At 43.0% G+C, this 72,089-nt stretch overlaps 2 protein-coding genes across 3 annotated transcripts; both read right to left on the minus strand.

Moving 5' to 3' along the window:
* Positions 1-4,263: 4,263 nt before the first annotated feature.
* LOC106676298 (steryl-sulfatase) lies at positions 4,264-47,847 on the minus strand. 2 transcript variants are annotated; one of them, XR_013100781.1, is made up of 12 exons: positions 47,713-47,847; positions 46,665-46,722; positions 38,565-38,737; positions 34,227-34,348; positions 33,836-33,958; positions 15,329-15,734; positions 15,112-15,248; positions 12,954-13,091; positions 12,525-12,684; positions 12,179-12,300; positions 5,347-8,189; positions 4,264-4,528 (listed from the first exon to the last, which is right to left on the minus strand). XR_013100781.1 is itself a non-coding variant. In XM_076889809.1 (11 exons), the coding sequence occupies exons 3-11, from the start codon at positions 38,717-38,719 to the stop codon at positions 7,837-7,839; spliced, it is 1,716 nt and encodes a 571-aa protein (XP_076745924.1). In that variant the 5' UTR covers positions 38,720-38,737; positions 46,665-46,722; positions 47,713-47,847; the 3' UTR covers positions 4,264-7,836. The 2 variants fall into 2 exon arrangements, 1 of the variants encoding a protein (XP_076745924.1); XM_076889809.1 differs by having other exon boundaries at positions 4,264-8,189.
* Positions 47,848-56,314: 8,467 nt separating this feature from the next.
* gapdhs (glyceraldehyde-3-phosphate dehydrogenase, spermatogenic) lies at positions 56,315-67,899 on the minus strand. The gene is made up of 11 exons (XM_004566846.5): positions 67,793-67,899; positions 60,761-60,820; positions 59,965-60,061; positions 58,954-59,060; positions 58,046-58,136; positions 57,840-57,958; positions 57,641-57,722; positions 57,379-57,530; positions 57,084-57,246; positions 56,894-56,991; positions 56,315-56,799 (listed from the first exon to the last, which is right to left on the minus strand). The coding sequence occupies exons 2-11, from the start codon at positions 60,787-60,789 to the stop codon at positions 56,730-56,732; spliced, it is 1,008 nt and encodes a 335-aa protein (XP_004566903.3). The 5' UTR covers positions 60,790-60,820; positions 67,793-67,899; the 3' UTR covers positions 56,315-56,729.
* Between the last annotated feature and the right edge of the window lie 4,190 nt (positions 67,900-72,089).

A 72,089-nucleotide genomic window follows, 5' to 3' on the forward strand; every position in this document is an offset into this window, starting at 1 on the left:
GCTACAGGTCTGTTAGCGATGCTGAGGGTTGATTTTATTTTATTTTTTGCAGGCACATTCAGACAGTGTATCCAACTACAACAGGGCTGTCGAACTCCAGGCCTCGAGGGCCGGTGTCCTGCAGGTTTTAGGTGTCACCCTGGGTCAGCACACCTTGACCAAATGATTAGTTCATTACCAGGCCTCTGGAGAACTTCAGGACATGATGAGGAGGTCATTTAACCATTTGAATCAGCTGTGTTGGATCAAGGACACGTCTAAAACCTGCAGGGCACCGGCCCTCGAGGCCTGGAGTGTGGCCAGGGGTGTCACACTCCAGGCCTCGAGGGCCGGGTACTTCAGACCCAGCAACACACTCAGACAATAACTAGAACTGAAGAAGCTTCTCGGATGAGAGGTGAAACGTCTTCAAGCAACTCAAAGAAGTCCAGGCGCTTTTCTTTCCACGCTGTGGGCAGGTTTTATGCCTGAAACACACTGAACACATTTACAGGTCACATGCCCCGATGCTCAGCCCCAGACTAAGCTTTCATTGGTTGTTTGTTCACACACTCACATTCTGTGCAGTTTAGGCTGATTTCTTTGGATATTGATGAGTTCAAATTAACTTTTTTCCTCAGCTCTGAGGAATGAATAGATACTGCTGTTCTCTGATCTCTCACTCCACTACCACCAGTGCCAGATATGATCACAGAGGTCCTGCGACTGTCATCAGCCACAGACGCACTGTTCATGGAGCTTTTCAGAGAAGTCAGGCTTGAACCTGTTACGGTGCTGCACAAAATGATATTTTTCAGCCGTACATCTAAATGTGGTTCCAATAAGTTTATTTGAATTTCGAGCTCCAGTGACTGAACCTGAACTGGAACACACACACACAGTAACTGATGGTTAAAAAGACGCTAGGGCAGGTCCTGACTTAAACACAGGGTGGTGGGGTGTGGAAAAGGGCTCAGGTAAGACTGGCTGCAGGGGCCCGGGAGCCCCGCCCCTCCCTGAGCATAGTTCTGCTGCAGGTTACTTCCTGTTAAAAGGGTGTTTTTCCTTCCCACTATTGTAGAGTGCTTGCTCACAAGACATTTATAGTTTTCACTGTAATTATAAAGCACCACTGACACCATCAGTGAACTGGTGCTATAGATGGGTCTTCTCTGGGAAAATAACCCAAACGGCAGCAACATGGCTCTCTTCCTGGTGCTGCTGAAGGTTGTCACTGTCCCCCTGGCTGAGGTCAGCGTTATCTTGGATTCCAAAAGGTTTCATGCCATCCCACAGAGGTCGATTATCTTGTTAACAATTTCACTTCTTTACTACATACGAATCTGCTCCTCTGAAAAAGAAATTCTCACATCAGAGGTATAACTTTCAAACACTCACCTGAAAGCAGATGACTCGTAAGCTGGAGAGTCACAAATTTAGAGGATCATCATTTAGCCTGGAGAAATAGTTTGCTGCTTTATAAGAAAGCCCTCCGCAAAGCCAGAACATCTTACTACTCATCACTGATTGAAGAAAATAAGAACAACCACAGGTTTCTCTTCAGCACTGTAGCCAGGCTGACAAATAGTCAGAGCTCTGTTGAGCCAACCATCCCTTTAACGTTAACTAGTAATGACTTCATGAACTTCTTCACAAATAACATTTTAATCATTAGAGGAAAAATGACCAGTAATCATCCCGCAGATGTAATATTATCTACAGCTACTCTTAGTACCATTGATGTTAAGTTACTCTTTTTCTCCAGTTGATCTTTCTGAGTTAACTTCAATAATTACTTCCTCCAAACCATCAACGTGTCTTTTAGACCCCATTCCTACAAAACTGCTCAAAGAAGTCCTGCCATTAATTAATGCTTCGATCTTAAATATGATCAACCTATCTCTAATAATCAGCTATGTACCACAGGCCTTCAAGCTGGCTGTAGTTAAACCTTTACTCAAAAAGCATCTCTAGACCCCGCAGTCTTAGCTAATTATAGGCCAATCTCCAACCTTCCTTTCATATCAAACATCCTTGAAAGAGTAGTTGTCAAACAGCTAACAGATCATCTGCAGAGGAATGGTTTATTTGAAGAGTTTCAGTCAGGTTTCAGAGCTCATCACAGAAACAGCTTTAGTGAAGGTTACAAATGATCTTCTTATGGCCTCTGACAGTGGACTCATCTCTGTGCTTGTCCTGCTAGACCTTAGTGCAGCATTCGATACTGTTGACCATAATATCCTATTAGAGCGATTAGAACATGCTGTAGGTATTACAGGTACTGCACTGCAGTGGTTTGTATCATATCTATCTAACGGTGTGTTCACACCGAACGCGATGGACGCGAATAAAACGCCCCAAACGCCCTAATTTGACGCGTGTACATTCGCGTCTCAACGCGTGTCCAAGAAAAATCCATCGATTTTGACGCGCGTGAACCGGAAATGTGGGAGGGAGTTGTGCCAGACCGGTATCTTTGCAAGATGGCAGCTATCGAGCTAGCGCTTGAAGAGAGAGTCTCCCTTCTCTATGTACTGTGGAGAGCAGAGCAGCAGCGTAAAAGACGTCCTCGCCGTACCTGGGTCCATCAGGTCCTCCAGAGGCATGAGCAGTTTGGTGAGTTTCACCACTTGCTCCAGGAGCTGCGCCTGGATGACGGCCGATTCCAGCGCTATCACCGTCGGCCAGTTTGAGGACCTGCTTTCCCTCGTCGGTCCCACCATCGCCCGCCTAGACACCAACTACAGGTGCTCAATCCCACCTGCAGAGCGCCTGTCCGTCTGCCTGAGGTTAGTAAAACTATTTAATACGGTAGTCCTTTATTGATATCTGTGCTAATATGCTAATCCATCCAGTTATACACTGCTAACATGGATGTGCTATGCTAACAGTGAATGCTGTCGGTGTTTACTGAAAGCAAACTGTGGTACAGAGACGACTCTTTATAATATTTCTAGTGATACTCAGAAGGTCTCATCAAGTCCCGATTTAATTCGATTTATGCTGTTATCAGTGTTTGCATGATAGCATGGCTGTGGTGTCCTATCAATGTATGCGCTCGGTGTTTGCTGATATCAAACTGTAGCATTAGGACCACTGAGTTAACCTTGTAGTGATACTCACTCCTTTTTATTTAGACCTGGTTTAATTCTGGGATAGTTGAATATTTGTATATAATCCCTGCAGCTGTCAGACTCTATAGCAGGGGTCACAGCCTTTATTAAAACAGAGTTAGATAAAACTGAACAGTTTGGTTCATCTCTAGTTACATGGTTCTATCTTGATAAGCTGTCTTATCACAGATTAATTTTTCAAAAATATTAATGATTTAAGCAAGGAAAGGGCTACATGTCAACATACAACTCTTTATTTCTATTAATGTCTTACTTCATTCCTACCTGATTGACATGTTTAGGAATTATGAGTGATTGGCTCACTGTAGTTGTGAAAGTTGCTACCAATCAAATTATGATATGTTAAAGTTAAAACAAAACACAACAGTTTTAGATATGATCTAATATACATTTTGTAATTATCCTTATAATTACAAAATGTTTTATGTAAGATTTAAGTTTTGTGATTTATATCTGACATCACAAAAGTATTTTGGAATTTGAATAATGTATTTTGTAACTGCAGTACACATAATACTGATTTTGAACAATTTTGTCCAGGTTCCTTGTCACCGGGGACTCCTTCAGGACCATCGCGTTCAGTTTCAGAGTCGGTGTGTCCACGGTGAGCCAGATCACCCCCCAGGCAGCGACGTCCATCTGGGACTGTCTAGTGGACGACTTCATGGCTGTGCCTTCACCTGGAGACTGGCGCTCCATCACAGAGGGATTCCAGGAGCGCTGGAACTTTCCTCTCTGCTGTGCAGCTCTGGATGGGAAGCACGTCCAGACAAAGGCACCCCATATATCATATAGGAGACACACACATTGATATACACTAAATATTCATTTCATTTCTTTTTTGTGGTGCCCAAATTGATGCACCTGCTTGATTTTGTTTAAACAATTATTGCACACTTTCTGTAAATCCAGTAAACTTCTTTTCACTTCTCAAATATCACTGTGTGTGTCTCCTGTATGATATTTAACTGACATTTTTTATTGTAACAACCAACGATTTATACAGGAAAATAATGTCTATTAACAAGGTTGCCCAAACTTCTGCATCCCACTGTATCAGTATATTTTGTCATTAGTATAATATGAAATAAATTCTACATGTGTCAAGTTGTGTGCCAACATTTGCTGTGTAGTAGAACTGAGACATTAGTCATTATAAACATTTATTTGAAATAATATTAAAATTCTCAAACAGAAAAACATTAAACATAAATATATAAAATATAAGAATTTACAGAGAGACAGGAATAAAAAGGACCAGCTGCTCTCCAGAGCAGGAACAAGGCTGAGGAGGAAATGCTCCATTGGAGACTGGTGTGGCCTCTTCAGGGACTCCAGGATGGCCAGCTCCACCGCCGATGGACCGTCCTGGGACCCGTCCCTCATCTGCCTCGGAGCCGTCCTCCTCTGTGGGCCTGTAAAACAGCACAAAACACAAAGAAATGAGAAGGCTGCTACTAGATTTTAATTTCAACATTGAAAAAAAAAAAAAACCAATAACAGGATATAATCAGATTGGTTGTAGATATTTAGTAAAGGTGATCACAAGGGAATCCCACCGACTAAAAAGGTATCAGTGCTTGCTGTACATATCTGTGGGTGCAGCAGCAGGAGCTCAGGGACTGGGGATGCTCTGCTGCAGAATCAGTTCGTTCTATCAATACAGTATTAAATGTTAACAGGTTGGATATAATAATCGTAGAGTAGACAGTGGTCCCTCATTTATTGCAGGGGTTCTCAGAATAACTAGCCCCTGGTCACAGTTCTCACAATTGATTCTCAAAGTGCAAACCTTTGTAGATTGCAAAACGTAAAAGTATTATTATGCCGTGTTTTGTCTTCATCTGCGCGCCACTTTCGTGCGCCTTTTTCCCTCACGGTGCAGGTGTCTATTTCCGAATGAGGCTCATAGTTATGGGTGTTTTTGTGCTGTTTTTTCTATTGGACGCGATGGTTATCAAAACCAAACGTGATAAATTTGGCAAGCAGGCTGCAGAATGCAATGCTGTACTGTGCAATAAAAAATCAGCGAAAAAGCAAAGCAGTGACGGATGAACAGCAGGACCACTGTGTGCTGTTTATTAATAAACAATAAAATATATTCCTAAATGACAACATGCATAAAAGCAGAATGGTATTTGTACGTCAGTGGGAAAATAGCGGTGGCTTGCTAGCTTTTGTGCGGCTTCCCCCGGTCAGTGAAAACTTTCAAAAGAGAAATGAATGAACTTACCAGGTTGCCCGATCTCTTCACATATCTTCCTCCAAGCTCGGTCCTTTTTATTCCTGTCTCGGTACTGAAAGCAGCTGGTGTTGTACAGCTCCGAGTTGTTTGCTACCGCATTGATTAGCCTTCCCCTCCATTGAAGTGTGAAAGGCTTTGGCTGGATCTGCCCCTTTGACCTAGGTAACAGCCACGTCACCAGGCTCCTGATTGGTTGTCGCGGCGCGATTTGACGCTGCAGTTCAGATTTTTCCAACTCGAGCGGTAGACGCGAAACGCGCGTATGCACAAAATGCAACACAAAAACTCACGCGCGTGGTTTTATTCGCGAGTCAAACGCGCCAGACGCGCTACACTGACGCGCGTTTCACGCGTTTTGGCGACGCAAATCTGCTTCCGAATTTTCGCGGGACCCGCAATCGCGCGTCATCGCGCCTTTCCATTGACTTTACATGTAAACCTGACGCTCTATTCGCGTCCATCGCGTTCGGTGTGAACACACCGTAATAGACTCCAGTTTGTTCATGTAAATGGAGAGTCCTCTTCACACACTGAGGTTAATTATGGAGTTCCACAGGGTTCAGTGCTAGGACCAATTCTGTTTACATTATACATGCTTCCCTTAGGCAGTATCATCAGAAGACATAGCATACATTTTCACTGCTATGCAGATGACACCCAGCTCTATCTGTCTATGAAGCCAGATAACACACACCAATGAGTTAAACTGCAGGAATGTCTTAAAGACATAAAGACCTGGATGGCCGCTAACTTTCTGCTTCTTAATTCAGATAAAACTGAGGTTATTGTACTTGCCCCTGAAAATCTTAGAAATATGGTATCTAACCAGATTCTTACTCTGGATGGCATTACCTTGGCCTCCAGTAACGCTGTGAGGAACCTTGGAGTCATTTTTGACCAAGACATGTCCTTCAACGCACATATTAAACAAATATGTAAGACTGCGTTCTTCCATTTGCGCAACATCTTTAAAGTTAGAAATATCCTGTCTCAGAGTGACGCTGAAAAACTAGTTCATGCATTTATTACTTCCAGGCTGGACGACTGTAATTCATTATTATCAGGATGTCCAAAAAACTCACTGAAAAGCCTTCAGCTAATCCAAAAGGCTGCAGCAAGAGTCCTGACAGGGACTAGAAAGAGAGAGCAGATTTCTCCTGTTTTGGCTTCCTATTAAATCCAGAATTCAAAATCCTGCTCCTCACATACAAGGTCTTAAATAATCAGGCCCCATCTTATCTTAATGACCTTGTAGTACCATATCACCCTATTAGAGCACTTCGCTCTCGCTCTGCAGGCCTACTTGTTGTTCCTAGAGTATTTAAAAGTAGAATGGGAGGCAGAGCCTTCAGTTTTCAGGCCCCTCTTCTGTGGAACCAGCTTCCAGTTTGGATTCGGGAGACAGACACTATCTCTACTTTCAAGATTAGGCTTCAAACTTTCCTTTTTGCTAAAGCATATAGTTAGGGCTGGACCAGGTGACCCTGAATCCTCCCTTAGTTATGCTGCAATAGGTGTAGGCTGCCGGGGGATTCCCATGATGCACTGGGAGTTTCTACTTCAGTCACAGTTGACATCATGTTCATACTCTGCATTCAATTATTAGTTATTATTAATCTCTGTCTCTCTTCCACAGCATGTCTTTATCCTGTCTTCCTTCTCTCACCCCAACCAATCACAGCAGATGGCCCCGCCCCTCCCTGAGCCTGGTTCTTTCTTCCTGTTAAAAGGGAGTTTTACCTTCTCACTGTCGCCAAAGTGCTGCTCATAGGGGGTCATCTGATTGTTGGGGTTTTGTTCTGTTTCGTTTTTGTTATTGTAGGGTCGACCTTACAGTATAAAGCGTCTTGAGACAAATGTTGTTGTGATTTGGTGCTGTATAAATAAAACTGAATTGAACTGTATACAAACATGTCAGACCACACTAGACTTTTGAAATCTAGCTGACTTTGTGTTTAAAGTCCAAACTGTTGCTCAGCTCACGGATGGTCACCATATTCTCTGGAAATTAGTTCAACCAAGCCTGATTTTCTTTACCTCAGCTGCCTCAACTAAACCAGAAAATCAGTATCAGATCGTGGGTATCACAACATTTGTTAATCATTCATGACCCCCCCTTTGCAGCTCGTACTGTAGCTCTTAGACTTGTATAAGACGATTCTCTGAACTTTTATTGAGGTCTAAGTCTCATAATATATTTTCTGATTTGACAGCTGACAACTTTACTGTGTTAGTCACTCAGCTTTGTTGTTATCCAGTCTATTGTATTTTATAATTGCCACCTGTGTGCTGACTAGATCTCTGAATGTGAGGCTTTTGTTACTACATCAAGTGAAATAAAATCAGTGCAACAGATGACTGCGCCCTGACAAAACAAAGGTTTAATCGTGGATTTGAGAAGTTCATATGAAGTGTCCATATTCAGATTAGTGTGACTAAACAGCAGCAAGGATCTTCCAGTGCCGCCTCCACAGAAGCTTACTGGTACAGCTGGCACTGACAGAGCTGCGTGACTGTGGAGCAGCAGGGCTGCAGCCAGGGCTTCCACATCAGGTTCGCGTGACTTAACTGGTTCTCCACTGGCTTCAGTGAGCGCCGATGCATCTTCACAGCTTCCTTCATTGTGGCCAGGACAAAGTGAAAGGCAGGCTCAGTGTCTGGGGTCAGCGGTGTGCTCTCTGATGGGTCCTTTGAGAGATCGAAGAGCAGAGGAGGATCGTGGAAGGTAACGTGCTCCGGCGTGCAAAAGCAGATATGTGTATGGAAACATCCCGTCTTGTTTTCTGGGTAGAAGTTTGGAGTGAAGTAAAAAGCTTTCCACACCGAGCTACCTGAGAACGATAAATGAAAGCACTCAGTGCCACTTTCCCTCCATGAAGCAGGGTGTTGAAGTGCAGACTTTCAGCCTTAAATGTAAGACTTTTACAAACCAAAGGAAGCACAACATTTATACATTTTCAGATGCATTAATTCAACAAACTAACAATTTTATTTTAATGCTTGGATGAAAATCTGTTGTAGAAAATGACCAGCTGGAGTCTAAAACCCATGGACATCAACAAATGCAGCATTTCTTCCTGAGAGACGCTCCGTCAGGCATTTACTGCATCCACCTTCAGTTTGTGGATCCTTCTGGTTATCAACTGAAAAGCTGCTCTGCAAGATTTCGATCAGGTTTCTGCAGCATTTGTCTGAATCTGAGCAGAGTACAGCCCTGTGCACGTCACAGCTCACCCTAATAAAGCTAACATTAGCTTCATCGTGTTTGGGCCTCTTATTCAAAATTACAGCGAGAAGCTATAAACTGTTAATTCAATATTCTCTCCATGGACGCCCCTCTCTGCCTTACTGCTGCTGTCCCAAAGTGTTAAAAATAGCTTTGCAAAGTCATGTTTTCCAGACTCATACATGTTAATGACTTTGGTTCTTATCTGTTCTAGAGTGTATTTTGTGTCATGATGTGCAACTTTTTGAGATCTTTTATCCTCCTTGATTCATCAGGTCACACAGTATCCAGTTAAACTCAGCTTTCCATAAAAATGGATTCATCACAGTCAGTTGCTGATTTGACATGAGGGGGGGGATTACTTGAATAGCTATGGCCACGTAGGTTTAGTTTCTTTCTCCTAAATCATCATTTGGAAACTGCATTTTGTATTTACTTTGTCTTTGTCTAATATAAAATTTGTTTGATGATCTGAAACAGGATGTGGCAAATGCACAGCACTGTATATCTGATACATTTGATGAGGGAATAACCTCGCATGGTCATGAAACTGCTTGTCATTGAACTACCTAATTCATTTTAGATCTCTGCATGAAAGTGGCTGTAATTCAGTTAATGCATGTTTGTAAAACCCCTTAAATGAAAGCTGAAATACTTCAGTCACATATGGTTTGAAAACTACAAAAAAATGATGTCTTTGTCCAACAAGTTATGGACCTAACTGTAGATGACCAGCCTACTGGATCTCTGCAGAAGCCACATGTTATCAAAAGGTTGATGAACAGAATTAACCTTTTGTAAAGTGTGTAATGTATGTTTTGTCAAATAACATCAAAGAGAAACACATTTTCCATTTGCCTTTTTTCATGACCTGATATGGTACATTACAAAATTACACCCTGCACAGGCCGCCACTCGGTCGCAGAGCTAACACTTACAGGCAGACAGCCGTTCACACTCACAATCACACCTATTCACAATTTAGAATAATCAGTTAACCTCACACTCTGCACACAGTGCTAACAACTAGCTGTTCGATATAACCATATATATCGATGACGATATAAAAGCGTCTATCGTTTGTTTCGTGGTGTCGCAAAATAAACTGTTTACAGCAATATTTTTCATTGTTTTTCATCATGGCTCCGCTGTCCGCTTGTTTGTTTTCCACATAAACCTTTCACAATAAAGCTCAAGATCCTTTTGAGACTTTTCAAAATAAACTGAATCACGTGAAAGAGCATGCAGAGAGTTTACGGATGAGAAGCAAAAAAAGAGCCGTCAGGTGCTAAAAAATAAAGCTTAGACTCAAATTTTGAGAGAAAACGGCGCCGTTACAACTTATGTCTAAAAATGTATCGTTTCATGCATCGGTTAAAACACTCGACTCCAGCTACATGACGCGCAGCTGGAAACACTAAACGCAAGTCGAGCTGCCTGAGATTCACAGAATTTACAGAAAATGTTACATTTTTGTGATTTATATCGTTGTCAGGACGATAAATGTCTGAGATTTTTGTCATATCGCACAGCCCTACTAACAACTGCACCACGGTGCTGCCCCTGGATCTAGTTCAGCTAAATGAGCAGTTGCTACAATACACCTGGGATTGTAGTTGGTCAGTTTCCTCATTTGTTGAAAGCTCTGGTCAAACATTTCCTGCAGAAGGCTTAAAGAGCCTTCTAGAAGCTCGGACGGCCTCAGCCTGAGCTGAGTGTGAGAAATCTGCAGGAAACGTCTGAAGTTGTTTTCATCCATGCACTTGTATCATTTGGTCCATGTGACGGCTCACATCACCTGCTGGTTTCATGCTTTCACTTTTTAAATTTTAACTCCAAGCACGAGTATGGGGCCATGGTATACTTATTATCCATAAACTCTATAATGTGTAGTAATATAGTATATGTTTCAGTGTGATACAGATCAGCAGTGGTCGGGCACTTTGGCCAAACTGCTGTCTTTAAAAGTGACCATAAATAGAAATGCAGCAGCATGCTCAGGTTTTCAAATGAGACCATTGCTGTTAATGAACTCCATTCTGTATTTTATTAACTTGGAAAAACTACATAAGTAACTGTGGAATCTGTGAAAGTGTGGACACCAAGTCATTCACGCTGCAGCCTGTAAACACTTTTGGTGGCAGTTAATAATATTAAGCTGCCACTCCTGCAGATCTCTTCAGCTGAGAGATCTTTTCAGACTGTCTTGCGGTGTCAGATCTCCCCTGAGACCTTCTCTGATATTCAGGCCAGGGGACTGTTACAAATATTTAAGTCTGCTTTGGATGATTGTTCTCTTGAGGAAGCCAGCCTCTTTTCATCTTTGTATGTTGACTTCAAATAGCACCAGGAATATGGCCTCAAATACCAGAGTTTGTATCTGTCTGGTACAAAGTGATCTTTGTCCTTTAGTTTGGTATGTTACATTTTAGTAGTTTATTAATCCATTTCAGAAGTGGCCAACCCGCGGCTCCTGAGCCGCATGCAGCTCTTTGCCTGGTTTCATGCAGCTCTTATATTGAAGTTTGTGGTTTTTTTAATCTGCGTGTTCGCTTCGTTTGAGTTTAAGGCAAGGCAAGGCAAGGGAAATTTATTTGTATAGCACAATTCAACAACAAGGTGATTCAAAGTGCTTTAACACTGTATTTTCATCAAATGCAAATGTGCGTGAGATGGAAATACCACAAAGTTTCCCAGTAGGTGCGAGTGTCATGATGGGTGTGACCCTGTGTTTGTGTTTGATTTATACTTGATTATTGCAAACAAAGCTTGGAGTTTCTGTTTCTGTGCCCTCCCCATGTTTCACGTTTGGTTCCACTGCATCATCCACAGGGAGCAACTCGCGTCTAAATCACTGAATTTAGACAACGTCATGAAGCCTGTGATGGAAATCATCAACTGCATCCACACACATGCACTTAACCACATGCAATTCAAGAATCTCATCGCTGAGCTGGACCCGAGGCTTCCAGGTGACCTGCTGCTGCACTGCACTGTGAGGTGGCTGTGATAAACCCAGGCACTCTCTCGCTTCTTTGAGCTTTTGGATGCCATAATAATAATAATAATAATAATGGATTGGATTTATATAGCGCTTTTCAAGGCACCCAAAGCGCTTTACAATGCCACTATTCATTCACTCTCACATTCACACACTGGTGGAGGCAGCTACAGGTGTAGCCACAGCTGCCCTGGGGGAGACTGACAGAAGCGAGGCTGCCATATGGCGCCATCGGCCCCTCTGGCCAACACCAGTAGGGTAAAGTGTCTTGCCCAAGGACACAACGACCAGGACAGAGAGCCCGGGGATCGAACCGGCGACCTTCCGGTTACAGATACACTTCCCAACCCCCTGAGCCACGGTCGCCCATGAAACTGTTAATGGTAGAGAAGGACTATCCCGAGCTCTCGGACCTCAAGTGGATTATGGATCTGGTCTTTTTGGTCGACATGCTGTGTCACTTGGACAGACTGAACCTGACCCTGCAGGTTAGGTTAAAAATGCTGCCTGACCTGGTGCAAAGTGTGTTTGCACTTGTCAACAAACGGTAGAGGTTATCAATACGGCTTCATCTTTCTCTGTTGCACACTTACTGTTTTGGGGATGCCATCTGACAGCGTTCAAGTTGGCATTACAGTAGTGAAAGAGAAATTCATGCTTGGAACGTCCAGCTCTCCCCTGTAGCAAATCCATGAGGTCATGACCATCTATTTCCCTGCAGAAAGAAAGTGAACATGAATTACAATGGTGGCTGCAACTGATCAAAGCCTCTGGATTACCTTAACACCCCACTCTTCATTAGAAAACATGTTCCCTCTGCTCACATCCAGGATTCCCCTCACTGTGAATCGCTCTCACTGCCTCTCCTTTCTTTAAATGTGACCTAGATTTCAGGCTGACATAAGGAAGGAGCACAGTCTCACCGCTGTGCAGCCTCACCTGTCCTCTGGGACTGAAGCTCCACTCAGCTGCACCACAGTAGGAAACAGGTCCATGTTGCTGGTGGGCTCATCTATCTGTCTGCCACCAGGGATTTTCCCAGGCCAACGTAAAATTCCAGGGACCCTGATTCCTCCCTCCCAATTTGTGGACTTCCCTGCTGCTCGGTAAAAGAAAAAAAAAAGAACAAGAAGTCATGAAAATAATTCTCATCCGGCTACCAATTAAGCCTAAATGATAGCACTGCACCAAATCCCCACTGAGCCGTCTGCACAGGTGGTACTGTCATTGTCTACATTTGCTCTGCCGGTGGCTGCAATTATAATTATTAACTAAATGGTAAAATCCTGCTGATGTATACAGGCAGAAAGGTCTTCAGCTTTAAGCATTACAACCAAGAACAGTTTTCCGTTTTTCTTCTCGGTGTACCTTTATATATTCCGTTCGATCCCCCGTGGACATCGCCTCTGGCAGAGATTTCCTCCAGATGAGCCCCTTGATCTGAAGTCAAGTAAACAAGAGTTTTTCCTCTCAAGCTGAGTCTGTCCAGCGTCTCCATGAGCTGACCTGAGAATACACACAGTGCAAACTCCAGTCTGTAATTATTTGGAAACATTTTTCCGTTTGAGTATGAATAACAGAACGAGAAAGAGAAACTGTAAAACAACACATGTGTTAAAGCTGCCAGGCAGGAGGAAAAGAGGAAGACCTCAGAGGAGGTTCGTGTTTGTCGTCAATGATGTCAAGCAGGAGAGTGGGTGTGACAGAGGCAGAGGGACAGAGCGGGATGGATGCAGATGAACTGTGGTGACCCCTAAACGGAGCAGCTTAAAGAAGGAGGAAAAATACATCTTCTATATATGATTGGTCAAAGTAGGCATCAGTGCTCGCTGGCTGCTCTGCTTTCTTTCTGTGCCTCTCTCCTCTATCTGTGCACGTGTGTTTGTGTCCTCATCTCATCAACGCCACTCTTCACTGGACCGTTCAACAACACAATGAGTTAAACCTTCTGTGTTTGTGGTGCCTCCGACATCCTCGAACACTAAGTGTGTTTCTTCTGTACATTTCCCTGGATTCCCCTCCTTGGTGTGTGGTGGGTCGAACCCTGAGATGGACGGTTTTACATGGGTTCTCTTCCCCCCGGACCCCTGGACCACTATTCCACTATTTGCATTGTGTCTTTGTGCAAATATACTTTCACTGTAAACAAACACACTGAACTTTGATCTCCTGAGTCCAGCGTGCCCATCAGCCTTGACACAGGGATTGTATTGATCATGTCCATCATTACTACTGGACATTAACTTTTTTCAGTCGCCAAAAACAGTTCAGTTCAACTTTATTTATACATCGCCAAATCAAAACAACTGTCACTTCAAGGGGCTTTATTTTTAGACCCTAATATAGAGAAAAACTGTTGGCTTTGAGAGTGCTGACGGAGAAGTAATGACTATTATAATTGTAATGACAGAGAGACCTATTAACACATAGTGAGTGAAGAAGAAACTCCCAGAGCATCATGGGAATCCCTGGCAGCCTACACCTGTTGCAGCATCACTAAGGGAGGATTCAGGGTCACCTGGTCCAGCCCTAACTATATGCTTTAGCAAAAAGGAAAGTTTGAAGCCTAATCTTGAAAGTAGAGATAGTGTCTGTCTCCTGAATCCAAAGTGGAAGCTGGTTCCACAGAAGAGGGGCCTGAAAACTGAAGGCTCTGCCTCGCATTCTACTTTTAAATACTCTAGGAACAACAAGTAGGCCTGCAGAGCGAGAGCGAAGTGCTCTAATAGGGTGATATGGTACTACAAGGTCATTAAGATAAGATGGGGCCTGATTATTTAAGACCGTGTATGTGAGGAGCAGGATTTTGAATTCTGGATTTAACAGGAAGCCAATGAAGGGAAGCCAAGACAGGAGAAATCTGCTCTCTCTTTCGAGTCCCTGTCAGTGCAGTAGTTATGCTGTAATAGTTGTTGATGATGATGCAGTTCTTCACTCCTATTTATACTCCTCTATACACCAGTATTGCATTTAATATTTAGTAATCCTTACCCCAATCTAGTCGGCTCAGATGGTTGAGCTTCCTGAGCCTGGCTCTGCTGGAGGTTTTCTTTTAAAAAGGTGTTTTTCTTCCCACTGTCGCCACGTGAGACTCATAGCGATTTGTCTGATTAGGGCTTCTCCCTGACATGCAGTATACTAAGGTCAGGTCATGATAAACACTACAAAGCACAGTGAGATCAGTTCTCCATCCACAAGGTTTTAAGTGGATCTCCTCACATCTTCCATCTCGCCTCACTCACTGGTTCTTCTCTCCTCTGCAGCAGCAGGTGAAGCTGGGGGGGTTTCACAGAGCCTACCCTCCTAACATGATAAGATCGTGACAAGATGTAATTGCTATGACTACACACTTATCTTCTGTTCCCACTTTAATGATTATTCCTGAAGGCTCTTTCTTTCTTAGTGTCATTTGACTGAACTGGGCAAAGAGGAGAGGTCGGAAGCTTCTGGGCTTTTTTTACTGGATTTGAAAGAACTGACAGACATAGAAAAGCAGCTTTTCCTTTAAACAGACAGAATGACCTACCCACACTCCAGTCCACCTCCTGCACAGCGTCCCCGTAGATACCATGGCGGCTCGTTCCTCTGAAAGCTGCTGAAGCAAAGATGGCTGTGTGGACTTGGAGGAAAGAGAAAAGGAGCAGGAAAGGCCTGTTTGAATTTCTGCAGAAACAAACAATGAATATGAAACATTGCAACAAGAGAGTTTTCAGATCCAGGTGAATCAGGAAAGCTTCACGTACCGCTCTATGAAGTCCACTGCCTCGTGGACCATCCTCTGTGTCATGTTTTCAGACTTATATGGCTGCTCCACAATGCTGTGGTCCCTCAGGAGAACACAGTTTAAGTATGGGACAACCATGATGAACGCTACTAGCAAACCAGTGACCAAAAGCAACAGAAACATCAAGCTCAGGATCGACCTTCTGCCGATGACCCCGCTGTAGTGCAGCACAACTGTAGTGAGCAAAACGATGCCCATTGTTCTGTATGGCAAATATTTATGGAACTGGAAAATGGTGCCATGTCCAGGCTGGCAGTCCCTCAGGTTAGTCAGAGGGATACCGAAGAAATAATTGAAGCCGTGGTTGTTAGGGTGGTGGCAGTGATCGTCACGGCTCTCACAGTTCAGGCCCAGGTGCCATTTTCCTGCAGACAAGAAGAAGAAACAAAAACTCAGAAAGTAGAAACCCGATTAAGCTCGAAGCCACAATAAGAGAGTAAACTGTACACGTCCTATAACAAACAAATCTCACTACGGTTACGGGTATAAATATTGACATCGGTGTGAGCTCTGTCACTTCATTTTTAGCTGCTAATAACGCTCAAAACTGTCTGCGATGAGCACACGAGACACTCAGCCAAAGACCTCTTTATTCAACTTGTCTGACATAACATTTAATGCTGTACTTAATAGACTGGCGCTTACATAGCACCTGCTGTCTGCATTCATACACCAGCTTTTTCTGTGCCTAAGCACTTTTACCCGCGTGTTCACACACTCACAGGCACTGGGGTCAACTCAGGGTTCAGCATCTACCTCAGGATACCTCAAGACAGAGCCTAGGAGATCTGGGGCATTCACCACCTCTCTCCTTAACCTGGCTTCAACCAGTCTTTCCCATAGTGTACTTCATGGTATGGCTCATCAGCATTAAAGCTCTGTAGTTACTACATCTGTGCACACCACCCTTGTTCTTCAAAACTCTCCATTCCTCAGGCATCTTCTCACTCTCTGTGACTGTTAAACAGTCAAAGGTCCACTGCCCTGTCTCCTACACATCTCCAACCAACCACCTTTTCACTCTTCATACACCTTCATAGCTGCCCTCACTTCCTCCTTTCTTAACCTCTGCACTTCCGCATTCAGCCCTTCCATCCTATTTGCAAAATCCACACCAAATTCAAATTCAAATTTTATTTGTCACACACACACAACCATACACAGTATGACATGGGGGTGAAATGCTTGTAGCTGTACAATGCCCGACCATTAAATGACAGAAGAAAAGTTTTACAATATTTACAATTTACAGTTTACTACAAAAATTTACAAATTAACTTAGGAATTTACAGTAAAGAATGTGCAAATAGCAGAAGAGATTATAAAGATAAGGATTATAAATTATAGGAATTATAGGATTATAGGAAATGTGTGGTGGTGCGTGTGGTGACGTGTGTGAGAGTCCAGTCTTATAGTGACGTGTTTGGGAGAGTCCAGTCCTACACCTGGTTCAGGGCCCGAATAGCCTGGGGGAAGAAGCTCCTCCTCATTCTCTCTGTTTTGGCCTTAAGGGAGCGGAAGCGCTTCCCAGACCTCAACAGTGAGAAGAGTCCATTGTTGGGATGGGAGAGGTCCATCATAATCTTCCTAGCTTTGGACTTGCACCGCTTGGTGTAGATGGACAGCAGGTCAGGGAGCTCTGATTGAATGATGCGTTCTGCCGAGCGCACCACCCTTTGCAGATCTCGTCTGTCCTGCTTGGTGCTGTTCCCAAACCAGGTGCAGATGTTTGACGTCAGGACGCTCTCGATGGTGCAGGAGTAGAAGTTCTTGAGCACCTTCAGTGGCAGATGGAAGTCTCTAAGTCTTCTGAGGAAGAAGAGACGCTGACGGGCTTTCTTAACCAGGGTGTTGATGTGACAGGACCATGACAGGTCCTGAGTGATGTGGACACCCAGGTATCGGAAACTGTCCACTCTCTCCACTGGCGTGCCACTGATGATGAGGGGTTTGTAATTCCTCGCCTGCTTTGTAGTGAAGTCCACGATCAGCTCCTTAGTCTTGCTGATGTTTAGGAGGAGGTTATTCTCCTGGCACCAGGTCTCCAGGTTCCTAATCTCCTCCAGGTAGGCCGTCTCGATGTTGTCGGAGATCAGGCCCACAACAGCAGTGTCGTCAGCAAACTTGACAATGGAGGTGGTGTCGGATGTGGCTACACAGTCATAAGTGTACAGTGAGTACAGCAGGGGGCTTAAAACACAGCCCTGAGGCACTCCAGTGCTGAGTGAGATGGAGGGGGAGACTTGTTTTCCCACCCTCACTGATTGGGGTCTGTCTGTGAGGAAGTTGAGGATCCACTGACACAGTGATGAGCTGAGTCCTAGATCCGTCAACTTGGTGAAAAGCTTAGAGGGAATTATTGTGTTGAATGCTGAACTGTAGTCCACGAACAGCATCCTAACATAATTCCCTCTGCCAGTGTCCAGGTGACTCAGGGATGTGTGGAGCAGGTGAGATATGGCATCGTCTGTGGAACGATTAGTCCGGTAAGCAAACTGAAGTGAGTCGATGGTGGGAGGAAGTGAAGAAGTGATGTGATCTCTCATCAGTCTTTCAAAACACTTCATCACAATTGAAGTCAGTGCTACTGGACGGTAGTCATTGTGGCAAGCGGGCTGTTGTTTCTTTGGAACAGGGACAATAATGGACCGTTTGAAGCACGTGGGAACCACAGCTTGGGCCAGGGAGAGGTTGAAGATCTCCGTGAACACCGGTGCTAGTTGATCAGCGCAGGCTCTAAGGACCCGGCCAGGGATTGCATCTGGTCCTGCTGCCTTCCTGGTGTTCACCCTCCTGAAGGTGTTCCTCACGGCATGCTCTGTGATGACGAAAGCATTTTCTTCACTGGTGCACTCCGAGCGCACGCAGCCGTTTGTTGTTTTAATTGCTGCGGCGTCGAAGCGAGCATAAAACGTGTTCAGCTCATCAGCCAGTGAAGCATCGGCATTCATCATTGAAGAAGCTGGTCGTTTATAGTCCGTTATAGTCCGCAGTCCTTTCCACAGGCTCCTAGAGTCGCACTGTCGTAGCTGTGACTCTAGTTTTTCCCCGTAGCTCCGCTTTGCCTTTCGGACCGCGCTGCGCACGTTGTAGGACGCAGCCTTGTATAGGTCCATATTACCGGAGACAAGCCCTTCATTGTAGGCAGCGGTGCGTGATCTCAGAGCGTCGCGGATGTTTTTAATCCACCCACGGCTTCTGGTTGGGAAACGTTCGGATGATAGTTCTTTCTGCTGTGTCGTCCGCTAGTTTCCCGATAAATCCCACAACCGCTTCCGTAAACATGTTGATGTCATCAGAGCTGCGCCGAAACATGTCCCAGTCTGCGTCATCCAGTGCGTCCTGCAGCGCGGCCGACCTCCCTCCTGATTGGTGGTTGCTGCTTTAGCCTTTGTTTGTAAGCAGGTATGAGGAAGAAGGCGGAATGGTCCGATTTTCCAAATGCCGGCAGGGGTTGAGCCTTGTAACAGTTCTTGAACGGGGTGTAGCAGTGGTCTAATGTCCTCGTGCCCCGGGTGGGGCAGTTGATGTGCTGGTGAAGGTTGTGAAATGTCCGTTTGAGATTCACTCTGTTAAAATCTCCCATAACAATGAGTGCGGCATCTCGGTGAAGTGTTTGTTGATCTGTGAGAGCCTCATGTAGCTCACATAAGGCAGTGTCCGAGTCCGCGTGAGGCGGAATGTAAACAGTGCAGGCAATGACCGCAGTGAATTCCCGAGGGAGATAGAAAGGGCGACACTTAACGATCAAAAGCTCCAGATTGGGCGAGCAAGAGCGTGTGAGTGGGGAGATGTTTGTGCTGTCGCACCATCTGTTGTTCACCATCAAACACACTCCACCACCTCTTTTCTTCCCCGACTCCATTGTCCTGTCCATGCGGTAAACCGAAAAGAACCCCGTCGGCTGCACGGCGTGGTCTGGTATCGCTGGGTTCAGCCAAGTCTCGGTGAAGCAGAGGAGGTTGCAGTCCCGAATGTCTCTCTGGAACTTGATTCTGGCTCTGAGGTCATCAAGCTTGTTCTCGATGGATTGAACATTGGCTAGCAGGATACTGGGCATGGGTGCGCGGTGTGCGCGAGCCCGTAGCCTGTTCCTGATGCCGGCTCTTTTACCTCGAGGCCGTCGCTTAGGGTCGCATCCTTTGTTCTCTCTCAGGATCTCCTTTGGCCAGGTTGGGTCCGGAGTTAAACATGGTGAAATGTTCGTGTACTGCAGACCAATAGAAACCAAAGTGTCTCTACTGTAGCGGATTTGTGTGTTTTGCATGATGCCCATGCAAGATTATCGCAGATATAGCAAAAAGTGACGAAAAACTGCAAAAAGTGGAGAAGTTAGGGCAGAGCATCCAGCACGGCAGCCGACCTCACCGGCGCCATTTTGGGTTGGGGTCCTTCTGCATTTCTCTCCTTCAATTCAATTCAGTTTTATTTATATAGCACCAAATCACAACAGTTGCTTCAAGGTGCTTTATATTGTAAGGTAAAGACCTCAAAAAGAAGACGCCACACATGTCCATTAAATTCTGCTTCAGTTACCACGCTGGCAACATTCAACATCATCCTTTGATTTCCAGCTTCAGACTCATGATCTTGTCTGACCCTCTCTTCACCTGCAAAACACTATTCACATAAAAGTAAAGATTACCACGACTCTTTCTTTCACCGTGGCTCAGGGGGTTGGGAAGCGCATCTGTAACCGGAAGGTAGCCGGTTCGATCCCCAGGCTCTCTGTCCTGGTCGTTGTGTCCTTGGGCAACACGCTTCACCTACTGCCTACTGGTGTTGGCCAGAGGGGCCGATGGCGCAATATGGCAGTCTGCCCCAGGGCAGCTGTGGCTACAACTGTAGCTGCCTCCACCAGTGTATGAATGTGAGAGTGAATGAATAGTGGCATTGTAAAGCGCTTTGGGTGCCTTGAAAAAGCGTTATATAAATCCAATCCATTATTATTATTATTATATTCCATGTAGAAAGTGTGAATCAAGCTGCCGTGCTCCTGGCTTTGCTTCCCTTCCACTTGGTCTCCTTCCATCAGCACACTGTTGGCCAACAGCACCAAAGGCAGTTATCATTAACCTGGGCCCCCCACAGTGTGGAAATCTTACTCTTAATGATTGACATGTTTGATTTGGCAGAGACTTTACACCAGAGGGAATAAAAAATGCACTGGCTTGTACCTGTAAATGCACTGTGCTGTTGTAACAGTGTTTATGTGGTATTATTCCACTTGCCACAAATGTCAGTGTAATGGGGAAACAGCGCCCCCCCCTCTCGGTGTGGCTGGTTAGGTGAGGCTGGCTGCAGTAATCGCTGCCAGTCTGCCGTAGCCATACGAGAGGTGAGTTGTATTGTTCCGCACACAATATAGCTAAGTAGTACAGACACATAAAACATGTTTGATTAGCTGACGAGCACCGAGTGTAATAAGTGCTTAGTGGACACATGTCTAACATCAGTTTTATGTACTTTTCATTTGTTTATTAATGTGTGAAACTGTATGCTAAAGCGGAATGCTAATGAGATGTTCTGCCGTAGTGTGCTGTGCGGAGTGGTGTATGGCGAGCCTGTGCACTGATAATACACCGTTGTTTCCATTCAGGTACATCATTTGTTGTTGCTGTTATTTTATTGTATATTAGAAATTAGGGCTGAACGATTATGGAAAATAATCTAATTGCGATTTTTTGCCCCAATATTGCGATTGCGATGCGATATGCGATTATTTTTTAAGGTCTTTGTCTTCTGTATTATTAAACAAAGACAAGCAATACATCATATAGTATGGCCAATACTATATTACATTAATTTTAAACTGTTCTTTCCTGGAAGACAGACCTCTGTTATGATGACATGAGGTGATGCATGAATTGATGACTGACATTTTTATTTAACTTCTTCAATCACAACAGTATATTTGAACATACACAATAGTTTATTTTTAGCTTACAAACATCTGAGCATAAAGTGCTGACAAGGAACCCTGGTGTAAACATTAAAATGAAAGTCAGTACAATGTGCAGATTGCAGAAATATACATAAAAAAAAAATCAGTGGCTTTACCACACTCAGTTTTTCGACATCTGTGAACTACTAGACAGTCATTCAATTAAAAAATAATATTAAATAAATAAAACTAATAAATAAAAAATACACACATCTTACTGATCTCTGCAGTCAGTAACATTACACATAAAGTGCAAACATAATAGCAATTGTATAAACACACACACAAACACGCCTTTAAAGTTTAAAGGCGTGAAATTGGACGGTCTAGCCTTCTGATTAGCTAATCAGAAGGCTAGTTCTGATTAGCGTCACCGCTGTCTCGGTGGAGTTTAATAAACTCGGCCGTCTGCTTCTTGCTATCTAAAATATAACCAGACACTGGTGTAAATTCTCGACTGTCTCATACTTCTGTTTAATAAGTTTTCTGTTTGACGTTTAGTCAGCTGTGTGAAAACCAAGGAGGAACCCACCCGGGGGATTAATAAAGTTTTATTTTATCTAATCTAATAACTTTAATCTCAGCCAAACCGATTTACTCACGAACAAACAAAACACTGAAAAAAGCCCAACAATAACATTTTTAGGTTGTCTAAGTGACTTATATATCACGTTTAACCCGAGCAGCGAAACTCCGCGGTGATCTGAAAATGATGTGCCGGGAATTGTGCCGTTCTCGGCCGCATCAGTAATCCTCGAGCTCCCGGCTAGCTGTCGAGCTGGTGGGTAGCAGACGCCTCTGAAAACGTCGAAGCACTTTTGCAAATATGGGATATCTTGATAAACCGAGCAGATATTTGATGTTTACACAACTACTTTCTCGCCTGAAAATATGTTAAAAGTTTATTTTGTGACCCAGAAAGATTAGTATGAGTAATTTTAAAACTTAGTAGCGGCCGCCATTGCTGGAAACTGGAGTTTGGCTGGGCCGCGCTATGAATTCTGGGATATGGTAGTAATTTGGACAGCCTTATAATCGCAGTATAATCGCAGCCTTTGCGGTTAGAAAATTGCACTTGATCATGTCGCGATATTATCGCAAATGCGATATATCGTTCAGCCCTATTAGAAATTGTAATATTGCTGCAGTAATCACTGCCAGTCTGCCGTAGCCATACGAGAGTGTGCTGTGCGGAGTGGTGTGTGGCTAGGGTTGCCAACTCCCTGAAAAATAAATAAGGGACACCTCGTGGCCAGGGCCGGGCGACCCAGTTGTCTTCACCCTTCCCAGTGTGGTGAATTTTCTAGCTCTTTTTTTGTGTGTGAAATTATTTTTTTAACCATTTGACTTGAAGTTGATTTAAGTAGATGTGTATTCTTTGTGATATGAACACATGTGAAACAAATGATCATTTAGCCATTTATTTTTAGCTCAAAATGACAACATTAACACAGTAAAACAGGTCTCTTTCTTAAACAGAAGCCTGTCATGCTTAACTTTTGAGAATATAAGTAAATCTTTCTTTAAAAGCACTCTGTCCTGCTTAACTTAAAATAATAGAAAACAATAGAAAGAAAAATATTCTTGTAACAGTGCACATTTAGTGCATTTAGTACAATTGGCTTCAGTTGAGGTATTATTTCAGCTTTTCTAATGCTAATCAGCTGCTCCTGTTTGTAAACCCGCTTGTTCCCATGATTACGCATCATAACTCATCATCATTATTCATCTATGTATTACTTTTATGTATTAGTCATCAATTTGTTGTAATCATCTATCCTTGCAGTTGTTTATTACACAAAATAAATTATATTATCACACTTCTGGCCACATAGCGCTGATATTCACTGCACATGCCCATATTAACGTTTTCCAGCCAGGTGTTTTCCTTTTTCCCATTCTTCCCTTTCTCTGAGGGGAACAAACATTGCTGCTCTAATGCTGGGCTCACACTGTGCGATTTTTGGCCCATTTTGAGCCGATTTTTGAGTGATCGGACCGATTTTGGCCTTCATCGTGCGTCGTGTAGTATACGTGGGGTAACGAGAAGTGATTAACACCTCACGACCAGCTCCCGATCATCAATCGCTCGTGAGGGTGTCACCACAGGCGCTCACACTGCTCACGCGCAAACGTAAACGTTGGTGAAAAAGACGGCGCAGCACGGCTGTGCAGCGTGTGATCTGGACACAAGCCATGGAGGCACAACTTGTAGAACTTTGGAAAGCTCATCCGAGCCTTTTCGATGTGGCATCACAAAATTATCACGACCACAAAAACCGTGAAAATAGTTGGATTTACACTGCTGCTCAATCACAGCTGCCTGATCAATGTTTTTCATTAGCAATTTAGCAAAGTTGATGGTAGTGGTGTGTCTGTGTGAGTGAAAGACAGAGAGAGCGAGCGACAGATTTTCTGTTATAACCTTCATGTTATGGAGGCACAGTGTGAGCACTCAGGTCGCATCAGAGCATTGGGCGGTATAGTGTGAGAGTACATCGTGACATACGAACTTCTAACCCCTGCGAGTCAATCGTGCAGTTTGAGCAGGAGCTGAATAACGTGACTGAAAAAAATCGCACAGTGTTTGCCCAGCTTTAGGTGTACTGTCATCCGAGACTTGCACCGCAGAGTCGGCGTTTGTTCCCCTGTTGGCCATGCTTCTTGTTGTGGTCATCTGTTGTCTTCCGGTATTTTCTCCGCAAGCGACCTTTCCTCGACCAATGAGATGAGCGGTAATCTGAATTGTCATACTCGAATTGTCATAAGTGTGCTGTCAGCTCATTGGTCACAAAGCAGGAGAGGGGCTGGGAATTATGTTTTCAAACAAAGTGTTAATTCCATAAACATTTATAGACTACTTTTGATTCTCACTGTATTACGGGACAAAGTGCGTCCCTTATTAGCTCAATACGGGACGTGTACTTTTGTTTCGAAATACGGGACGATTCCGTATTTTAAGGGACGGTTGGCAACCCTATGTGTGGCGAGCCTGTGCACTGATAATCAGAGGTGTGGACTCGAGTCACATGACTTGGACTCGAGTCAGACTCGAGTCATTAATTTTATGACTTTAGACTTGACTTGAAAAAATGTTCTAAGACTTGTGACTTGACTTGGACTTTTACACCAATGACTTGGGACTTGAATTGGACTTGAACCGGTTTACTTGAAAAGACTTGATATTTTACCCCAAATATAAAATTTAACATGCATATTATATAGAGATTGAAAATGTGACGTCATTCACGGGTAGAACCGCAAAGGATTCTGGGAACTCGTGGCAAGCGGTACTAGCGCACGCAGGCTTTCAATTAAAATCAGTCACACAGCGATAAAAAGAAACACAAAAATGTCAAGAAGCTGTTGTATTATTAACTGCAATAGCTGGTCGAATGACAGCCACGGGAAGCCGACGAGTAAAGAGATCGGTTGTTATCGGATTATGTCGTTGAAGAGAAATTGTTCGAGCCATGTTTCCGAAGTAACAAAGAGGCGACTGGATTGCAGCCATTCAAAGACCAAATATAACGTCCCAGAACACTCCAGCTCACAGGTTAGTCTGCTCCAAGCATTTACACAAAGGTCAGTCTGCTGTTGTAGTTAATGCGTCATTTTTCTTAACATAATTGGTGATATAGGTTACAAGCAAGTCTGGCGCTGAACAGAAATTGTCGCGCTATGCTCCTTTATTTATTGTGCATAAATAGTGAATTGTCCTGACACAATATTGCGTTTCGCTTCTGTTATTATGGTACATTGACAAAAACATATACTTTTATTCACAGGATAAAACAGGTTTTTTGTATCACTAATTGCCCAGTACGATTACAGCATACAATATTATTGTCACTGCTACATTTCTGTGATGGGTACCAGAAATTATTTCCACTACTACCCATCCCACTACTACCCACTACTACTACTACCCATCCGTCGGTAAACTGTACCTGGGCTTGTTGCAGTGACCTGAAGTTACTAAACTTCATGATCGTATGCGCTCACTCCAAGAACCGTATGATTATAAATATGCATATAAATATGCTAAGATGAGATAGCTGACTTCATCTAACTAGCAAATGTTGTCCAGGCTACGTTGGTGATACAGTTTTTTTTAATGTGTATGATATTTTTGTCATGCGATTTTAAAGCTGGTCCTACAACTGCATCCAAGAATAACATGCAGCTTATCTCAGAACTGTCGGTGAAAATTATTCTTGGAGCTAGGTTTAATTGAGCTGCATTTTAAAGAGGTGCAATTTCACAATTTGTGTATATTTTCTAAGTTCACTATTTTGTCATGTGTTGAGAAAAACACAGATTTTAAAATTACATGGTCTAATATTTACATTTAGCATATAACTGCAACATTATTTTTTCGTTTTTTTTTTTTTTAAAGACTCGAAAGGACTTGAAATTCAAAGTTTCAGACTTGTGACTTGACTCGGACTTTTACACCAGTGACTTGAGACTCGACTCTGACTTGCCTGACATTACTTGAGACTTGACTTGAGACTTGAGGATAAAGACTTGAGACTTACTTGAGACTTGCAAAACAATGACTTGGTCCCACCTCTGCTGATAATACACCGTTGTTTCCATTCAGGAAATAAAGTGGCAATGATCGACCAGAGACTCCTTGTCTTTTTAAAAACACTACACAACGCAGAGTCGAGGAGTCTGTTTGGGCCGAACTGTTGCAGCGGGATGAAGCAGAAACCGGTTACACTGGTGCCGTGACCCCAGCTCCTGCTATCCTGCGACCGCAACGGGGGCCGTCTACTTCCTGGAAGGTGGAAAAGTCGCGGGAGACTGGCTTTTCTTAGTCCCGCCATTTTCTGCGTTCTTTAGAGACATTGGGGCGGGGCTCTGTGCTTTCTTTTTTTTGGAGAGTTAAAAAAAAAAAGAAAAAAAGGGAGGGACATATTGCTGAGCCATGGCAGATTTTCCCAGTTTTGGCAGGGGAAGGGGGGCAGTTGGTTTTACCCCTCTGCATTCATTTGGCAGAGGCAGATCAAGGTTGCTGACAGCCCCAGTTTCCTCCACACCTAAGCCTGTCCTTGCTGAGTTAAATGAAAACCCTATTGTTGGGAACTGTGATGATCTACAAAATACTAGATCAGAAACCAGTCTCACAAAAGAGAACCTTTATGCAGAGATTGCAACGCAAATTGGGTTTTCTATTGGGGAAAGCATTGCCTCTTGTCTTGAATCTCGGTTGGGCTCTGGAGTGGGAAACAGTGTTGTTGGGTCTGCCAATAATGTGTTATCTGAACCCTCACTATTGAATGTGATTGTAAAGTCTGATGTTAAAGAACCTGTGTGTTTTAGAGGGGATGGCTGTGATACATGCAGTGTTCAGAAATGGGAGGAAATGATGATGACTTTTTTTAAGAGAAGAGGGGTACCAGTTGCTGAACAAGCTGATGATGTGCTAAGTAAACTGCTGGGGAGGGCACAAGAAATAGTCAAGGTGGGCATACATAGTAAGCCATCGGTGTGTCTTGAGAGGGGCCCAGAGCCCATTTTTGAGATCTTAAAGCAGCACTTCAGTGACACTGCCTGTTCAAGCATGCCTTTAGCTGATTTTTATGCAACACTACCCAACTCAGGTGAAACACCGTTTGATTACTGGCTCAGGTTGAACAGAGCCATGGAGGTGACTGAAGACTGTCTGAAGAGACAAAATAAGTCCTTTGCATATCTGACGAAAGAGCTGACTGCTATGTTTATCCGCCACTGTCCAGACTCAGAACTGTCTCTTATTTTCAAGTGCAAGCCCCTGCAGCAGTGGACGGTTGCTGATGTGCACGAGAAATTGCTGGAGCATGGCAAGGACCGGAAGTGCACCCCTCAGTTTAGTGCAGTCAGTGCCTTAAGTTTTCAGCAACAGGAGGTGAGTCCTAATGTGCAGCAGGCGACAGGCAACAGTAAGTGTATTACACCATCACCAACCTCTACCTCAGCATCACTTACCGACCTTCATGCAAAACCACCTACTGATCGTCTTGATCATGTGATAGCCCTGTTAGAGAAAGTCCTGGAGGGACAGCCTCGACAAGCAAAGCTGCCTGTTAAGGATGATGTAAGGGTTCCCCGAAACCAAACACACAAAATTGTTCCTTGCGTGATTTGTGGTGACACTGAACACTCTACGTATCACCACTGTAGAGCCCATCAGCTATGTTTCATCTGCCATGCTGGCGACCACACACGGGCTCAATGCCCCAGGGCAGTGTCTGTCAGAGTGAGGGGGCCTGAATCAGCCACCCAGCAGCTGGGAAACTAGATGGCCTACATGTGGAGGGGGCAAGTGTTAGGCCTGAAATCGCCCCCAAAGAGGATGATTTTGATGATTTAGAATCTGTATTACACACTGTTTGTGAGGAGCGCCAGCTAGGCCGGAGACCCATTCTTCAGAACACACACAGACTAAAACAGCATGATGAGCTGTTCTATGAAAATGTGACCCTGGGTGGCAAAGTGTCTGTTAAAGCCATGCTTGACAGTGGCTCTATGGCCTGCACCCTCAGCACCAATATGATGCCCCAACTATTACATCATGCAGTGCTGCAGACCCCCACCTTGCAACCCACGGATGTCGTCCTGATTGGCTGTGGTGGTTCGAGGACAGTTCCATCAGGTGTGTGTGACTTTACAGTGGAGATATATGGCTGTAAAGTTGTTGTGCCAATGTTGGTGATTGCAGGGCAGAGTGAGGACCTCATTTTGGGCAGTAACCTAATGAGGTATCTGGGTAATCGCCTGAGGGAAGAGGGACATTTAGGAGAGGAATACAGCAAGACTCTGAGTGCGGAAGAACAGCTTAATAAAAATCTGCTGAGTTCAATGTCAGGAGTGGTGGCCCCAGGGCATGTTGGTGATAAGATCGGAACTGTCAAGCTAAAGAGAGCTGTAACATTAGAGCCCTTGACAGAACACCTTGTTTGGGGCAGGCTGCAGCTAATGAATAATGGGGAAGTGGGCAGTGCTGTCGTTGTAGAGCCCACTGGGTCAAGGTCTGGACCGAGGTCAGTTATGGTTGGGAGAACTGTAGCGCATCTAAACAGTGATGGGTGGCTCCCTGTGAAAGTGCTGAACCCCTTTGACAAGCCGATAACACTGAAACGGAACATGAAGTTGGCTGACGTGTCCCCCTGTGCAGCAGTGGAGAACTTCAGCCCCACTGGCTCCTACTTGCAACAGAACATGCAACGGTCTACTGGCTCAGCTTGGTGCCATGATGAGCAGAGTCTAGTCACTGATGTTTCCACTTTGCCAGATGTTTCACCCTCACAGGAGGTGACAAGTGGTTGTAGCCCCCTACATGCAGTGCTGCAAAATCTGGGGCTGTCTGATATCGACATTGATTCATGTGCAGTTTCGCCAACTGGCAAAGAAAAACTGGTTGGCCTCATAGCCCAGTTTGAGTCTATCTTCTCGAGAGACAAGCTGGATTGTGGCAAGGCTGCCTACATCGAATTCGAGTTGTGGACGACAAGCCATTCTGGTTGCCATGCCGACGTGTGCCGCCGACTCATTATGAAAAACTCAGACAGGCTTTGAATGACATGGAGGAACGGGAAATAATTCGGAAGTCTTGCAGTGAGTTTGCATCACCCCTGGTCTTAGTTTGGAAGAAGTCCGGTGAGTTGAGAATCTGTAACGACTTTCGCTGGCTTAATGCTAGAACTGTCAAAGATGCTCACCCACTCCCGCATCCGGCTGACGCACTGGCTGCTTTGGGAGGGAACGGATTGTTCTCCACAATGGACTTTACTTCGGGTTAGTATAATGTGGAGGTGCATGAGGAGGACCGTAAGTACACGGCATTTACGTCTCTTGGGTTGTACGAATATAATCGTATGCCACAAGGACTGTGCAACAGTCTGGCCACCTTCATGAGGATGATGCTAGGCATTTTTGGGGATCAGAACTTCCTCAGTGTGCTGTGTTATCTTGACGATGTTCTGGTTTTTGCCCCGACAGAAGAATTAGCACTGGAGCGCTTGCATATGGTGTTCCAGAGACTCCAGGTTCACAACCTTAAGTTGGCTCCAAAGAAGTGCCATTTTCTGAGACAGTCTGTGAAATTCCTGGGGCACATTGTAAATGCTGATGGGATACAGTCAGACCCTGACAAAATAGCATCCATTACATCCCTTGCAGAGGCAGACCTTATGGAAGAGGGTTCGAGTGTCCCATCCCAACAGACGGTCCGCTCATTTTTGGGGATGGTAATGTTCTACCAACAATTTATTGAGAACTGCTCATCCATCGCAAAACCTCTGTTTTGGCTGACATCTGGGGATAAAGGCCCTCGTGGTTCACGGCGAAAGCACTGGCTGGTGCGTACAAAGCTGTGTGAGGAGGACTGGACGGATGAATGCAGGGCAGCTTTCAATGAGCTGAAGCAGGCCTTGTTGGATCGAGTGCTCCTGGCCCATCCTAATTTTGAGGAGCCCTTTTTGCTCTCTGTTGATGCCTCCAGCAGTGGCCTTGGTGCCGTGTTGTCGCAAGTTCCTTCTGGGGCTTCTACATCAAGACCGATCGCCTTTGCCAGTAAGACACTCAATCATGCACAGTCCAAGTACCCAGCGCATAGGCTGGAGTTCTTTGCATTGAAGTGGGCGGTGTGCGACAAGTTCCATCACTGGTTGAGGGGTCATCAGTTTACCGTATGGACGGATAATAACCCTCTCACTTACATACTTTCTAAGCCAAGACTGGATGCATGTGAGCAGAGGTGGATCGCAAAGCTAGCGCCTTTCCAGTTTGACATAAAGTACATTCCTGGTCCTAAAAATGTGGTTGCTGACGCGCTGAGCAGGGAGCCCTTCGTGCACCCCAGGGCCTCACACCGTTTGATAAGAGTTCCATATAAGGAACTTCTGGCAGAAGCAGAGGCAGTCGCCACTGGTGGGGTTCAGGAGGCCTTCAGATGGACTGTTCACTCAGCTGATAAGGCCTCAAGCAATGACCAGCCTGTTGTTTCGCAGTGCACGGCTGTTGCACAGACAGGAATGCTGACATCTTCTGAGGTGGGAGCTGTCTTCCAGGCCCATAGTGAACATGAGTCCAGGGTGTGGCCACATGCTCTCCTTCTGCCCCAATGCTCTCAGACTGTGCTTACGCCAAACCAGTCTGATTCTGAACCCTTCTCGCGTGATGACCTAGTGGGACACCAGCGGCGTGATGATGTGCTGTGCAGAGTGATCTCCTATGTGGAAAGGGGACGGAGACCCTCGAGGAGGGAGCGGGCAAGTGAACCGGTTGATACGAAGAGATTTCTAAGGGCTTGGGACAAGTTAACTGTGAGGGATGGTGTGCTGTATCGAGTCTCCAAGAATCCCGTCTCAAAGACAAAGACTTATCTGTATGTTGTTCCGCCAACCTTGCGGCTTGCTGTACTGAAAGGCGTCCATGATGAAGCCGGTCACCAGGGACAACAAAGAACACTTTATCTGGCCAGGCATAGATTCTACTGGCCTGGTATGGCCAAGCATGTGTCAGAGTATGTACGGTGCTGCAGAAGGTGTGTTGTTAGCAAGTCGCCTGAGCCAGAGGCGAGAGCACCTTTGGAGAATATCAGAACATCAGAGCCTCTTGAAATGGTCTGCATAGATTTTTGGTCTGCGGAGGATTCGGCGAACAAATCAGTGGATGTGCTTGTGGTCACAGACCACTTTACTAAGATGGCTCAGGCCTTTCTATGCCCCAATCAGTCTGCTAAGGCGGTGGCACACCAACTCTGGCATAACTACTTCTGCATCTACGGCTTTCCGAAACGCCTTCACTCGGATCAAGGAGCTAATTTTGAGAGTGTGCTCATTGCCGAGCTATTGAATGTGGCAGGTGTCCAGAAGTCTCACACGACCCCATACCATCCGATGGGAAACAGCTCCTGCGAGAGGATGAACCGTATCTTGGGCAACATGATTCGTGCATTACCCCCAAGAGCCAAGAAAAGGTGGCCTGAGGCACTGAAAGCTCTCACATTTGCCTATAACTGCACAGTCCATGAGACAACTGGCTATGCGCCATTTCTGCTGATGTTTGGCAGAGTGCCAAGACTGCCGATTGATGTGATCTTTGGCTCTGTTATTGAGCACCAAGACATCATGAACTATGATCGATATGTCCAGACATTGAGGAGGGACCTCAAAGAGGCCATGGATTTGGCGCAGGAGGTGGCTCGCAAAAATTTGAAGCGTCACACGGACCTCTACAACCGGAAAGTGCGGGGAGCCCCAGTAGCGATAGGTGATCGCGTCCTTTTGGCCAACAAAAAGGGACGTGGCAAAAGAAAACTTGCTGATCGCTGGGAGAGTGTTGTCTATACAGTTTGACAAAAATGATGAGAGTCACACCTTTAAGCTGATGGATGATTCCACAGGGCAAGTGAAAGTTATGCATCGCAACCTGATAATGCCAGTGAACTTCCTCCCTCTCAGTGGTGTTTCAGTTCAGGATGATGGAGATGAGCTTTCTGAGTCTGGCTTGCTGATGGTTGGATGCGACGGAGAACCTGTCTGCAACTCATCAGTGGGCACGGCTGAATACAGGACAAGAGCTTGGGTGTCTGACTTACCGTCTGCAGTGTCCAGCGACTCGCTGATGACAGGGGTTACTCAACCAGAAGGCAGCATGGTGGATCGAGAGCTTGCCTGTACCAGTGTTCCCCCTGTTGACACTGAGGAGCAGGTAGATGCCACCTCTGGTGGTCAACATTCTGACCTGCTTATGTCTGTGGCCCCAGTTGTAGCCTCCTCTGTTTCGGAGTTGGCAGCCATTACTGACAGTGACCAGGACAATGAAGCTACGATTGAGGGTCATGTCTCAACCACAGTTGTTCCACCCAACGCAGACCCGATTGATGTTAGCAGGATGGTGGGGACCCGTGCTAGATCGAGAGTGGGACGGTTACTTAAGCCTGTTTCCAGGTTGATTGAAACTTTAACAGAGACCTGTTAAAGTTTAAATATTGTTGATAACTGTGAGTTGATTCTATTGTTGTTGAAGTGGGACTTTGATCTTTAGAATTGAAACTGATTATTTGTCGTTGATTTTTCTGTGTCGGAGTGGCGTACAGTTATGATGTGATGAAATATGTAACTGGCATATTTTGTTCTTTTTTGGAAGGGGTTTGGCCAACTTCTTCTTCTACTTCCTTTGGGGATAGTCCTCTGACTGAATTTTCTTTGTGACTGTACGACCTGGTATTACTGAACAGATTTATCACATGCTGATAGCTGTGGATTAGCTATTGGATTTATTTTTTTTATCTTGTTCTTTTTTTTTGAGGATTATTGGGTTTTTGTCCTCTGTTTGTGTTATGGTGACTGTGGTGTACCTGATTTTTTTTTAAGGGTGTTTTTTTGTTTGTGGTGTTTGTTTATTTGAGTGTGCAAGTGGAATTCAGCAAGGGGGAATGTAACAGTGTTTATGTGGTATTATTCCACTTGCCACAAATGTCAGTGTAATGGGGAAACAGCGCCCCCCCCCTCTCGGTGTGGCTGGTTAGGTGAGGCTGGCTGCAGTAATCGCTGCCAGTCTGCCGTAGCCATACGAGAGGTGAGTTGTATTGTTCCGCACACAATATAGCTAAGTAGTACAGACACATAAAACATGTTTGATTAGCTGACGAGCACCGAGTGTAATAAGTGCTTAGTGGACACATGTCTAACATCAGTTTTATGTACTTTTCATTTGTTTATTAATGTGTGAAACTGTATGCTAAAGCGGAATGCTAATGAGATGTTCTGCCGTAGTGTGCTGTGCGGAGTGGTGTATGGCGAGCCTGTGCACTGATAATACACCGTTGTTTCCATTCAGGAAATAAAGTGGCAACGATCGATCAGAGACTCCTTGTCTTTTTAAAACCACTACACAACGCAGAGTTGAGGAGTCTGTTTGGGCCGAACTGTTGCAGCGGGATGAAGCAGAAACCGGTTACACTGTCACGATCTCAAGCTCTATACACACAAACAGAATTTAAACTAATAATACACAAAAATCTGATTCACAGGGAAGGATGGAAAAATCAAGTCTCTGTACTAAGACCTGTCTACAAATACAGCAACATAATTGTTATCATTAAGTCATATCAACAACACAATCTAAACTGCAGATGTTAGAAACCTTCTTCCAAATCACTAAGTCGAAGGTAACCAGGACTGCACTGCAGTGTGACCAGTGTACCAATGGTTAGACTCCCAATGACACTGGGAGTCTGCCAATGAAATGGCTATCCACGGTATACGTTGCTCATTTCTTTCACGCTGTGTCTAAAACAACTGCACTGGTAAGTTCACAGAGTCACCAGCTTAGACTCTACATCAGACAAATCACACCAAAGTACAGCACTTATAATGTCAGCTTCTAAACATGTTTCTTGGTGACATAATGCTTTTTCAGCGTTTCCACATATTCATATTCATTCCTAACAGATGTGTAAGGGTCTGAAATGACAAGCTTTTTGTTGTTTTTGCTAATAAGACACATAAGATTCATGCATCATACCTATGAGAGCAGTCTCGTAGCCTTGTTGTTTGACAACCTTGGCAAACGTAATCTCCTGGCTGGGGAGACCTCCAGATGCTGCATTAAATAAAAAGACACCTGGTCTGCTATAACCAGCGATACCTGGAAAGAAAGAAAAACAAAAACAAACGTGTGACTTTAGCATGCATAAAAAAAATGACTCAATTCACAACAATGTGCATAAAGAGTTTTATAGACAGTTTTATTGTAATTGGGCTCAAAGCGATCTTAAATAATTCACTAAATGAATGGCCTCTGTTAAAGGTGGCTGTGTTTAACGCTCCTGTATTCTGGAAACTTCTCCACCAGGCCAACATTGAGCACTGCTCCTGTCAGGGAAGCTTGCTTCTGTGTGCAGCTTTTAACTGGCCTGATCGCACTGGGTATCGTCCGGTGAGAAACGCTGCCCTGCTGGGAGTGCAGAGGCTGGCTGCAGCAATGTGGTGGGTCAGCTTCACCCCTTCCTTTGCCAGCTGGTCAATATTGGGGGTCCTGCAAATCACATCATCAGCAATTACAGAACAGGTTTCTCATCAAAGCAGAATATGTCAGACTTGTCAATGCCTGAAATAAAGTTAAAGCAACTTATCTCCAGCTGTTGCCCAAGAATCTCTTACTCAGTTCTTAATGCCCAAATTTTCCAATCAATCACAAATCACCACTTTACTGTTATTTTACAAAATCAGTGTCCCTGTTTCATAAAAAAGGTCTTATCAAAGAAAAACTATGACTTAGATAAAAATCAGTAAACAAAACTAACCGGGACACGCCGCTGTGATCATTCTGAATCTACTCAAAAACACTGGAGATGAACGTAAATATTTGAAAGCACCGACGTCTTTGCAGAATTAAAGCTCTATTAAAATTCCACTCACCTTTACTGTAGCGAGATAGAGAAAGAAATATCAGAAAGAGAACCTCGACAAATAAAACTTACTGCATGGAAACAAGAGCACAGGAATAAAATCTCATTCAACAAATATAAAATGGTATGTATGTATTTTTATTATTGCACTTGGATGCAATAATAACTGCTCGACAGCAGTCATCTATAATAATATTGCCCCTACAAGCCAAAACTCCCCAATGGGCAGAACTCGACAGGAAGAGACCTTGAGTAAAACCAAGCTCGACGAAAGGCTCTTCACACAGAGGCCACAACAGGAAACAGGACAAGAAACAAATGAACAGACAAAGAAATCTTTATTCTCAATTAGTCGGCCCCAATTAAGTCAAAGGAGAATTTTAGAGCAGTACATTGAGTCAGAGGTAGTTTGAGATTGATCTAAAAATATCTTTTAAAAAAGTTCCCTTGATTTTTGTACTTAGCTCACATAGGCTTCATATTAGCGGATATTCTTGGGTAGCGTCACTTTAGTATAATAAATGCTAAATGTAGCATTAAATAAAGCAATAAATGCTGAATTTATGTTGTTTGCACAGTATCCAATACAGTGAAGTAATCCCAAATGATAATATTTCCACTGGCACAGTTTCTGGGAGAGGCTATCTCCTGTCATGGTCCTGGGTCTGTGGGTCCAGTGTTTTTGAATATTCTTTGAATTAGTTAGTTTCTGGTTATACACTCAACAAAAATATAAACGCAACACCTTTGTTACTGCTCCCATTCCCCATGGGATGGACGTAGAGACCTAGAATTCATTTCAGATACACAATATAACCATCCCTCCCAAACAGTGGTCACAAATCAGTCCAAATGTGTGGTAGTGGGCACATCTGCTATATTGAGATAATCCATCCCACCTCACAGGTGTGCCACATCAGGATGCTGATCTGACATCATGAGTAGTGCACAGGTGTACCTCAGACTGCCCACAACAAAAGGCCACCCTGGAATGTGCAGTTTTGTCTCACAGCAAAATGCCACAGATGCCACAAGCAATGAGGGAGCGTGCAATTGGCATGCTGACTGCAGGAATGTCAACCAGATCTGTCGCCCGTGCATTGAATGTTCATTTCTCAACCATAAGCCGTCTCCACAGGCGTTTCAGAGAATATGGCAGCACATCCAACCGGCCTCACAACCGCAGACCTCGTGTAACCACACCAGCCCAGGACCTCCACATCCAGCAGGTTCACCTCCAAGATCGTCTGAGACCAGCCACCCAGATAGCTGCTGGAACAATTGGTTTGCACAACCAAACAATTTCTGCACAAACTGTCAGAAACCGTCTCAGGGACGCTCAACTGCATGCCCGTCGTCCTGACTCCAGCTCTTCGCCGTAACAGACTTGTGTGGGCAAATGCTCACATTCGATGGCGTCTGGCACGTTGGAGAGGTGTGCGCTTCACAGATGAATCATGGTTCACATTGTTCAGGGCAGATGGCAGCTGAGAATGTTCCAGTTCTTGCATGGCCAGCATACTCACCGGACATGTCACCCATTGAGCATGTTCGGGATGTGCTTGACCGGCGTATACAACAGCGTGTACCAGTTCCCACGAATATCCAACAACCTCGCACAGCCATTGAAGTGGAGTGGACCAACATTCCACAGGCCACAATTGACAATCTGATAGACTCCATGCGACGATGTGTTGCACTGCATGAGGCAAATGGTGGTCACACCAGATACTGACCGGTTCTGGGTCCCCAGACCCCCAATAGCGCAAGAAACTGCACATTCCAGGGTGGCCTTTTGTTGTGGGCAGTCTGAGGTACACCTGTGCACTACTCATGATGTCAGATCAGCATCCTGATGTGGCACACCTGTGAGGTGGGATGGATTATCTCAATATAGCAGATGTGCCCACTACCACACATTTGGACTGATTTGTGACCACTGTTTGGGAGGGATGGTTATATTGTGTATCTGGAATGAATTCTAGGTCTCTACGTCCATCCCATGGGGAATGGGAGCAGTAACAAAGGTGTTGCGTTTATATTTTTGTTGAGTGTATTTGCCAGTCTTTTATGAGTCCTCTCTCTTCTACTGGGCTTCCTGTAGTGTATATCCAAAATATCACAGGAACATGTTGTGCTCTTCTACCCTCTCTGCAGCCTGCTGTCCTGTTTATCTACAGATTCAGTAGTCTACCCCCCCGACAACTGTGAACAGTTGAACAGTGAACAATCAACAGAGCCACAATCAAAGATATTCACTCCAGTATGGGAACAAAACTGCCTACAATAACAGGAGGTCAAATGAAAGAGTTCTGGGAGTAGCAGCTTGAAGAATTACAAGTTCCCCCCATTTCTGCCAATCACGTCTCTAAGAACCAGTAGCCAAATTACACTTAAGCTTCACCAGCGTCAGTGAGAAGCAACATGTTCTTACCTAGGGCTGAACGATTATGGAAAATAATCTAATTGCGATTTTTTGCCCCAATATTGCGATTGCGATGCGATATGCGATTATTTTTTAAGGTCTTTGTCTTCTGTATTATTAAACAAAGACAAGCAATACATCATATAGTATGGCCAATACTATATTACATTAATTTTAAACTGTTCTTTCCTGGAAGACAGACCTCTGTTATGATGACATGAGGTGATGCATGAATTGATGACTGACATTTTTATTTAACTTCTTCAATCACAACAGTATATTTGAACATACACAATAGTTTATTTTTAGCTTACAAACATCTGAGCATAAAGTGCTGACAAGGAACCCTGGTGTAAACATTAAAATGAAAGTCAGTACAATGTGCAGATTGCAGAAATATACATAAAAAAAAAATCAGTGGCTTTACCACACTCAGTTTTTCGACATCTGTGAACTACTAGACAGTCATTCAATTAAAAAATAATATTAAATAAATAAAACTAATAAATAAAAAATACACACATCTTACTGATCTCTGCAGTCAGTAACATTACACATAAAGTGCAAACATAATAGCAATTGTATAAACACACACACAAACACGCCTTTAAAGTTTAAAGGCGTGAAATTGGACGGTCTAGCCTTCTGATTAGCGTCACCGCTGTCTCGGTGGAGTTTAATAAACTCGGCCGTCTGCTTCTTGCTATCTAAAATATAACCAGACACTGGTGTAAATTCTCGACTGTCTCATACTTCTGTTTAATAAGTTTTCTGTTTGACGTTTAGTCAGCTGTGTGAAAACCAAGGAGGAACCCACCCGGGGGATTAATAAAGTTTTATTTTATCTAATCTAATAACTTTAATCTCAGCCAAACCGATTTACTCACGAACAAACAAAACACTGAAAAAAGCCCAACAATAACATTTTTAGGTTGTCTAAGTGACTTATATATTACGTTTAACCCGAGCAGCGAAACTCCGCGGTGATCTGAAAATGATGTGCCGGGAGTTGTGCCGTTCTCGGCCGCATCAGTAATCCTCGAGCTCCCGGCTATAGCTGTCGAGCTGGTGGGTAGCAGACGCCTCTGAAAACGTCGAAGCACTTTTGCAAATATGGGATATCTTGATAAACCGAGCAGATATTTGATGTTTACACAACTACTTTCTCGCCTGAAAATATGTTAAAAGTTTATTTTGTGACCCAGAAAGATTAGTATGAGTAATTTTAAAACTTAGTAGCGGCCGCCATTGCTGGAAACTGGAGTTTGGCTGGGCCGCGCTATGAATTCTGGGATATGGTAGTAATTTGGACAGCCTTATAATCGCAGTATAATCGCAGCCTTTGCGGTTAGAAAATTGCACTTGATCATGTCGCGATATTATCGCAAATGCGATATATCGTTCAGCCCTATTCTTACCTCAGTGAGTTATTGCCATAACAGCCGAGGTCTCCAATTCCTAGGTCATCCACCATTATCAGGACAAAATTAGGCCTGTTGGTCTCCTGCAGAGAAGCACTGTTCACCTCTAAGAGCAGCAGCAACAGAGAGGAAAGTGGCCACGTGCACTTCATGCTGTCAGAACAGAAACACTGGAAGAAAAATCAAACCACATGTAATTGTAGTGTAAAGATACACTGACAGGTACCTGTATTACAGCCAGTAGTATTCTGGAGTTTCCCACCAATGACTCTGAAGCCTCCGTCAGTCGCTGTCAGTTACCAATGAATATAATTTAACTGACCATAGTTGACCATAGCTTTGACGCTACAGTAACATTTTCACAAGCATTTCACAAACCGTGGTGAAGTCATTAACCAAGGACTGTACTCGTGTCTTCTTCTAGTGCTTTTAATCATGAATAATACAAACTGGTTATGATTCCAGCACACAGTCGAGTGAAAGGTTGACAATGAAGACTGTTACAGGCAGCATTAGCAACACGTTCTCACTCCCAAAGCGGAACATTTTACGCTAGGTGACACATCGTCAACATATTACGTTTTCGGCTACCCACCACGTTCCTAAATGACGACCTCGGAAAAATGAGGAAATATGAGAACCGTCTGGACTCAATCTACATATGTTCGCTCTTTTTCTTCAAATCGCTTAAAAACACGCTATTTAACGTTTTAAGTCCTGGTTAAGGTCGGGGATAAGGTCATGTTTAGGGCTGGAATACAGGGCTGGAACGTCTACTACCGCGGGAGTGTCATTGCACTGGTTTTCATAACCCTCCGCGTACCACAAGAACGCTGAAGGTCTCCTTTCACGTTCCTCAGAAACGCCGTGGGACGTGACAAAACGTCGGCATGTTACGCCTCGGGAGTGAGAACGGGCTGGCAAGAAAGCTGAGAAAAAGCTACTAACTCCTTTTACTGCTTTACATTATATTTTTATTACTTTTTTACATTTACACGCTTAGTCCCTTAATTTTAGAAACACGGGAAACTTGAACTGTCTGGATCAGTGCTTAGAAACCATGGTGGAAATTGTGTCCCCACACTTAAAGCAGCCACAGCCTAATCTTGAACAGGTAACAAAATCAGTAATGAGCAGTCAGACTCCAAGACTGCGGCCACTGTGGTGACGGCTGTGAAGAGTAAAATGAACATTCCTAACACCAGTGGTGGAGCGGGGGGTGGCTTACTGGGCTTAAGCCCGGGTTGTTTTGTCAGAAGCCCGGGGTCTTTTGGAGTGTAATTTTTTCATAGTTAGATGCCTGGCTGACAACTGTATAAAACAAAAACTACACACAATATTCAAAGCACATAGTGCACACTGTGGGAATTTACAACTGTGCGTAAATCCCCCCTAATATTGGTATGATCCGAGCTCAGACACTAAGCGGGGCGGGGCAGCTGCTGCCTGCGAGTGCGCTGTTGGAGAAACGCAGCCAGGCAGACAGAGGAGAGCTGAAGTTTGAGCAGGTGTTCCAGATCTACTGGCGTTTAGATCAACTGGCGTTGGTCGAACAGATGTGTGGCAGTCTTGCGTTTCAGGAGCTGCTACCGACAAACCAGCAAAAAAAAAAAAAAACGGCAAATGTGTCATCTGTGACACTTGTGAGGTTGTCTCAAACACACTCCGTCAGTCTTGATGCTGTTGAACAACAAAATGTATAAAAATGTGGCGAGTTTACCTGGTGATATCCTCATGCGCGACGCGATCGCGAAAACAGCAAACAAGTAATACCACACCGATGTTGTTCACAGGACAGCAAGAGTACACGATCGGGAGACTGTTGTCGTCGTTATCGTTCCCCTCGCACGGTTTGTTTCTCCGAATTCAGCGTTTTTGCTTCACAACTAAAGCGAGCAGTTTACTTTGTGCACTAACATGGACTCGAGTCAACCAGCGCCACCTCTGGCCAAGTGCCACAGCCTACAGCCAGATCAACTTGTGACACACATCTGCAGCACGTTTGAATTCGTTTCATGCACATTTGTACCTTTCAATTGTGTCTGTTTGTGCGTCATGCAAATAAACCTTTGAAATGAATGAAATGACACTAATATTTCACTAGTGTTGTAACATCACATGTCGTTAGCGTAGTCTGTCTGTGTCTTTTCTCTGCGAACAAACATGTTAGAGTTGGTTGTTATATACAGTTTGTATAAGTGTGGTTAATCTAATAAACATTTGTAAGGAGATGGCAGTTACTGTGAATGTACAGCAGTTACACAGTGATTAGTAATAAACAGTCAGACAATGACCCTGACAATCTCATTCAATCTTGCAGATTGAATGCACCTTCTGTGGAAAGTGGTACCACACAGTGTGTGTGGACTTCCCCTGTGCAGAAGGCGACTACAAATGTTGTGCATGCTAAATAAACAGAAACAAATGATCCCTGTTGTCTTTGCTTACTGATTGTTTTCAGTGTTGACAATCCACATTGCTGGCATTGCATCTTTCAACATGTTTGTGGGTAGATTTGGATGTACCAGGGGTAAGTGCAGCCACTCAGCCTCTACTCAATGTGATCATAGCAGCAGGTGCAGATGTGTCACAAGTTAATCTAGTAGTGGGCTATGGTAGTAGTGGACTGACCTCCATTTGAAACTGCTCCAGCTGCTGTGTGATAGTGGATCTGCTACAAATTGAAGATCATATGGAAGTTTTGGAAATTAACCCTTGTATTAAGTTGAAAAACAAAAAAGTGACATTGATTTTGTTGCGGGTCATTTTGACCCGTACTGTGTAAATCCACTCAGAATTGTCAAGAAACTGCAATAAACTGCAATAAAACAATAGCAACTTTATTTTCCATTAGATAAACATGTAGAACACAGACATACAACAGTGACTTTCCATAACTATTTTAGGAACAATTTGGTTTTTCGTTCTTACAAACACGTATTTTGAACTTGCCCAACGTTCTCAGTTTTTCAATGCTCAACATTTTCTATTTTGTCCACATGATGGACAGAATGTAACTGTGTGCTTTCTGCAGATGTACTTCTTGCATTTCTCACAAAAAGTGCTTGTTTTCAAACAGGAACCTTCCTAACTAAAATTTAAAACAAAAGATTTCTACGTCTCCTCCAGTCTCACAAACAGATGACAAACCAAGCGACACACCTGAGTCACTGACTTTCTTAAATCCACTCACTCTCACTGGCTTTTTATTACTAATCACTGTGTAACTGCTGTGAATTCAAAGTAACTGCCGTCTCCTTACAAATCTTCATTGGATTAACCACACTTATACAGACTGTATATAACTACCAACTCTCCAGCCATGTTGATGGATTGCCTATATTGGCTGGAAATATCATTTCCAGAGAAAGGACACAGACAAACGATGCTTACAGGATGTGATGTGACAACACTAATGAAATATTGATGTGTCATATTTGTCCAAGGCATATTTCATTGTTATGGAAAAAGAGAATATCAAAATCATGATGACCAATTGGAGTGGTGATTTCTATGACTTTGTGTATATAATTTGGAATTTTGTACAAATGTAGGCCAATAAGGAATATATGAAATATTAGTGTCATTTCATTCATTTCAAAGGTTTATTTGCATGACGCACAAACAGACACAATTGAAAGGTACAAATGTGCATGAAACGAATTCAAACGTGCTGCAGATGTGTGTCACAAGTTGATCTGGCTGTAGGCTGTGGCACTTGGCCAGAGGTGGCGCTGGTTGACTTGACTCCATGTTAGTGCACAAAGTAAACTGCACGCTTTAGTTGTGAAGCAAAAACGCTGAATTCGGAGAAACAAACCGTGCGAGGGGAACGATAACGACGACAGCAGTCTCCCGATCGTTTACTCTTGCTGTCCTGTGAACAACATCGGCGTGGTATTACTTGTTTGCTGTTTTCGTGATCGCGTTGCGCATGAGGATATCACCAGGTAAACTCGCCACATTTTTATACATTTTGTTGTTCAACAGCATCAAGACTGACGGAGTGTGTTTGAGATAACCTCACAAGTGTCACAGATGACACATTTGCCGTTTTTTTGCTGGTTTGTCGGTAGCAGCTCCTGAAACGCAAGACTGCCACACATCTGTTCGACCAACGCCAGTTGATCTAAACGCCAATAGATCTGGAACACAGGTACCAAACCAAATCATTCGTACCGTACAAATAATGTAAATATAACGGTGCATCAGAGGTGGGACCAAGTCATTGTTTTGCAAGTCTCAAGTAAGTCTCAAGTCTTTATCCTCAAGTCTCAAGTCAAGTCTCAAGTAATGTCAGGCAAGTCAGAGTCGAGTCTCAAGTCACTGGTGTAAAAGTCCGAGTCAAGTCACAAGTCTGAAACTTTGAATTTCAAGTCCTTTCGAGTCTTTAAAAAAAAACAACGAAAAAATAATGTTGCAGTTATATGCTAAATGTAAATATTAGACCATGTAATTTTAAAATCTGTGTTTTTCTCAACACATACAAAATAGTGAACTTAGAAAATATACACAAATTGTGAAATTGCACCTCTTTAAAATGCAGCTCAATTAAACCTAGCTCCTAGAATAATTTTCACCGACAGTTCTGAGATAAGCTGCATGTTATTCTTGGATGCGGTTGTAGGACCAGCTTTAAAATCGCATGACAAAAATATTATACACATTAAAAAAAACTGTATCACCAACGTAGCCTGGAAAACATTTGCTAGTTAGATGAAGTCAGCTATCTCATCTTAGCATATTTATATGCATATTTATAATTATACGGTTCTTGGAGTGAGTGCATACACTCATGAAGTTTAGTAACTTCAGGTCACTGCAACAAGCCCAGGTACAGTTTACCGACGGATGGGTGCAGGACCTTGAAATGCACCGTGTAGAATGAAAGACCATCGTACGTATCATAAGTTTACCAGTCTCACAAATCGTCTTCATAAATACACATTCATTAACCGTTTATTAATATAACCTTTGAGTTCAACGGTAATTAATTAGTAGTGGAAATAATTTCTGGTACCCATCACAGAAATGTAGCAGTGACAATAATATTGTATGCTGTAATCGTACTGGGCAATTAGTGATACAAAAAACCTGTTTTATCCTGTGAATAAAAGTATGTGTTTTTGTCAGTGTACCATAATAACAGAAGCGAAACGCAATATTGTGTCAGGACAATTTACTATTTATGCACAATAAATAAAGGAGCATAGCGCGACAATTTCTGTTCAGCGCCAGACTTGCTTGTAACCTATATCACTAATTATGTTATGAAAATGACGCATTAACTACAACAGCAGACTGACCTTTGTGTAAATGCTTGGAGCAGACTAACCTGTGAGCTGGAGTGTTCTGGGACGTTATATTTGGTCTTTGAATGGCTGCAATCCAGTCGCCTCTTTGTTACTTCGGAAACATGGCTCGAACAATTTCTCTTCCACGACGTAATCCGATAACAACTGATCTCTTTACCCGTCGGCTTCCCGTGGCTGTCATTCGACCGGCTATTGCAGTTAATAATACAACAGCTTCTTGACATTTTTGTGTTTCTTTTTTATCGCTGTGTGACTGATTTTAATTGAAAGCCTGCGTGCGCTACTACCGCTTGCCACGAGTTCCCAGAATCCTTTGCGGTTCTACCCGTGAATGACGTCACATTTTCAATCTCTATATAATATGCATGTTAAATTTTATATTTGGGGTGAAATATCAAGTCTTTTCAAGTAAACCGGTTCAAGTCCAATTCAAGTCCCAAGTCATTGGTGTAAAAGTCCAAGTCAAGTCACAAGTCTTAGAACATTTTTTCAAGTCAAGTCTAAAGTCATAAAATTAATGACTCGAGTCTGACTCGAGTCCAAGTCATGTGACTCGAGTCCACACCTCTGCGGTGCATCACGAAAGATTGATATCAAACTGATCACTTGACCCATTTTACGTTACTCGCTCTTCAAGTGAATCAACAAATGGCGAAATGAAAAGCCGAACAACAACAATGCTGTTTCTTTAGAGAGTCTTAGCTTACATGTGTGTTTATTTCATATTTTCAGTCGTTACCCTCCACGGCTAAATCGGTTTCAGTAATGCACTGATATACAAGAATGGACATAAGGAGCTTCTTTCAAAGAAAAAACTCAGGTAGTATTTTATATATTATGCTTTGTGTGTTGTTTGGTATATTTCTATGCAAAACAAGAGGGATTTCAGTACACAGCAGGATATTCACATTTGTAACCAGATATTTACATACACTTTAGGGAGAAAACCTAAAACATTTTTACTGTACAACATCAATTTAGAGTAAACTTTTTGTTTTAGATAAATATTGAAATATCTTTTGAATTAGTTAAATGTCAGAATAAAGAGACAGAGCTGTCCATTTTTTATCACTTTGATCAAATGTAGGAGTACATATACACTAAGTTTATTGTTAAATAATAAGAAACTCCAGACGATTCCATTCTGAGCTGCAGAAGCTTCTGATAGGTTAGTAGAGTCCATGTGAGTAAATTGGTGGCACAGCTGTGGATGCATATAAGGCAAAACACAGAGCCTGTTTCTTTGACATGGGAAAATAAAGAGATGTCAACCAAAACACCAGGAACAGAACTGTGGAGCTCCATAAGTGTGGCTCAGTTTGAATACATTTGCAATTAAGAAATACAGATAGAAAGTTAACGAATATGTTTTTATATTTATCAATCTAAAAAAAAAAAAACATTTAGTCTGATTTGATGTTACAATTAAAAAAGTGTTTTTATCTGAAGAGTAAATATCTGGTTTCAACTGTATATTTGATGATTGTCAGCACAAAGAGAGAGAGAGGGGAACACAGAGAGGGGAACAGAGAGGGAGAGAGAGGAGCAGAGAGGGAGAGAGAGGAACAGAGAGAGAGAGAGAGGAACAGAGAGGGAGAGAGAGGAGCAGAGAGGGAGAGAGAGGAGCAGAGAGGGAGGAACAGAGAGAGAGAGAGAGGAGCAGAGAGGGAGAGAGAGGAGCAGAGAGGGAGGAACAGAGAGAGAGAGAGAGAGAGAGAGAGAGAGAGAGGAACAGAGAGGGAGAGAGAGGAACAGAGAGGGAGAGAGAGGAACAGAGAGGGAGAGAGAGGAGCAGAGAGGTTCATTTGTTTTTAATCTTCCACCTGTTATTTTGATTATAATTCACATGTAATGTGGATGTGGAAGTGTATATGCAGGAAGGAGTGTAACTGTCATGATCCTGGGTCGTTGACCCAGCGTTTTGTGTTTCTTTTTGGGTTCATCTTGTGTTTGGTATTAATTCTTTGGGTTGGTTGTCGTGTTTATTATCCCTACCTGTGTCTCCCCTCTGTGCTCCGTTCAGGTCCCTGCGTTTTGTTGTAAAACAGTCTGTGTGTTTCCGGTTTTACTTTGTAGGTCTGCCTCTCATCATGTCCATTAGTGTCAGCTGTGTCCACCCCTGCGTGTCATCTCCTCATTACCTAGTGTGTATTTATAGTGTGTGTTGGCTTCTGTTCATCGTCGGATCGTCTGTGTTTGTTGGTGTAAAGACGGCGCTCTGCAGTCTCCGCTCCCCGTTCCACGCTTAGGTTTGTCATTAAGTTTTCCCCAGTCTAGGTTTTTTTCAGTCATTCGTCTTTTCTCACTGCCTGTTCAAGTTGCTCCACTTCTGTAAATAAAACATCACTCTCATCACCAGTCAACTGCCTGCATTTTGGGTCCTTTTCCTCCTACACCACACGGCTCACCCCGCCAGCCGTGACAGTAACGCCACGAGTCCCAATGATCCACTTTGATTAGAAATGTTCCTAAATTAGAGTGATGACCAGAGGTAGTGTAGTCGCCATAATAAGAGATGCTCCAATTCCCCAAATACTGAGGAAAGGAGCTTTGGTGCTTCCTATATCAGCTCTGTTGGAACAGCATACACTGGGCCATATTTTCTTAATAGAGAGGAGAAAATGCTGTCCCATGATTCACTGGGACAGACCCTCCGGTCATTCATGAAAACAACAACATAATAAACAAAGTTGTGCAGATCATGTAAATGTTCATTATAAATGCATATTGGCATTCAGTTCAATTAGTGAGAATTGTGTGATTATCATAAATTAATTTTTACCTCAGGTCTCGTGGGGTAAGTGATGGATGGAGGGAATTTTACTGCAGTCACAGAAATCCTAAACAAGGAGGAAGGAAGACATTCCACTAGATCAAAGCAGTTAAATAAGTAATTAGGACATTTACATATAATATTTAAATATTAACAAAAATTCCCACCCGTGGGATTAATAAAGGTATCTTATCTTAAAATAACATGCATTTGATTTTATAGGCTAAATGTGTGTGAAAGCAGACCTAACATCATTTGCCATCAGATGAGAGAGTTCCAGTTACTATGTCGCACATTATCACATGGAGATTAATCTAACGCACTAACACGGATTCATTCATAGGACATTTCACTTGTATTCGTTACAGATTCTTCAGCCAGACGTGGCTTGCTGTGTGCGCTCTTCACACCTCACTTCCTCACCCTGCGCACCGAGTGATTTAGGACAGAGAGTTTTGGCACTGCGCTCACAGCTTAAGTGCCAATTATGCAATCGTTTTAAAAACATCTGCCACGCCTTAGAAATATCGAAATCTTTATTCTAAAAATGATCAATATTGTTTTTTCTTATCCAAGTAACCTGCAAAGATCAACAGGGTAAGAACACGTTGGTGAAGCATTTCTACAATTTCGCTGGCACATGTTCAATGACAACAAAGGTCTATTCTATTCTATTCTATTCTATTCCATGCGCATGTTGTCACCCATCTTCTCCATACTGTAGTTTCCACACGGCGAGCACGCAACATCACACTACATCACGCATCACGTTAGGTTGTTGTTGTCAGAGCACCGTCCTTTTCTCAGTCAGTGTTCAGGACTGTGTGTCTGCATGCGGGAACATTTATCTTTAATGTGTGGCTTTATCCAAACTGCTATAAATGTATTATTGTTATTTATTGTTGTTGTTGTTGTTACTGGTCTCCATCCTCTAACAGAGGAGTTTTAGTAGCAAATAACTTTTGCCTTTGAGTTTTACTTCTAACCTGCAGATAAATGAACAGAGTTCGAGTATTCAGCACACTTCCTCCTGCAGACAGACGGAAGTGTTACTCACCTGCTGAATGACAGACGGTGATCCGGAGCGCAGGCTGTACTGTCGCTCTGTGGGACGCTTCTCCCAAATTTCTGCGCTACTCAAATCTTGCAAAGTTGTTTGAGCTCCTGCTGTGAAGCCAGAATCACGCAAGAAGTGGGGGCTACTCTGTTTTTCCGTTTAGCTTCCGTTTAGCTAAATAGAAGTACTTCCTGTCATGAATTTCAAAACAAACTCCACAGTCAGACCAAGGAAAACAATGGAGAAAACTTAATTAAAAATTCGCCCATCATATTTGACTAAGCCTGCACCGCCTGTCTTTGATGCTCAGCTCAGGGTTACACTGCTGCTCACAGTACAAACTACTGACAAATATGTGACCGATATGTAGGGTTGCCAACCGTCCCTTAAAAAACGGAATCGTCCCGTATTTCGAAACAAAAGTACACGTCCCGTATTGAGCTAATAAGGGACGCACTTTGTCCCGTAATACAGTGATAATCAAAAGTAGTCTATAACTTTTAATGGAATTAACGCTTTGTTTGAAAACATAATTCCCAGCCCCTCTCCTGCTTTGTGACCAATGAGCTGACAGCACACTTATGACAATTCGAGTATGACAATTCAGATTATCTCATTGGTCGAGGAAAGGTCGCTTACAGAGAAAATACCGGAAGACAACAGATGACCACAACAACAAGCATGGCCAACAGGGAAACAAACGCCGACACTGCGGTGCAAGTCTCGGATGACAGTACACCTAAAGCTGGGCAAACACTGTGCGATTTTTTTCAGTCACGTTATTCAGCTCCTGCTCAAACTGCACGATTGACTCACAGGGGTTAGACGTTGGTAGGTCACGGTGCAGGGTCTCACACTATACGGCCCGATGCTCTGATGCGACCTGAGAGCTCACCCTGTGCGTCCATAAAATTAAGGTTATAACAGAAAATCTGTCGCTCGCTCTCCCTCTCTGTCTTTCACTCACACACACACACCACCACCATCACCTTGTTCTAATTCATTTGCAGGGCCCTGTTTCAGGAAGCCGGTTTAGTGGAAAAACTGAGTAAGTATACCCTGAGTTAACGAAAACTCTGGGTTTTCGGTTTCACAAAGCGAGTTCAGCTGAAGCCTGAGTGAGTCACTATGACGACACACGCCGTGAAGCTAACCTGCCCCCTAGCAGGTTTACTACAACTAACCCTGACTGTCTCCGCCCCTTTGTCGGAAACCTGACAGTAGGAAGTGTCAGACATGGCGTGTCCCTTCCTTGAAGAGCCAGTAGATGTTGAAGCCCAAATTCTCCGCAGAGCTCTCCGCCGGGAGAGAGTGATCAGAGCGCGTTTGGACATTTTATCATTTCCTGATGATTGTCTGTGCGAACGTTACCGTTTCTCAGCACAATCTATAATTTATTTGGATAACATCCTCAGGCCATATATTACGCATGTGACACATCGCGGACATGCTCTCAGTTCTGTACATATTATTTGTATTGCACTTCGGTTTTTTGCAAACGGGAGCTTTCTGTATAATATTGGTGAAGCTGAGCACGTTTCCAAGGCTACCGTCTGTCGGGCAGTCAGGAATGTTACAGTTGCACTGAAACGTCTCCTGTACACGTTTGTGGTGTTCCCCGGTCATAGACCCACAAGATTCATCAAAGAGGGATGCCACAAAATTGCAGGTATCAGGATGACCAAAACTTAATTTATGATGTGGTGATACTTGAACTACTACTTAAATATTACATTTATTTTCAGGGTTCCCAGGCGTGATTGGCTGTACAGATGGCACTCACATTCCAATCATTGCTCCTTCAGTAAATGAAGGAGACTATGTGAACAGGAAGTCTTTCCACAGCATTAATGTACAGGTACATAGTTCCCTGTAGCATTTCAAACTAACAAATTATTTCATTATAGTAATGGATGCTAATTTGTGTTCTCTGCACTGTGAAGATCATATGTGATGCTGCCAACATTATCACAAATGTGGAAGCCAAGTGGCCAGGCTCTGTCCATGACTCACAAATATTCCGTGAATGTACACTGAGCACAAAATTTGGACATGGTGAGTTGAAAATACTTTAAAATATATAAAGACCAATTGCTTCAGGGACATTTGAACTGAAGTGTATCCTTCTGTCTTAGGAGAGTTCACTGGCTACTTGCTTGGTGATAGGGGGTATCCATGTTTACCCTATTTGCTTACCCCTTACCCTGACCCTGAACCGGGCCCACAGCAGCGATATAATCTGGCTAATTGCAGGACAAGAGCCAGAATTGAAATGACTATCGGAATGCTTAAGGCCCGGTTCCAGTGCCTGCAAAGACTCAGGGTCACCCCAGAAAGGGCATGTGACATTATTGTGGCATGTGTGATTCTTCACAACATTGCCACAATTAGAGGAGAACACTGTCCTTCTGAACCAAACATCAGCAGTGATCCAAACCATGAACATCCTGACCCTCCCACGGACATACAAGATGGAAGTGCAGTCAGAGACACCATATGTCACAATCATTTCTTTTGACCCATCACCTCAACATGTTGAAAGAAGAATAAACAGATTTTTTGTTCAACTGGCTTTATTGGTCGCCTGTATTTCCTGTACACAAAGTATTAAAAGATGTAAACCTCATAAAGTGTCTCTGTTGCTTCCTCCTCTGTAACAGCTGTCAATGTTTCTTCATTATTTTCCTGTAGTAAAGAAATAAACAACATTGCTGTTCTACTGTAACCTCATATAATCTGTGGAGTATTACTCACAACTGCATGTTGGTCTGGCTCAACAGGAGGCTGCACCAGATGCAGTACACCATCACCATCAACTGATAGAATATGAGGTTTATACAGGTCACTTATAACTTACAAGGGACCAAATGGCAATTAACAAACATACCAATCACCTTACACTTCATTGTCATTATGCTCTCAAAGACAACCAAGACTGAGGGAAGGCAAAATCAGTAGGAAAATAACTTCACTACAAAATAATCCATTATGGTAAAGAGTTTATCAAATGAATGAGTAGCACTGCGAAGGTGACTGTGAAGAAAGGATGTATGCACATCATGTATTATTTTGAATTTACCCCCTATGTAGGCACTTGTGTCTTGCGGGGTTATTGACTCAGAGGATGTCCCCGCAGAGATGCCTTCGGCCACAGGGCGCCCACTGTTTTGGCTGAGGGCCAACTGCTCAGCCTCTGTGAGTGGTGGTGGTGGAGGACCCCCACCTGTTTTTCGGGCCTCCGCTTTTTTTCTGTTGGCTATAACGGGTCACATTTGAGCATACAGAGTAAGCAAATATGTACTTGTAATGTGCTCAGATAATTTCAATAAGTGCTTACAGAAAGGAAATTAATGTAGCCTCTAACTGCAATTGATTTACATCGGACAAACAGACCAAGCACTATGGCTCATAATACAATTACACCTTACCTGTTTGGACTATATTTTTATATTTCATTTTTACTTGCTGCCAGGAACGTTTGGGTCCTGTTGGGTTGCACCTGCGCTCACATCACGTCACAAAATAAAATGTATAAAATAACAAATAAAATAACATATGATAAAATAACGTGTTAAATGGGTGGAAATCCCTAGATCAATGTTTATATTAACACTCACGCATTGACTCTGTCGGCTATGTTTTGCCATGCATGCTCCCTGTCTTTTGCAGCTGTGGCTAACTTTACTTTTTTCCGCGGAATTTGCATGTTATCGGCATATGCTGCCATCAGAATTTCGGCCTCAAGCGCTGTAAAATACATTGACCGCGCCTTCTTTCCCTCCGTCTCCATGGTGACTCGCTTAATCTGTGCTCCGCTTATCAGGGCTTTATGTATCCTCGTCCGCGTGCTTCACTTGGGGTTAAAGCAACTCCGCGTTGACTGAACTAATTGTTATCAGCCTTTCTGAAACCGAATATTCCGAGTTGGACAGTTCGGGGTTACTCAACCCTGCGTATCGTTTTTCACTCTGAGTTTTCTAAACCGGCTTCCTGAAACAGGGCCCAGGCCTACATCAGAACATGCACATAGAGAGTTATGTAAACACGCACGTTCACCCTTATTTACACAGGGAGGTCATGTCAGGACGTTCTCTAGTTAGACACACAGGCTCACAGAACTGCACAACATGACATGTCACACACTTGTTTTTCTCTAAAGTATCATCTGATGTTTGTATAAGGAGAACTTTGGACTATGGGGAGACTGTTATCATTTCCAGTAAGGTCTAACTGTGTGATGTCATCAGGGGTAATATAAGGATGGGGAACGGTCCACTCTTTGGAGATCTGTGGCTGTACGCTTGTCTTCCCATGCTTCTGTCTTAATAAAGATCACTATTCTGACATCTACTGAGACCATGCAGTCGTTTGTCTTCTCCTCAAAACTCGAATCATGACAACTGCTAATGAAAAACATTGATCAGGCAGCTGTGATTGAGCAGCAATGTAAATCCAACTATTTTCACGGTTGTTGTGGTCGTGATAATTTTGTGATGCCACATCGAAAAGGCTCGGATGAGCTTTCCAGAGTTCTACAAGTTGTGCCTCCATCGCTTGTGTCCAGATCACACGCTGCACAGCCGTGCTGCGCCGTCTTTTTCACCGACGTTTACGTGTTTGCGCGTGAGCAGTGTGAGCGGCTGTGGTGAGACCCTCACGAGCGATTGATGATCGGGAGCTGGTCTTGAGGTGTTAAACACGACCGGCATTGACCAAAGTGCAGCATTCAACACAAATTCCACAAAAACCGGGACATTCTTTAAATTTGAACAAAATGAAAAATAAAAGATTTTCAAATCACATGAGCCAGCATCTTATTGAAAAAGGAAAGTATATAACACGACAAATGTTTAAACAGTGAAATTTTGCAATTTTATGCACAAAGTGAGCTCATTTCAAATTTGATGCTTGCTACAGGGAAAAAAATAGTTGGGACGGGGAAATGTTTTCTGCGATGTAGCATTTCCTCTTCTTTCCAAAACTGTTTCTGCACATCAAGATTATGAGATCCTAGAGGTTTGATGTTGGAATTTGGTCCCATTCTTGCCTGATATAAGTTTCCAGCTGCTGAAGAGGTCATGGTAAAATGTTTAGCATAGTTAGGTCCTCAGGTCCCCCAAGGCCTATATTGCTGTGAAGTTTGAACATGATTCACCCCAAAGATTGTGGGTAATAAACCATGCAAAACTGGAAAATTATATCTTCAAAAGTGTGGACACTTGACTACTAACAAACAGACAGACAACAAAATAAGGGAACTGATTACAAACTACCTCCATGTGGGGGGAGGAAAAATGGCAGTAAATTAAAGTTAGTCTGAAGTTGGAAAAACAAATGAAAAGAAAATGTTTTCTGTTGGGATTTAAAGATTGTTACTGGGGAAAATAGGCAGCTAGAAAATTCATTCTTAAAAACTTAAACCAGACCCCTTCAATGCTGGTTAACCTGAAAGACCTGATAAATCCACGTTTATCAGGCAGAAGTTCAGAGACTAGGTCTCAGTCACATGGTGTGTCCAGTTCACAAGAACAACAACAAGAAACGAACAAAAAGAGTCCTTTAACATAAACATTTTCAACAATGCAGATGATTCAATATCATCTTTTGTGTTTCCATCAATCATTAAGAATGGCAGTCTACGGCCATGAGATCTAAGAAACTGTCATTTATAAAGTTAGTGTAATATTTTACCATCAGAACTTTTTTGACCTTTAAAGTTGTTATTTTATAAATGAAATAAAATCTCAAGCTTTTGCCCATTTAGCCGTAGCACTAAAGCTGATGGTAAACCACGTACAATCCTTATGGTCATACGCATCTAATACTCGAAAACTATCTGTGTTTCTGAAAAAGGAATGATGGGAATGATATCCCTCCGACTCAGTCCCAGATTTTCACTTTTACTGCCATTGCTGTAGCTGCAAGTGATGCGCAGTTGTAATAATATACACATTCTCATATCACTTCACGATACACACCCGTTGATCAATGTAACATGCTCATGGCACTTTTTGCCCCTACTGAGGTGGTGAAAATATATACGGTTAAACAACAGGAAGCACTGCAGCACAGCTGAGTTCAGAGTTTTGCATGTCAAATGCTCTTAAGAGCAATTAAAGTTGCCAAGGCAGCGACAAGCTTAGTTAAAAAATGTTCCTGCATCACAGCAGCATGCAGACTGTGCCTTTCTGCAGTATTGCAAAAAAGACAGCAGGTGTCCTCAGTGACCAGTCCCCTGTTTTTGCAGAGCTGACTTGAACTTTAACGTTAAAAAATATGCAGTTATTCTCTCATGGCAGCATTAACTTGATACATCAGAGCTGGCAATGTATTATTAATCTCCCACGTTTTTCCTATCTCTGTATACAAAACAAATTTTGACATTTACTAGCCAACTTTAGTTTTTATAATTATGACCAAATACTGACATATCAATACACAAAAAATGGCTATTGTCTTATTAGTTAAGAAGCCCATGTTTACATCTCAGTGTCTGTAGAACAGCTGTTTCTATTCTACAGAGCACGAGTAGAAACATTTAAGCATGACAATCAAGTCAGGATCAAACTGAGCAGGTTTGAACTTGTGACGCTTCAAAGTTGTAACCTACGATCTAGAGTGGATATTATCTGCATCCACGATTCTCTCGTGTGAATTAAATCAACTCATACTTTTGTTGTTAAATCTGAATCAAATATGATTTATATACTTGACTTGTGCACAGTTCATTGAAGAACAAGAGCATCTAAACACATCTGTGTGTGTGTGTGTGCGCTAGGGGGTTGCCTTTAAGACACATGCATGAAGTACCTACCTTTTCTTTCCAAAATTCTCGAGGTTTTCAATCTGGTTTTAAACCCTTTCATAGCACTGAATCAGCCCTTTTAAAAGTTTTTAATGACATATTTTTAGCGACTAATGCTGGGGACTGTGTTGTTCTTGTGCTTTTAGATTTGACAGCTGCGTTTGATACCGTGGATTATACCATTTTATTCTCTCGTTTGGAGGACTGGGTGGGCATTAGGGGCACAGCACTGGAGTGGTTCAGGTCCTACTTGGCAGGGCGAACTTTTTGTGTCAGCCTCGGTGACTATGTGTCGTACTCCGCTCCCCTCTTGTGTGGTGTCCCACAGGGCTCAGTTCTAGGCCCCCTCCTCTTCTCTTTATATCTGCTTCCTCTTGGTTCTGTACTGAGAAAGCATGGCATTGCTTTCCACTTTTATGCTGATGACTGTCAGATCTATGTCCCTCTAAAGAAAAAAGGCAGATACCTTACACAGCCATTATTTCAGTGTCTCGATGACATTAAGACTTGGATGTCTGTTAACTTTTTAAAATTCAATGATAAAAAGACAGAGGTGATGGTTTTTGGTAGCCCCACTGAGACCCCCAATGTGTATGTAGATTCCCTGGCCCAGTATGTTAAGCCAACTGTCACAAACCTGGGGGTCAAAGTGGACTGTGATCTGAAGTTTAATAATCAAATTAAGGCAGTGGTAAAATCTAGCTTCTTTCACCTCAGGCAGCTGGCAAAAATAAAGCCAATTCTTTCACGGCAGCACTTTGAGACAGTGATCCACGCCTTTGTTACCACTCGGCTGGATTACTGTAATGCACTTTATATTGGGGTCAGCGCATCATATATTAGTCATCTACAGAGGGTGCAAAATGCCGCAGCTCGTCTTTTAACTGGCACTCAAAAGTTTGAGCACATTTCCCCTGTTTTAGCTTCACTTCAGTGGCTGCCCATTTCTTTTGGGATTCATTTTAAAATTCTTTTATTTACTTTTAAAGCTCTCCATGGCCTAGCCCCATTGTATCTCTCTGAGCTGCTACAGCCTTATACACCCACCCCACTCTCTCAGGTCAGCTGATCAGCTGCTCCTGAATGTACCCAGGACTGGGCATAAACTTAGAGGGGATCGTGCTTTTGCTGTAGCAGCTCAAAAACTGTGGAACGAGCTTCCTTTAGAGATTAGACAGGCCAGTTCTTTACCTGTTTTTAAGTCACTCTTGAAAACCCACCTCTTTACCCTGAATTTGACTCATGTGAGATGTTGGTTTTTATTTCAGTTGTTTTTAGGTGATTCTATGCTGTTTTATCTTGTTTTTGTTTTAATATAGGGCTGTTTTAATTTTATGTTTTATGTGTTTTATTTATTTATTTTGCTGTTTTCTGTTATTCTATTGTTTTAACTTATTTTCTGTACAACACTTTTTTTATTTGCTGGGTATTTAAAAGTGTTTTATAAATAAAATTGGAAATTGGAAGATTATCCTGTGGATTAAAACACAGCTGCTTTTGCCAGAACTTTTGAATATGAAGTTGGAGTTCAAAGCAAATCACGATAATTTTCAGTGTGGATCTTTTGTCGAGTGCATCCACCATCCCTCCTCTGCATGTCCATACCCAAAGATCACAGTAACAGCTAATTTAAAATGCTGTCATGACCAGGAGTAGTGGCTATGTCATGGATCTTCTTGTTATCATTGTTACAGTAATTCTAGTAATTCTGTATATCACAGTGTTAATGGTTGTTATTACATATTTCAGTCAAACAAGTTGTGTTTTGGTTGATTGGAAGCATAAAACAGGACAACATGAGGTTTTTCAACTTTTATTTATCCTTCAGCAGAGTTGGAATAGTTCTGCCTCTCAGCTTCCTCCTTTTACTGGTGATAAAGCCTTTAAACACACCAACAGGGCGATGGATACAGTAGTTACCATAGTACTGAGTCATAATGACACATCTAAGGTGGCAGTGGGAGGTGGAGAGGGGCACACGGACACAAAAATTTCACCAAACAGTCGCCTTGGAATTATAAGAAGAATAAAACAAAACCAGAATAACTCATAAACACTCAAACACACTGCTGCTGCCTACATATACTGTAGTAGAGCTAATGGTTGTGATGCTATGACTATGGGTTGGGCTTGTGTGTAAAAGAGAAGGGTGGAAGTAAAGGATGAATTAGGGGTGGTCCCTTTGCTGATTTCCTTGGTGGACAGAAAGTGCCTACTCCTTGGAGTGCATGTACAGCAGCAGGTCGGCAACGCGGTTGCTGTAGCCGTACTCATTATCATACCTGGTTGGAGGAAAGGAAAATGAATTAGTTAGCATCTTTTCTTCAGACTTCCTGTTTTCTATGAGGGGCTGGACGGGACATGCTGAAAACTCACCAGGAAATGAGCTTGACAAAGTTGTCATTGAGGGAGATGCCAGCACCAGCATCAAAGATGGAGGAATGGGTATCACCGATGAAATCAGAGGACACCACCTGGCAAACACAAAGCACACCACGTGAGTGTAAAGTAAAGCAAATCACAGATCGATGATAACAATATTAAATCAGCTGTTTATATAGAATACCTGGTCCTCGGTGTAACCCAGCACTCCTTTCAAGGGTCCCTCGGCGGCCTTCTTGACGGCTTCCTTAATCTCAGCGTATGAAGCAGGCTTGGAGAGACGGCATGTCAGATCCACCACTGACACATCGGCCACTGGCACCCTGAATGCCATGCCTGTCAGCTTACTACAGAAAGAAGGAGGCAGAGGACAAAAAAGTGATTTCTGCACTTTTTATTAATCAGTCTTCATTTCTTCAACAACTGGCTAAAGTGTACACCATCTTAGGCAGCTGAAACTTTTGTATGTGTGTCTTTACCCATTGAGTTCAGGAATGACTTTGCCCACTGCCTTGGCAGCACCAGTGGAAGCTGGAATGATGTTTGCGTGGGCACCACGGCCGTCACGCCAGGCCTTGGCACTGGGACCATCCACTGTCTTCTGTGTGGCTGTGTATGCGTGGACTGTTGTCTACAGATATCACATGACACATTATTAACCTTTAAGACTTAAAAAAGAAGATCATAAATATTACATTTGCTTATCATACTCAGATACTGTATAGAATTACTCTTACTTACCATGAGGGCCTCCTCGATGCCAAAGCTATCGTGGATGACTTTGGCCAGGGGGGCCAGGCAGTTGGTGGTGCAGGAGGCATTACTATGAACAGAGCAACAGACACGATTAGTTATTTTACAATATACTAGTAGATATGATATTTAGGGTTTCTTTTGAGGTTCTAAAGCTAAATTTAGGTTAACAATTAAATTATGTTACCTGACAATAGTCATGGAGGAGGGGTCGTATTTGTCCTCATTAACTCCCATGACAAACATTGGAGCATCAGGTGAGGGGGCTGACACAACCACACGCTTTGCACCACCCTGGATGTGAGACTGTGATTGGGAGAGAGAGCGCAGGTTCGAAACATTTCCTGGAATGTCATTGCGTTTGTCTGTGTTTGTCTGTGTTTTTGTACTTACAGAGGCCTTCTCAACACTGAGGAAAACTCCAGTGGACTCAACAACATATTTGGCTCCAGAGCTGCCCCAGGGGATTTCAGCTGGCTTCATACTAGAGTTATAGAAGAAACTGCATCAGTCCAGAATCACCTTAAATTTGGCAGGTCTCTGTAAAACAGCTTCTTTTGCTTTTGCCTGGTTCACGTTACTGTATTTTATCCTAAAAAAAAAAACAAAAAAAAAACCTCGAAACAGGAGTATTACTACATACAGCTGGCTAATTGATTTTAAAAGTCTTTCTTTTCACATGCAAAATGCTAAATATGCGGCCCATCACATCCTAAAAACCTCATATTATCCCAACAAGGCATATCGCTCTGAGACTCACTTGTGGTTCCTGGAGTTTCTAAAAGTAAAATGGGAGGCAGCGCCTTCAGCTCTAAAGGCCCTCTCCTATGGAACCAGCTCCAAGCTTGGATTTGGGACAGAGACACCCTCTCTATAAGATCAGACTTAAAACTTTCCTTTTTCAAAAGCTCATAACTAGGGCTGGGTCAGGTGACCCTCAATCATCCCTCAGTTGTTGCAGTCATTATATCCTCAAGCTGCTGGGGGGGGACTTCCCATAGTGAACTGACCACTTCTTCTTCACTTCCCTTTTCTCACTCCCTGTTTCTTTATATGCCACAATTGCAGAGCAGCAACTTTTCTTGGAGCCATAGTCAGTGCTTTGTACCGCTCCTGTCTACACTCTTCCCCACTCTCATCACATGCCTGGTCAGAGAAGATTGCTGATGTTCTTCCTCTAATGTCACTGGATGTTTACTTTGAAAAATGAAGCAGCTTTATATAAAAAAAAAACTGAACTGGAATATCTGCTCTCTGTAGCAGAACACAGCCACGGGCCAGTTAATGCTGTCGTTACTTACCACTGGAAGACAGAAATGGCTTGGCCATCGACGACAAGTTTGCCATTATCTGCAGACACTTCACCACGGTAACGGCCATGAGTGGAGTCGTACTTGAACATGTAAACCTAGAAGCAGGAGGGATGACAGTGATGACGTTAATATGGGGAGTGCTTCACAAGGAAGCAAACACGTTCTATACCCTCCTGGAATTTTCTGGGCAGTTTTCAGAGATTAAGTTTTCTATTAGCACCCAAACAACAGACGTCCATTCCTACATGACAACATGTCATGGATTTATACTACACAGCCTGAATAATTTAGATAACTTAGCAGTAGGGCTGTTCGATATAACGATATATATCGGATGACGATATAAAAACGTCTATCGTTTCATTTTACGCTATCGTTTGTTTCGTGGTGTCGTAAAATAAGCTGTTTACAGCAATATTTTTTCATCGTTTTGATGGTCACTGTAGTGGCTATATTCATTTCTTAAAGTTCTCTCTTTCTCTTATATTTAATATAACCACACGGACAAGCGCCTATTTTTACATGTTGTCGTTAGCAACAATGATGGTAAAACCATGGCGTGGCTCCGCTGTCCGCTTGTTTGTTTTCTACTAAACCTTTCACAATAAAGCTCAAGATCCTGTTGAGACTTTTCAAAATAAACTGAATCACGTGAAAGAGCATGCAGAGAGTTTACGGATGAGAAGAAAAAAAAAAAAAGAGCCGTTAGGTGCTAAAAAATAAACCTTAGACTAAACTTTGAAAGAAAACGGCGGCCGTTACAACTTATGTCTAAAAATGTATAGTTTCATGCATCGGTTAAAACACTCGCATCCAGGTAAAGGACGCCCAGCTGGAAAAACTTCACACAAGTCGAGTTGCCCGAGAGTCACAGAATTTACAGAAAATATTGCATTTTTGTGATTTATATCGTTGTCAGGACGATAAACGTCTTATATCGGGATATGAGATTTTTGTCATATTGCACAGCCCTACTTAGCAGGCAGTAGATTTACTCACCATGTACTGCAGGTCAATGAACGGGTCATTGATAGCCACAACCTTGATGCCCTTCTGAAGGCAAGCCCTCAGGACCAGGCGGCCAATGCGACCAAATCTGCAGAGACAGAGATGGAGAGATTAGGAATAGTTGCCATGGGAAAACAGTGGGAAACTTCCTCAGGATGTCACAGCACCCATGGGATCAGTCCATGTCCACTGCAGCAACACTTTACAGTTTTAATACGAGGAACTTTCACTACACTCTTATATGTCCACATCATGTCATGCTTTTTCAATTACTCAAAAATAGACAGATTGTGTCCCTCACTACAAGCACATCTGTGACTGTGATATTACAGAAATGTTACGGTGGATGAAATTATTTCTGAACAAAAAAACAATTATCTTTTTTTTAGTCCTGAAAACAAATATAGCCTCAAACTGTAACCACAATATAATATAATTTGAACGATGGCTAAAGGAAGAGGTGGCTCAATCATGGAGAGTTTTTACTTCTAATAATTTCAATTCAATATCACAGTAAACCTTTCAGCATCAAAACAGGCTTTACTGTGCAGTTATTACTTGTTAATAATGAATTTGTTATGGTGTTATGGTGCATTTGCCCTTTGGTTCCTCTTTAACACATCTTTACTAACCACCAATGCTTGCCCAGCCCCAGTTTTTGCTTCAATGATATCCTACTGTAACCACCAGAAGTCACTCTTACCCATCTTAGTAGTGTCCGTGTGTGTGTGTGTGTGTGTGTGTGTGTGTGTGTGTGTGTGTGTGTGTGTGTGTGTTTCAAACTGACCCATTGATTCCAACACAGAGGTCTGACATGGTGGCTGCTGCTTAGGGAGTGTGGAGTAACCTGGAAGAAAAAGAAAGAAAATTAAATAAATCATCACATTTGAAATGAATTAATTTAAACAACATTGAACATCAAATGACAGAAAATAACAAGCAAGCCATCAACCCCAGATAAGGCAGATAAAAATGCCATCTGTTGTCAACCCTGCGACAGACTGGCGACCTGTCCAGGGTGTACCCCGCCTCTCGCCCTATGACAGCTGGGATAGGCTCCAGCGCCCCCCGCGACCCTGAGAAGGATAAGCGGAAGCGAATGGATGGATGGATGGATGGATGTTGTCAACCCAGCCAAAAATAGCTGATATATAAAATTTTTAAAACATCAGAGTCAGGCAGGGTGCAGCCCCAAGAAAATGAAGCAGCTTTAGGAAGGACAGATATATTGTTGGCTTGCAGTGTCAAAATGAATATAATATACCGGAAGTCAAGAAAAAAAATTTGTGGCAAGTTAATACATGACCTTACACTCATACAACCACAGGAAATGAGCAGGCAAAACCAAAAAGAAGCACATGTGCAATAAATCACAAATCCATTTGTGCCAAGCTACCCTCTATCATCCATTTCACTTTGAATTTACAGATGGTCTTTTTTGTCTTCCTCTCCTTCTCTCCTCCACGTTTTACACTGATCCTCACACTTGTTTCTGTCCTCTCCACTCAGTCGGAGGCCGTGTGGGGTGAAGTGAGGTTACATGTTGTCGTATGCAACATCTTAAAAAGATTTGAAATGCCCAAATTTCAACATCAGCCCCTTCGGTGATTTCAGCATTGAGGCAACACTGTAAAAAACTGTCATCTCACAATACCTGGATGCCCTCTGTGACGCATTAGCACTAAAGGCAAAAACACTTAACACCTGTGAAGAACGCTCATGAATTTGCATGACATTTTTGAGCCAGGTATGATGACTGAAAGCATAGCACAAGCCAGAAAGTGTGCAAGAGTGTGACTGTGTTTAATGGCAACAGGGGAAAAATACAGGCTGCCAAAAAAATGTGTTGTACAGGCAACTGCCGCAGGAGTAGGGAGGTGTTACCTCATGCAGCGACATGTTTCGACAACAATGGGATATAAAGGGAAGGAAGTAGGTATGTGGAGCAAGCAGGGACTTGATAGAGAGGAAGCATGACCTTTTTCCCTCTACCTTCCTCTCCCTTTCATACTGGAACACTCTGGTTCCTCCTCACTACACCTCCTCCTAGTCCCACCCTTCTTGTCTTTTCTACCAGCTCTGCTTCCCCTCTCCGCCCCTTCAGCTCCTTCGCTGTCCTCGCTCTCTCTATATTAGTCTCCCAACTCATGCAACCTCATGTTGGGGGGTTATGGGAGGTTTCCATCTGTAGCTTGTCACCAACCAATAACACGTTCACAATCAAAGCAGTGCTGGTGATGCTGGTGCTGTGTGTGTGAGACAGCATGTGCATGTAAGTGTGTGTATATGTGCGAGTGGCAGGGCAGGTAGAGTAAGTAAGGGCAATGCGGATTGTCCTTGGAACTGGCTGTTCGTCATTTTAGACAACTGTAATCTCCTAATCTGTTGTGTGTGTGTGTGTGTGAGAGAGAGACAGAGAGCGTGTGTGTGTCTACACAAATGTGTGCGTGTCTCTCTGACAAGCAAGTAGGGCAGGTTGTGGATCTGGTGAAATGCATTGTGGGAGCACTTTAAATAGAATAAAGGGAGTGCCAGATTATGATGAATAATCGCTCTCTTTCTTTCACGCAAAAATAACTGTACATGAGACTCTGGATTATTTTCACCTGGATGTATCTGCTGTAGTCATTAAAGCAGAGAGGAGCGGCACCATTTGTTTCCAGTCAGAATCTATTTATCGAACAGCCTGCCAGCAGTGATGTGATGCGACCTGTGATGGCCTCAGTGCTTTCAGTTATTAGACTTCTTGTCTCCATGTTTGCAGCACCGTCCGCTGAAGGCAAGAGCGGCCATTTTGTGTTCTGCTGCTTGCATCCACACACAAGGTCACCAAGACAAAAAAAAAAAAAAAAGATGGAGAGGGGACAAGAGAGAGGGAGAAGGTCCAGTGTGACCGCGCAGTTCTCAGGTTTCACCTTTTGTGCATTCACAAAACACTGCAGGGTCCCCCCCTCCACCTCTCTCTGCCCTTGTTGCCTGTTTCACAGTTCATTTCCCTCCTCGATTTTCTCTCTTCTTGCTCCAAGTTTTTCCAACACGGAGCAGCTGCCTCGGGTAACCATAACAAAACAGCCGCTCTCTTACTTTTTAAGAGGCTTTTATACTGAACTAAAGATAGAAAATGGAATAGCAGGGCGCTCACAAGGAGACAGATCTTTGCAGGACGGCATGATGGAGCACATACTAAAGACAGACTCATGTCATGGCAGGCACTTCTGTCATGACACAATGAAGGTCGCTGGTATCAGGCTGCATGCATCACTATTTAGTAGTCCATTTAAGGAGCACTATGATAACCAGTAAAACTCTTTGCATCATGCTAATGGTGAGGTATATTACATTACACTTTGTAAGGTTTTTGTGCAACAATTACAACACCATAGTTTCACTAAAGGTCGCCTAAATTGCACCAGGTTTTTATTGCGCATATCTACCGAGGACATTGCATTTGAATTTACCGTCAGCCCAAACAGCACTGGTCTGTTATTACCCACCCCCCAAGAGTGCTCGCACAGACGTGCCACATCTCACAAAGACAGCACTGTGCAGGGCGGAGAGGTGATATGCTGGTAACTGCAGCTTCCAATCTGCTGATACTCACTCAATTGTTCAAAGAAGGAACATAAGCATTCTATACTTTTCTGACCATGCATTGCACGCAGATGCACCAAACACTGTTCGGCATTTACAGAAAGACAGACTGACCTGAGGAGTCAATGCAAGACTGGGAAAAAATTGAGATCTGATCTAAATGTAGGTGAACAAGGCTGCTCCAAGAAATTGGTGGTGAAAATCGTTCTGAACAGGTGAAAGGAATAAAAGAATGAATGGTATTAAAGCTTAGATCATACTGAATAGCTGGACATATGGTGCGTGCTTGTTGTCCTTCCCTTCTGACCTGCACTTCGAGCTGTTATCCCTCCCTTACTTTTGCTGGCTCCATGAGTTCCACACATTTGCCCTCTGCTCATTCCCACCACCCAAACTAATCATTAAAATTCACCACCCTCCCTCTATTTGTCGGCGCTCATTTGTCTGCGTAACCCCACCACCACCGACACAGACTCCCCCAACCCCCAAGGCTTTGGCCTATATTCCTCACCCAGGTTTATGCAGAGGGGGTGCAGAACAGGGGCCCCTCCAGTGTTTGCTGTACGTGCACTGGAGGGACTGTTGAGGGAGAGAGATGACTCATAACTATTCGACCAGAAAAAGGACAAAGACGATCAGCAGGTGGAAAAAAATAAATTCTCAAAATTGAGAGCGGACGCGTAAGTGAAAGGAGTAGAGGGGAGTGGAGCATAATGACACAGCATTTCTTTCCTTCTGTGCACATTTTTTACAGCGTCGAGCACCTACGATTGACAAAACAAACACTGATTGTGTTTCTTCAAAATATGTCTCCTTTGAACAACATACGATCTGCAGGGACTTGCTACAAACCCTTATATGGACATAAGTTTGAGGTAGCACAGATGTTCTGCTACGTAACACTGTTCACACACAAGAGACGGAGCTGAAGGAGAGACACAGCTCACTCTATTGACTGCATGGGAGGCAGACTGAAGCTAATTTTCTCGCTCTTTGGTTTGCTTTGGTGCATTCATTGGAAGCGCTTCCATCTGAAAGATTTGTCAGTGAGTGAGTGAACTCACTGACTCTGACAGGGCTTTTCCTGCCCACTAACTCCTCTTCATTTGCCCTTATTTTGCAACCCCTCCCCCACAGCTATCTATCCCCCTGACACACCCTCGCTCTCTCTCCAGTGGTTTTCCACTGCAGTAGGTTGATTGGCCAGAGGCCGGGCGCACTATCCAATTAGGTAATGTCTTCTGTTCTTGCCGCTTCTGGATGATTTGCAAAAATCAAACAAGTCGCAGTGAGCTATACTATTATGTTATTATTCTGAGAGAACGCCATAAAAATGTTCGTATCACTTTCACTATGCACTGCTGGGCACTATAGAGTTAAAGTTATATGGGAAAAGTCATACTATTACTGCAATTTCCATTCCAATAAGGGCTTTTCCCCTATTTCACTATTTTACTGTTGTATTTTGGTGTTGTAATTAATATACCGGCCTTCTGTGGACAGGGACAGGCCGATTAGAAGACCTACTTTTCTATTAGGCATTTAATTAGTGGCACTCAATTGTGTATTCCTATGACCAGATACACCAGCTTTGATAAGATGAATACAATGAGGCCTATAATGGTTTGGTAATCCACTAAAACTTGTATAGAGTTTGTGCACACACCGGCCATCATGAATTAGTAAAGCCTGTGCTGTATCAAACTGCAGAGGACTCAGCAGAAGGACACGTGACTCCCTGATCCCAGTTATGCTGATCACAGACACACACAGTCCTCACAGCACTAATTTGTGACTGGTTTTTAAGTGTTAGTCCCTGTCTTTTGCCTCCTTTTATATCATAAGCTAAGCCACAGCACGTTGGTAAAATGATGCGGTGTTCTCTGCTTGTCTTAAAAAGATGTTGGTTATGCAAAAATCCACATACTATAACATATATTATAACTGTAATATCCATAAGAAGTGCTGTGCTGAATAAGTGAGGCAATCTTACATCCACACGCTCTACTTCCTACATTTTTCAAGAGTTTATTTCCTCAAATTGGGGGCAGTTACGCACAGAGCGCTGAATCACTCTGGAGTTCCTTCTCGCTCAGACAACCTAAAAAAGATTGCAGGGTGATAAGACGTCTGCAGAGCACAGTCAAGTGGGACACTCACACCAACCTCAGCCTGTAATCCACTAAACTCCTTTGATGGAAAACCTGAATTAATCTAGAAACAGCGACTCATAAGTGCTTCAAGAATGACTCGAGGCTACTTGTAAATCTGTGTCATCGCAAAACTAACTTTTAGTAGAGGGGACAACCCACCATCTACAGGATGTGGTCATTTAATGTGGGTAGGGTTTTACCCACAAGTACCTGGGTGTAAAATGAGTGGTTCAAGGTAGGGAATATTTTCCGGCATGACTAACGTGGCCTGATAGCGTTCTTCCTGCAGACAGCACACGAAAATCAAGCCCACATTTACACCCAACATCAAAGAGGCCACATGAGCCCCTGCTTTTCTACATCTTAGTAATTACATGGTTGAACTCCACCTCAGGATAGCATGTCCCGTGTGTTACAGGCAGAGACTAGCTAAACTCCCCGGCATTAATTTTAAATTCTATATTTCTTTACTCTGTAGAAGAAATAAATCTAAAGGAACAGGTCATCATCGGTCATGCACATCACCTGAAGGCCTCTTGACAGCACAGGGTGTGACTACAGTGCTTAGCATGACTGCTAAGGATCCTAAGATACTGTGACCTTCAGCGTAGAGCAGTATGAGCTAACGTGTGAGTGCCCCTTCATGGTTGAAATCTCAATAAATGATTTCAGGCTGACAAAGGAGTCTAAGATGAAGCATTACTGGCTGATCGGTATCAGCACTGGAGCTCTGGGCCTGCTGTGACCTTCACTAGCCGGAGGGATGACCTTCAACAGTCAACCATGGCTCCATCTGCATGTAGCCCACCACACCTGCATATGAAATCAATCAGCAGCAAAAACACTGTTCACCTTAACTAATAACCCAACATCGTGGTATTTATTACTACACAAATAATGTATTACTACACAAATATTGACAAACATCACGATTCTCTGTGGAGTTTAAAATAATGAATTCACGCTTGTGATCTCATTATAATTCTCCTGTACTGAACCCATCTGACCTTTTCTATTAATAACGAATTGAACAATAACTGTATCCTGTATGCTTCTGTGCCATTAAAGGAGAACACGGGCCTCCTAAGCAGAGAACTGCATCAACAGGTCAGTCCAGTCTGGAGTAAACTGCGGCAGAATCATGCGACACTGCGCCGTCAAGAGGGGGGAGTTGCAGCCTCCTTCTCTCTGCCATGAAATAAACCATAGCTTATTCATTTTGTCCATTCGCTCATCTCTGAGGCCTCTGCCTCATGTAGGCTGCAGTAATTGCAGGCGCACAGCTCAGCTGAGAATGGCGCAACGTCGACAGACTTCATGGTGAAGACAGGAGCAAGCACGTAGCGTCACCTTCATCTGCTCATCCTCCACCTTCAAGTCCCTACATCCCTGTGCATCACTGCGGGACATATTCATTCAAGCATCTGCCTCCTAACTCTACTGATCAGTATGCTTCTGAGATAGGCTTCATTTTTCTATTGGGTTACATTACATGGAGACTAATCCACTTCCGCAGATGCAGCACTCCGAGCTGCCAATGTCACGTTGCCCGCTGAGACGAATGAATGGAGCAAACTTAATACACGACAATTACGTCATGATAATTCACAGTGCAGTCTAATTGGGATTGTTTTCGTGTTTTTCGGGATTTATTTCTTAATTGAAGCCACATTATGTTAAAAATGGCGCAGACAGAACACATAACACAACAGCCTGCCTCTCTCCAGACTGCAAGGCCACGGCCGCATCCTCTCTTCCTGTACAATACAAGCGTGAACCCTGCCAAAAATGACACACTTAATAAACCATAAACCACCCCTGCAGCACACGTGGGGCCTATTTCCTCTCATTCTGCACCACTTCGACGTTTTATGTGCCCGACTTAATGAATCGTGGATGCAGGGCGATGATAAGCTCACCAGCTTCCGCGAGTCACGTAGCTACATCCTGAAAGAGGAGTGAAACACTGAAAGTAGAGCGGAATTCGTTTCTTCTACCTGAATACTTAAAAATACTTGAAAGTCAGACGTTAGTTGGGTCCTTGCGCTGAAAAGCAAAGCGGTGTAGCGGCTTACCTCACGGATGATGCTTCTTGAGTTGTGTGCGCAGTTCACCGAGGCGCCTTCCGCTTTTATATTAGACACGTGACTCGGGAAGCCTGGTCGCCCTGGCGACGTGACGTCATGCCATCTTCTGTCAGGACTCCATTCTGAACGCGTACATGCTCACGGTCTCTCCTCGCTGCCATAGTAACGGAAGAATGAATCGTCGGTGTGGTTAACGTCTTTATTCACAGAGCCTGTCCGCAGGGCAGGATCGAGGGTGGCGTAGAGGATGAAAGGTGATATTCATAAGAATATCAAAAGAAATGCACAGACAGGAAGAGCGAGGCTGGCAGGACGCCAGCGATGAAATGATGAAGATTTTGGTCCGATGTCCCAAGATGCTCAGCGGTTACACGAGGCTCTGATGTAATATAATGGGGCACATTTGCTTTAATAAAGCTGTTACAGGCTACATAGGAACAATTCATGAGCCCGCACTAGCTGGTTTAGATCGCAAAAGTGCGAGTTAAGCATACAAAGTAACTAGGCTGGTGACACTCTACGTGTGGGAGGGTAGGATGGAGGGCCAAACGCTTTGGTAGCAGGCCTCGATTGTGCATTGATCTGACTGCAGACTGGCCCTCCTATGGAGGGCAGTTAGTGTGTGAGAGAGCCCATATGGATGTATGCAGCGATATGTAGGGAGCCCTGGACATGTCACGTAGTCATACATGAAGAACTGGCGGTATTCTAAACTGGACTAATCGATTATGACCGTACGACCAATATGCAATAAAATACAGTATCCCGCATAATGATACTACTACTACTACTAATAATAATAATAAAACACACACACACGTAAATATGCTAGCTCTGTTCTTTCTTCTTTTCTTCAGATCACATGTCAGACTAAGAACAAGCCTACGTGAGGCAGGATGCGTGCAGTCATAAAATGGGAAATCCCTGCAGTGCAGTAGGAGGGACGTTATTTGCACATGCTTCACAACCCCCTTTCGAATTTCGTCAGTATAGATTCAGTGTTTGGTTTCAGCATCGTACAGCAAGCTGCTCCGTCTAGAGGATGTCGTTTAATGAAAGTGACGAATCATAACGAATCTGTAACTTGTTTAGCTCACATAGCCTTATAGTTACGGTAAAAGGCTATGAAGGCTATGAAGCATCGGAAATAAATCCGAAATAAGGACTAACAGCGCCATCTATCTATCTATCTATCTATCTATCTATCTATCTATCTATCTATCTATCTATCTATCTATCTATCTATCTATCTATGGTGTTGTGTAAAATAAAGAGAATTATGACAATGCATTATGTTAATTAGGTAAATTGTGTTTTAGGTTGCGTCTGCGTGCGTGTGCCTAAAGTATATTACATTTTTAATGAAAGAACTGTAAAGAGAAAGTTAAAGAAATAAAATAAGATATGTAGTTAGTTAGAAATATACTGTAGTATATTATAAGGTTAAGTTATTCATGTCAAGTTATTCATAAATCAATACCTATTATCCCTACTCCTACATAATGTTTATATACAAAATAAATAAATAAAATAGTCTTGAGTAATAATTCTTCAGGCTTTCTGAAGCTGTTGGACATTGGATGATTTCTCATTTTCAGTCCCATCCTTGTACCTGACCATTTTCAGAGGAATGTTTATTTACTTATTTATGTTAAACCACTTAGGCACTTTGTGACAAGCTTGTCACAAAAACACATAATTTGATTGAATCTATACACAAGAACTGGTCTTGTCAAAATTGATGGAATTATGAACACCGAAAAGTATACATTTTCATTTTGATCACCATGTAGTACCATTAGGAAAGAGTCTGATTCTGACTCGAACAGGTTTATCTTTCAGCATGACAATGATCCCAAACACACTGTCAGTGCAGTAAAAGCATATCTGGATAGAAAAACAAATATGGGAACACCATCAGTCATGTGGCCTCCCTAGTGCCTAGACCTCAATAGTGAAGCACGTGTGATCATATTGATGCAGAACAGAAGAAAAGGCAGGCAACATCCGAGGAATCTCTTCAAATATCCTTCAAAAAGCCCAGAACGGTATTCCTGAAGACTACTTAAAGAAATGACAAGAAAGCTTGTCAAAGAGAATTCAGGCTGTGATGAAGAATAAAGGTGGTACTAAACTGACTTTCAAGCTCATTAGAATTGTACAAACAGTTTCCCCCCTAATTAAATACTGTATTTCCATGTATGTTTGCTCATATTGCTGCACATATTTCCCATCTTCCTAGCAATATATAGAAAAATAAGTGGTAGCTTAAAACCTTTGCACAGATGTATTTTTCTACCGATGTTCACGGGGTTAAACACCAAAGTCATTTTCGTTTGAGTGACGGTAAACACGCTTGAAATCTTGCGCCATCCTGAGGCCCACTCGGGACACACAAAATAAACAAACGCGCCATCTCCTGGAGAAACCCAGATCCTACATGTGGATGAGTCTTTCTTGGTTGCTTTGGCATATTTCTGAAAACATTTTAAAAGACTTTAGCTCTAAAACTTAATTTACCAAAACAGCCCTTTCATCTTGCACTACAATCTACAAAAGATGTAACCTCCCTAAAACCTTTAATCCGCCTGTCAAAATGCAACATGAAGGTTTTTGGTCATAGACACCACAATGAATCTTGTGACACGATGTGGAGCAAAAATGTTTATATCCCATTTAGTCAGAATGACAGAAAACTAGAAGTATGTTCTTGTCTTCAAATGTAACAAAAATCTTATCTTACATGTATTTACTGAATGCCTACAGCAGGGGTGGGGAACTCCAGTCCTCTAGGTTTTAGATATCACCCTGGGTAAACACACCTGAAATGACTAGTTCATTACCAGACCTCTGGAGAACTTAAAGAAATGTTGAGGAGGTAATTTTGCCATTTAAATCAGCTGTGTTGGATCAAAGACATCTAAATCCTGCAGGATACGTTATCAAACTGACTGCTAAGCAAGTATTCCTGAGATGTTCATTTACAAAGCAAAAGGTTTTACATTCTACTCTGTAAAGCAAAGGAGCACTTACATTTCTTTGTAACGTGATGGGTAAATTTCCTGCATTGTCTCACATTAAACAGAAAATGAACATTTTACAATAGAGAATAAAACCACAATCAGTGCCATTAGTAACACAATATAAGCTGTACAGTTGTACATTAGAATAAAAACAAATGATAAAAAAAAATATCCGGGATTCAATCTTGATCTGTTTGGCTGCAAATTCTCACTCTTTCTTGCAGCAAATGCATTATTCTGCATAGATGAGTCTAACAGGTAAACATAATATTCTCCATCTGATTACCTGGTGTCATACTTTGGAGAGGAAATCTTTTCCACTGAGATTAAACATAGTGTATTAAATGGACAACAAGGTTAGTCACTTTATATAATGTGCATAAATATTCATAAAACAAAACATGAGAGATGCTTGCCTTGTTGTTCACAAAACAAAACAAAAATATAGTGAAAGATTGCTGTGACTGAACTAAGCAGCATAGCACAGAGAGGGACTGTGATTTGCACCTAAAGGTTTTGTCACTAAATATTGAACCTGTACTAAATTTGGATTTTTCTGCATTGCTGTCATGTTAAACAGCTCTGCTCAAGGTTAGAGAGGTATGAAAGAGTTACAGATGCAACGTGAGATATTGAAGTTTGAAACAGAAACAGGATCTGCCTGTGAGCGTGTAACTGTAATTGCTGGACTGGATGTTCCCGTCAGTGTCTGGAGACCCGAAGAACAAACTCTAAAACTTTTTAAGAGCTATTTGTCTGTCAGCCAGCCTGTCTTCTTCTTAACCACATCATTCTGTGTTGAGTTAGTAAGGCTGAGTTAGTTCCATAAATGAAGTGTGTCAACTTTATGGGAAATTACACTTCAACAAACAGCTGTGTTAAATAGCACGCTGCTGTACGTGTGTGAGTGTTTCCTGTTCAGTTTTTCACTGGCACAACGAGATGACCTGATGAAAAAGAGGAGCAGCACGGTCATTTATTAACAGTAGCACACATATAGTTTCATGCACCAGGGGGCAAACTTCCCTTTATAGTAACAGTGGCCTCTGAAGGTCAGTGCTGTTGCTCATTTATGTTTGGCTGACACATGAAACACATATAAAATATTGAAGTGTATATATATTTAAGAAATAATAAAGAAACATAAAAAAAATGTATACACAACAAATTATACAGATACCTGTTATAAAGAGCCGTGTTGATGCGATTATGCTGATGAACATTTTTGGGTTTCATAAACTACATCAAGAGGCCCAACAATC

Source organism: Maylandia zebra, linkage group LG11 (assembly GCF_041146795.1).
Source record: "Maylandia zebra isolate NMK-2024a linkage group LG11, Mzebra_GT3a, whole genome shotgun sequence".
NCBI lineage: Eukaryota > Metazoa > Chordata > Actinopteri > Cichliformes > Cichlidae > Maylandia > Maylandia zebra.

Excerpts from the sequence above, each read along its gene's own strand:
- LOC106676298 (XM_076889809.1), bottom strand. The coding sequence starts at position 38,719 with ATGAAGTGCACGTGGCCACTTTCCTCTCTGTTGCTGCTGCTCTTAGAG. Across the intron at positions 34,349-38,564 it reads TATGGCAATAACTCACTGAG|GACCCCCAATATTGACCAGC; the intron begins GTAAGAATAGGG and ends TGTGATTTGCAG. Across the intron at positions 13,092-15,111 it reads GGAGGTGGACTGGAGTGTGG|GTCAGCTCATGGAGACGCTG; the intron begins GTAGGTCATTCT and ends GTGTATTCTCAG.
- gapdhs (XM_004566846.5), bottom strand. The coding sequence starts at position 60,789 with ATGTCAGACCTCTGTGTTGGAATCAATGG. Across the intron at positions 59,061-59,964 it reads TCATTGACCTGCAGTACATG|GTTTACATGTTCAAGTACGA; the intron begins GTGAGTAAATCT and ends TCCTGCTTCTAG. Across the intron at positions 57,531-57,640 it reads GCATCGAGGAGGCCCTCATG|ACAACAGTCCACGCATACAC; the intron begins GTAAGTAAGAGT and ends TGATATCTGTAG.